The sequence below is a fragment of the Neovison vison genome, chromosome 10, assembly GCF_020171115.1.
Source record: "Neovison vison isolate M4711 chromosome 10, ASM_NN_V1, whole genome shotgun sequence".
In the NCBI taxonomy this organism is placed as follows: Eukaryota; Metazoa; Chordata; class Mammalia; order Carnivora; family Mustelidae; genus Neogale; species Neogale vison.
Window position 1 is genome coordinate 7,192,753 of NC_058100.1, and position 72,089 is coordinate 7,264,841.

General features: G+C 41.5%; 1 protein-coding gene across 1 annotated transcript; it reads right to left on the bottom strand.

The window, feature by feature from the left end:
- Window positions 1-7,537: 7,537 nt before the first annotated feature.
- On the bottom strand, window positions 7,538-57,994 carry RGS5 (regulator of G protein signaling 5). The gene is made up of 5 exons (XM_044266768.1): window positions 57,849-57,994; window positions 31,978-32,088; window positions 24,591-24,652; window positions 15,514-15,680; window positions 7,538-12,645 (listed from the first exon to the last, which is right to left on the bottom strand). Exons 1-5 carry the CDS (start codon window positions 57,890-57,892, stop codon window positions 12,484-12,486), a joined length of 546 nt encoding a protein of 181 aa, XP_044122703.1. The 5' UTR covers window positions 57,893-57,994; the 3' UTR covers window positions 7,538-12,483.
- Between the last annotated feature and the right edge of the window lie 14,095 nt (window positions 57,995-72,089).

The window sequence follows — 72,089 nt, forward strand, 5'->3', positions numbered from 1 at the left end:
CAATGGAGCCATGAGTAGAATGAACCACTCGCAGGCTTTCAGAGTAGACACGAGAGTCTAACCTCAGACGTCAGTCAAGAATTCTAGGTTTGGGGAAAGGTACCAGATGGCCCATCTGGCTGTCATCTGAGATCAAACACCTTTTTAAACAAAGGAACCAGGCAGAGGCTTTGTAAATAAGCCAGACCACAGACTAAAGGACAATCTTCATGTATTCACTCCTGAATCCTTCTTTTTACCTACTTAGATGAACTGTGACTTTATTAGTGTTAACGAAGAAAAGAATTTAAAAGGAAGGATCACATTTTTCTGACACTCATCCATGCATCTTCAATAAAGAGCACATAGACATTATTCATGGTCATTCACTCTTTTGCCAACCCTGAAAAGATGCCCCAGTGCTGAGTTAACAGCATACTGCAGTCTCCTATAAAAAAAGGAGCTCCAGAAGCAGAGCCAGAAGGCCCGAGTCCCAACTCAGCTCTGCTGATGTTAACTGTGTGACTTTGTCATGTCCTTTCAATTTCATGAGGCTCAGACTTAACATATGTGAAGTGAATGTTTTGTTTTGTTTCATTTTATTTTATTTTATTTATTTTAGACTTTCTTTATTTGAGAGAAAGAGCACACAAACAAGAGAGTGTGGCAGAAGGAGAGCCAAAGAGGGAGAGGGAGAAGTCAATTCCCCGCTGGGCAGGGAACCCATTGTGGGGCTCAATCCCAGAACCCTGAGATCATGCCCTGAGTCAAAGGCAGATGCTTAACCTACTGAGCCACTCAGATGCTCCTGAAGTGAACATTTTAATCCTATCTACTTTAACCACCTCATGGAGTTATGATGACCATCAAGTGAAATAAGGTAAGAAAAAAACTATACAAACATTCGTTATTATTAGTTCGTTGAGAAGACCATGGTGCTGAAGAAACCCACATAATGCATGTAGATATTTGGTAGACTAGTTCACCAATCTTGTTTCTGCCAGATGGTTAAATTATATTGTTGGGTCCCCCCAAAATTGGGTACCCCAATAATGGGTCTGTGATTAAAGGAGCGAGACTGATACAAAGCGAAGGTCAAGCAAAGCTTTATTTCTCGCCAAGCATCAGGAATCAGACCGACCATCAAACAGACCAGTCGGGGCTGCCCCTACAGAAAGGAGGGCCCCTCCCTGTTTTCCAGACTAACTTTTATAGAGCAAAGGCCATGTGGTTGGGCCTGGCCGCACACAGGTCGCCAATGAGACTGTAACACACACAGGAAACTTCACAGTGATGCTAGGCAATCAATTGAGTTACAATTTACCCTAGTAGACACTTGAACCAGCCTATCACACCTTGGTTAGGATTGGCGCCAAAAGGCTCCCAAAGGGCGGGGGCCCATACTCTTTGGTAGCTAGAAGACAGTATGTGCCCCCACTGATTGAATACCTCCACCTGATCTGACCCACCCTTGTACTTGGACTTTGTTACCTGGGACTGGTTTCTGGGACTTGTTTTTAAGTAAGTTCCCTTGGGTGGTGGATGTGGGGGTGTCAATTTAAGTTTTACAACAAAATGGCAGTTCAACCGGGGTAGGGCTGGTCTGGCTGAATAGGCCCTTACAATATTCTAGATTCTCAGGACATAAAGACACCAAAGATTAAAAAATGGCCCCAACTTTTCTCCATATCACAGTTGAGAATTAGCTGGGGAAAGGGGCAGTGGGATAGAATGAAGGACATATTGTTGTCTTTCCTGGTCATACTTGAAGAAGTGCCTACTTTCTCTGATTAGTCTCCTAATGACTCATGTCAGCAAGATATAACAGGAGGCAAAATGACCCAAAAGGGGTTTTGAGATTTTATTTTACAGATTTTATTTTGCAAAATCATTTCCTACATACTATTTTATTCATTCTTCATCACATTTTGGTGATAGAAAATCAAGGTAGCCCCATTTTTGCAGATGAGCAAAAAGAGTCTCAGGGAATTACTTCTACTGCTTAGGATGGAATAGAGGAAGAACCTAGCCTACAGCTCAAATTTTATGACTCTAAGCCACGTATACTGAGCCAACTAGAGAGAAATGATGATTATAACTAGAAAAGCCATTTCCCCCTAACTCTAAAGCCTAATATTATCTACACATGATTTTCTGAAGTCTGCACTTACAGTTCAAAGGGATATTGATTTAGTTTTTACCAAAATATGCCATCTGTATCTTTGAAATCTCTTATAGCCCTGTTGCCTATTGAGGAGCTAAGATCTGAATAAATGCTTTCATTGGGATTTCAAACGCCTTTATCTTCATGTTGCAGACACTTTATAGACAGCTGATAAATAAAATAGAAGGTGCCTCACACAGCTAAAAATATACCCTCTTTTTCTTCTTTTATCTATTCTTAGTAATTCTGGAAGGACTTGGCTGGGAAGACTTTGTCAAGATGAGAGACGTACAACACCCAAAGGCATTAAACCTTTTTACAGGAGTAAAGTGCAGTTTCAAAGGGATAAGATTAGACCCCAATATCTGCCCAGCTGCTAAAATGAAGCAAAAATGATATTAACATTAAATGGTATTAGGATGAAAAGTCGCAAGAGCTACCTGCTGTAAAATAATCAAGAAGAATTCATTTCTTTTCACTATTTTTGGATGGTTAGCAAGCTGGGGATGTGTAAGAATAAAGGCCTCATAGGAGTTTCTGACTTACCTGTACAGAAAAGGAGCAAAGCCACAGAGCCAAGAAGTTCCATGGATATTGTCTCCTAAGGACATAGTTACAAGCCACAAGAATTTAAACCTCCTTAAACCTGGGCCTATCCTACGAACTTGGGAGGAAAGAGGTGTCTGGAAGTTCTCAGGTCCAGACTTTTCCAAAAGTTAAAATACCAGATCTTTTTGCTTTTCCAACACTCTTCAAAGAAGAGTACTCCCTAAGAGTTCCACACAATTACCTTAGTCAACTGGTAGGGACATGTCTTTAGTGGAAGCATGACTGATAGAGGAATGTCTCCCACTTTTGGTAGGTGGGATCTGATGGGTATGAAGAAAGTCTCCCCAGGGGAGATGGTATCTATGCTCTAATTCTTTAAAAATGCATGGGTGTTAGCTCAGTGAGATACAGGGAAAATAGTAAAAGGAACTGCCTCACTGAGGCCCAGAGCATGAAATAGGATGGTGCGTTTGGAGTTCCAGGAGACATCACTGAAGGTTGGCTGGTTTAAGACTTTTCTGTATTAGGCCAAAGACCTAGGAGGCTATTCTCTAGGATAATGGCAGTCAAAATCTTAGCATTAAAACAAACTTCTAAGATTAGGAGTAATATTTGAGGGCATCCATAGAAGAGTAGTGGTCATGTTATTATCTGTTACTTTAAAATATTTGAAATGAGAAACTAATAGAAAGTCAGAAATCTTTTAAAGTAAAAAATGTATTTTGCTTTTCAGACTTGACCACTGGAATTAATACACAGAAATTTGAGGTGTTAATCAATGGATAGTGAAGGGACAATTTAGTCTTTACAAACTTTCTTCCTTCTGGAGCCTCTGGGAGGCTGAAGAGCATGAAAAGCCACTGGAAGATTTTGAGCAGGAATCACATGATCAGATAAGCTGTGTTCTCCAGGTCAGTACCGCTGTTAAAGATTTTCTGTGTTATTCCTCTTAGGAGAATTTGCATTTGAGGGAGAACACTTAAATGCAGACAATGCTTAACAAAATGGGATAAATAGCAAATAGTAGTTGAAAATTTAGCCTGATAACATTGCTAGTTCTTCGAATCCCAGTAAAGAGTAAAACAATGCATAACAGTTGCCAGAATATCATAGTCTAAGACCGGTCTGTGTCCATAAATCTCAGTACCTGGTGCGTCAGGGAATTGGGCCATGTAGACCATAGAGGAATGACCAGATTTCAGAAAATAAGATTATAAAAGACAGACCTCTCTTCCTCAACCAAAACTGTCTTCCCCTCAATGAAAATACCCTCCGGCTGTCTTCAGGAAGGTTTTGAGAAATAGGGGATGTGTATCATCCTATTGGATTTACTCACATTAGCGTAGAGTAACTGGTAACTTTCTAACAGGATATTTTAGTTTTAAAGGAGTGCTTTGTTAACCCAAAAGGACATTCGATTGAGGAAATTATTTTTTTTTCCAATTTATTTATTTTCAGAAAAACAGTATTCATTATTTTTTCACCACACCCAGTGCTCCATGCAAGCTGTGCCCTCTATAATACCCACCATCTGGTACCCCAACCTCCCACCCCCCCGCCACTTCAAACCCCTCAGATTGTTTTTCAGAGTCCATAGTCTCTCATGGTTCATCTCCCCTTCCAATTTACCCAAAAGCACATACCCTCCCCAATGTCCATAACCCTACCCCCCTTCTCCCAACCCCCCTCCCCCCAGCAACCCACAGTTTGTTTCGTGAGATTAAGAGTCACTTATGGTTTGTCTCCCTCCCTATCCCATCTTGTTTCATGGATACTATCATATGATCTCCCTGATATGAGGGAGTGGTGATGCAACATGGGGGCTTAAGTGGGTAGGAGAAGAATCGATTGAGGAAATTCTTATAGAGTTAGAGGAAAGACATATATTTTTGGGAAGCACAGCTTTTCTGGGCCAGAAAAGCCCCACTATTTCTCTGGCATCTTACAGTTCTTTGATCTCAACTTTGAGAACACTCACGGTTATAGATCTGTGGGAGAGGCATACCATGACCTTTGTTCCATAGGAAAAATACCCCAGATTGGAAATCAGTTCATCAGTGAATCATGCTATTTATCCAGATGTGTAGCTTTGGACAAACCATTTCACATCTATGGGTCGCAGTTTCCTCATCTTTAAAATGAAGATTGGGAAGAATAATTTCTTGGGATGGCAGGGTGGTTTTTTGTGTGTGACAGCTGGACTGATGCCCCAGGGCAATCTGGTTCACCCCCGCCCCACCCCCACCCCTGGCCTGGGCGGACAAGAGAGTGCTCCCTCTGCTTTCAAGGGTTGACCCCAATTGTTGGCATCTCTGCTGAAGAAAATTTTCATGGACAGAGGAAGACCGCACTCTCATCCTGCGTGCAGGGCATTTGTCATGTCTGTTCCAGAGCTGACATTTTCTGAATCTGGATTCTTCCTGCATCACTTCTCTGCTCATTGTCAGTACAATTGTTGGAGAAACTCAAGAAGACATAAAAGTTATGTCTTTAGGGGCACCTGGGTGAGTCAGTTGGTTAAGCTTTTGCCTTTGGCTCAGGTCATGATCCCAGAGTCATGGGATTGAGTACCCTGTCACTGAGCTCCCTGCTCAGTGGGGAGTCTGCTTCTCCCTCTCCCTCTCCCTTAACCCCTCCCCCACTGCTTGTGCTCTCTCTCTCTCTCTCTTGCAGATAAATAAAATAATTTAGAAAAATGAAAGTTATGGCTTTAATTACTAAATGAAAAACAGTCAAAATATTAAAAAAAAATAAAAAGCAGCCAAAATAAATTTTCAGTTAAAAGAAATAAAGGAACATCAAGGTCCATTTACCCTTATTCACTAAAGTCTCTGGGCTCCAATTCTTCCTTAAGTCTTCTGTTTCCCAAGAACTCTGCTTGGAAGCACAGAGGTCTTGGGCATTTGGCAGGACAGTGCAAGGCAGGGATCTCCATGCCACATGTCCCAGACAGTTTCTTCCAGTGGGGGTTACGAGGCACCAGATCTTCAAGACATAGCTAAGACTTCCAAATTCCCCTATAGGAAGGCATGCCCATCCTGGTCTGCTTGCCTCAAGCTCAGTCTTCTTCCATGTGAAAGTCATTTGGAAATAGAAAGAGATCTGGCTGTCTGGCTGTGAACCCTTTGCTGCCAAAGACTGAACAATGATTGCTTCCTCATAGGCTTTGCTTTCTAATATAATTTTTGTTCACGTTAACAAGTGAAAACATTGAGAGGGTAGAATTTGACCCAAAAGTAGAAAAGCATGGAAAATGGACCAGGAATTTTCCAGATGAGACTAATTCAAATGAAAAATGCACCGAGGCACTGGGAAACCATCTGAAAAGTTAAGATATGTGCAAAGTGTTTTATGAGCAAATTAATTTTTCCAGATACTGCTGATTTAGAAAATGCAAAATTAGCAACTTGTGCCTTGGAGATCATATGGCTTGGAGAACTTGGCTTACATCATTGACAGATGATAGCACGGACTCCCGCTTGGGCGGTGTTGGTGTAGCCTGTTTTACTCAAGTTAGAAGGAGTAATCTTAATGCTTTGAGGAATAATGTGTGGCTCTTTGGTCTAGTGGAACAAACAGGAGTCTGAGAGGGCAGTCTGTTCTGCCAGCAATTTGTAGTGATCTTGAGAACGTCAATTCTTCATGGGGAAGACAAAAGTACCAATGATCTTTGATCTAGTAATACTTCTGATAAGGGAAATCTGTGTTCTGAGGTGGCCAGCCAATCTAGCAGGGGAATCCCAGTCCTGGTCCTAGGGCCATTCCAGGTTTTCTCCTAGCCCTACCTGCCACAGCTTCAAGAGTGACACAGATACAGAAATAAAAGTGTATAAACTACCCCCTTTGTTTATGCTCAGAGCTCAGACCTTGAGAGATCACTCTCCTCTAAGCCTGTCAGTGTGAAATAAATCTCCAATCCTCCAAGGTCTCCAAGTGCCATGACCTTTGGCCAGGATCCAGAGCGTTCCATGCACTTCTTAAATGGAAACTCTCAGAAATTCATCCAAGATAGATAGAGATATACAGGGGTTTTTTTTGGTTTTGTTTTGTTTTTTAGTAGGCATGGAGCCCATCGTGGACCTTGAACTCTCAACCTTGATATCAAGACCTGAGCTGAGATCAAGAGTTGGATGCTCAACCAACTGAGCCACTAGGCACCCCTCATCCAAGCTATGGAGGAGAATAGAGGTGAATAGGGGGCAATGAAATGATTTAGGACCACTGCATCTACATGAAATATAGTTAGGCTTCATAACTTGGAATGGGATCTAATAAACTGTCAGAGACCAGAATAGACATTATTTTCAATTTCTCTCTCTCCCACATGTTTCTCATTATTGTTTCTTGCTGCAAATCTGCTCCCACTTAGGCTCCTTTCTGTGCACAAAGTTTCCCTAACCCCAGTCCCAGCCCTCGTTGGATAATTTCAGCCCATCACCTAAACTCTCTGAGCATCAAATCTAAGGTCATAGACGTGAGCTGCTTGAAAAAGCCCCAGGATTTCAGCTCTTTCACCAGTGCAAGGGGAGAAAGGAATGACTATACTCACTGACTATTGCAGGATCCAAATGATACAATGTTCTTAGCAGCCAACAGTGAGGTCAGTAATTTGCCATTCGAATCCAAGAGAAAGTAGTCAACAGAGTGTGAGAGTCTTGGGGCACTTTGTATCTCCCTTCCTGAGTTTTGCTGTAGGGGGATATTGTAATTGATGCTTATTAGGATAAAGATCATCCCAAATGATCGAGGGCTCACGTGATGTAAGGAGCACAGTAAGCAAAGAAGCCTATCTTAAGGCATAATTTCATATCAAGCACGTTCAGGAGTAAGAAGGACTCACAGAGGTTGTTAGAAAGATATATATTTAATACAATATACGTGATCATGGTTACAGATACATGTTTGGTGCTTTATTTACCAAGAAGTATGAGTCACACAGTACACAACATATTGACTACAAAATCAGAAGATAAATACAATTGTTTCTAAATGAAAAATTTACAGGATAAATGCTGACAGATGGATTTTCAACCTTTCATTTCTACTCCTGTCTCTGGTATGTGTCTCCTGAAGATGTGGGTTCCAGTATTTGGAAAAAAAATTTAGTTTTCCCAAATCCTGATACTATATAACATAAAAAGAACTTTTAGCAAAAAATGATCCAGATTAGTTCTCTCCATTGGAAAATTTCTCAGCATTTCCCGCTGTTTTGTCTATGCCTTAGCTTATACATTTTCCTAGACAGGAAGTTAAATGCTTTTAATATCTCTATTATGACGTGACTGTGATTAGACTCTGCTATTTTAAAGGTTTCCTCTTGCAGGGGGAAGAGAGAAAGGGGGGTATAGGGGTGGGGTGGGGAGGGAAAATACCTCAAGTGAGAAAACAAGTAACTTGCAAGAGGCTTCTTAAACTGGATTTGAATAAGCTTGATGTGTAGCTTCTCTACTAGAAAAATAAGATAAGAGAACTATTATTAAACTGTGAGGTGAGGATAATATTCCCAAGACATTTTTTTCCCTTTACTCTCTGCTCTGAGTTTCCAAAGCTGCAAATTTCTCCTCAGTTGGAAGAGCTGATCTTTTCAGTTGTACGATGGTTCACTGATACTGAGGGAGGACTGTCCTTGGCTATCAATTGCTCTGGACTGCCACATGCCCTATTTGGGGAAAAGTGTGTTGAACCCAAGCAACAGCTGTAAATTCTTACCTGAAGAGCCTCCTCCCAAGTGTCATGTACATGTTTATCCAATAGAATGGAGACCGGAAACCAGAGAGGTCTAATGACAAGTCAGTCAGGATATACTGAGATGCATGAGGACCTCACGTCCAGAACCTACACAGAGTTCCCTGGCTCTTGGGTTTAGACGGTTGGAAACTCAGTTCTCCACTCTCTGTTACCCCACTCAGGTGACCCAAGTGGGAAAAGCTGATCCTCTACATCTATTTTTCCTTCTAATCAAGACTCTTTAGGATTTGAAAATGAATTTCCTCATCTAGCTGCACTGTGACTCAAAGAATGCCTTATTTGCAAATCCCAGTGATGACAGCAAAATGTGGTTTGATATTCAGTCAAAGGGAGCTGTTCTTAAATGTTTCCTAATAAATTGATTAACTTCTTAGGTGTGGGCACTCTCTTCTTCACCACTATCCTTCTGTCCTCTCTTCCCTTTCTTCCCCTGAGCCTTTATCTCCCAAAGTTGCTAAGTCCCAGCAAACAGGGAGAATGCACTGCTAAATACAGATGGTCTTTTAAATAATTTTCATGATCAAACCTGTGATAGGACAGATAATTTGACAAAGCCCTGGCAGGGGATGCTTCTGAGGGTATCCATTGATTTGGTGATGGTCGAGTTTTTACTGAAACTTCCGATCAGTTATTATTCTTTGGGAGACAACTAATAACCCCATCCTGCTGAAACGGAGTCTAGAGAGAGAACCCATCAATCAAGAAAATCCACAGATTTATAGAGCGTAAAAATAAAAACAATTTCTTTCACCAAGTTTTTCTCATTATACACTAAACACTGAACTCTACTGATAGTATAGTTTACACGATAGAGAATGAGAGTTTGCAGGGCATGGGGAGCAAAACGTTTCCATATATTTGATGTTACTGATGTGAAAGCAACGGAACTGAAAGACGTCAGTTCTCCATCTCAGAAGGTCTGTCTGGGAGAAGGGGTGTGTGTGTGTGTGTGTGTGTGTGTGTGTGTGTGTGTGTGTGTTGTTCATGTGAGCGAGCCCTGCTTTAGTAGATAAACACAGCCTCTTAATTTTTGTTAGAATCAAGAGTCTAACTCTTTACTCTGGTCCATTTTGGATCCTAAACTGACGTCAATCCCAAACTGTATCAAACCCAAGCAGAAAATCTTTGGTTGTGGGCCACTCCCCGGCCTCATCTTGGTTTCCTTCAAGAGTGAGAAGCGTGTACTCCTCTTCCCATTGACCACAGTTTGGCTCCGCTACCTCTCTACACCCCAGATCACTTACGACTGTAGTTCCATTTCCACGAGGGAGGAAAATGAGAGCACCAAGCACAACAGGACTCTTGCATACAGTTTCTCACTTTCCCAGAAATTTACTCAAGTGGGGAGGGAGAGGGAGTGATAAAGAGATATTACACATTTCTTTTTCTTCCTGGAAAGACCATCCCAGTTTCTCTAATTTCCCAGAACTAAAAGAATGTTATTTTCTTTGTGTTACCACGGAAACTTCCAGTAACACTGTTTCCTTCCCCCCTCCCCCCATCTTTTTCCTAAGTTTAACAGCACCTTAAAAAGATTAGAAAGAACTTTTTTGGGGGCAATTTTGATATGATTGCTTTCTTGTTTTAGGTTGTCATACTTGTATTCCTTTCAATTTTATCACTTCATGTGTTAGAATAGTTTCTAATGTGTGTGTAAACTATAAATTTAAAATCATAATATACCAATATATATATTACATGCCATCATTTGACTGGAAAGCATTCATGCTTTTTTTCCCTTCACTGTCTGTCCTCGCGGTGGTGCTTTTCCTGTCCTTTGCCTCCTGAGTTCAGCCTATGAAAAGGGGAAGGCCCTTCTTACCCTACACTCACAAGTCCTACCCACTGACATAGGGTGTGTAGTCAGTTGGTGAATACAGTTGATCTGGGTCTGTGTAAGGTCAACCAGTTGGGTGAGCTCTGTAATATCTAATACACTTTCTGGGTATTTTCAAACATTTCAAATATGATTTGAAATCATAAGAATAAAAAGTTTTTGAATTTTCAATTCAATGAACATTCTGCTTAAAAATGCTTTGGCATCCAAGAACAATAATTCACCTAGATCCTTGGGTTCTTAACATTTCTAGCTGCATGAGAAAATAAAGGGCTGGAGATTTGATGCCAATTTGGGCAGTGTAGACAGATGCTGAGCAAGGTGGTGCCAGGAAGTTCTGCTCTGAGTTGTGTGTCACTTCTACACAAATGTATGCAGGGAGGACTTCTTGATGCTCATAGTGTTGATCCGGACTAGCTGTTGACCGCTTGGTGATGAGTATCTCTGAAGTAAACAATGTTTCCAACTATGAATGGACTCTCACCACACTGGCAACTGTTGGCAGTGGACCCACTCACTCCACCCCACTCTCAGAATGTGAAATGGCAAGTGTTCAGAAGGGCACGCTATCCTCCCCAAGAGCAAACACAGAGAAGAGCGAGCCAACACAACCAGAGTTCGCCTGGAGACTACAGTAACATGGTTGCTTCGCTTTCAGTATTCTTAGGAAACAACTGAATAAATGGGCCATAAACATGGAAAATCATGAGTGTGTGGAGAAGAAAAGAATGTGAAAGGAGGAAATACAAGACTGAACAATGTGATCTTCTCCTTCAAAATTTTAGAACTTTATTCAACCTTTCACGGCTACTTTCTTTCAAAAGTAACTCAACATCCTCATCTTGGTTAGCCTCGTACATGGTTAGCTTGATTCTCTTTATTACTAAATTACGTAAATCACTACTTAATCAAATCTACTAAAGATAATGAAAAAGATCTAGCAAGCCTTAACAATAATGAAAGACAGAATTAAAAGGTAAAAACTACTAAAAAATACCACGACCTATCAGTCAGCTGCGTGCAAGGTACATTGGGGCATAACTGTGCACTTTCAGGATAAATACGATCTGCGAATGGAGGGAACAGAGTAGGGAGGCAAGATGGGATGCTAAAAAAAAGTTACATCATTTCACAAAATGCAGGGTTCTTTGAAACTCTGTCTTACTTAGAAAGCCTTCATATGTAGTCAAATTATAAAGATAATTGTGTATTTTGAGGAAAATCATCATTTTCTAAATAAACAGATTGGGTAATTAATAGGGTATTCATAGGGTAATTAATCATTTTAGGCTTGACAGAATTTTTCCATCTTAGTGTATAGCTCTCCTGATATTGAGGTAAGGGACATCATGCTGGACAGCATCTGTTTTATTTGACATGATTAGAGTTGAAAATTTTGGAATTTTATACTCACATGGATTTAAAATAATTTGAAAATTGAAACATTGCTCCTAAATACTGAAGGCATATATATACATTTATTAAATACTCTGTTGTCAGGTCATTGATTTAATAAAGATTATGGTAACCGGGCGGTGGGGCAGTATAAAAGAGATATAAGGAAAGAATCAATATGGATTGTGTTCAGATTGATTTTTGAAACATTCATGGTTATATCTCTTGTTAGTGACCTCCAGCCAACACAAAGACCCTCTAAAGGGAAAATTGATATTTTACGTAATGTATTTGCTTAAAAAAATCAAATAATGGCTGCTTCATAAAATTCATTTCACCTTTTACTAACGGAAATCAGAAATACAGGAGTGGTTGCCCCGGGTCAGAATTAAAACAACAAATGAGATCAATTGAAATTGGTCTTTCTACATCCACATTCTTTTCAGACTGGTTTAGATGGAGAATTCATTACCCAAAACAAATGGACCTACATTCAGTGATACCATATTCTTGTCTTATATTTGCATGACTTTAGCAGAATGTTTCTGCAATTCTGATTAGCTTTGACAAGAACACACTGAGTAGAACTTAATTAAGAACTAGACAGGAAGAAGACCCCAAGACAGGAAGTCATTCCGAGGACAGATAAACATCAAAGTGCACAGAAAGAGTAAGCGGCGCTCCCTGGGGTTTTCCCTGTTTGGGTATCTTTGAATGAAGCTGCTGTGGGAAGATAGGCAGACTGCTGGAAAACGCAGAGTATTAAGGAGGAAATAACTCACAGGGTGATTCTCACAGCCCGACTGAATTACTACTTGATTAATTCCTGGTAAAACTCAGAGCGCACAAAGCGAGGCAGTGAATCCTTTTCCATCAGGGCATAGATTCTCTTCTGGGCCACATCAAAGCTGCTCAGGGAAGGTTCCACCAGGTTCTTCATGGTGATGTCCTTTGTGAAGTGGTCAATATTCACCTGTGGGCCAGGAAACAGGGTCACGAGTCTGCTCAGGTTGCAGGATTTGATGACAGGTGGGGAGGGAAGTGGAATTTGTCACCAGTAAAACACAGGAGGGGCAGAGTGAGCAAAAAAGTGAGCAACGTCATTTCTGTTTTAGAGGCAATGGGGTAAGGCAAGTGACGCTCCCATACATGCAGGAATCAGATGGAGAACCAAGCAGTGTTAGACACCCACCGGGGGTCAGACCCTCCACCGGCAGCTAGTATGTGCACACCGCATCGAATCCTCATGAGAACCCTACAAATGGAGATACACACACACACACACACACACACACACACACACACACACGGCTTCAGTGACTTTCTCAAGGTCTCCGAGCTAAGACGTGTAAATTGCATCCAAGACTCAGAATTCAAATCCAGGTGTCCTAACGCCTCATCCCTCAACCTTCCTTGCTTCCCACCAGGTTTCACGCCTGGCAGAGAGAGCGAAGCGGAGAAAGGAATGCTGACCAGGACCCAGGACCTTGTGCACAGCTCTGGAGGAGCAAGGATTGGTCTCTCCTGAAACAAACCAGGCAACGATGTTTTTGACAGAACAGCAGCAAGAATAGCAGCTAATGTTTATTGAGTGCTTCGTCTGTGCAGGCTCCTTGTTGGGAACGTTATTTTAACAGGCTCTGTGCCCATGAACCCATTTAACCTCACAGCTCGGAGGCGGATACTGACATTTCCATCTTACAAGTGAGGAGCAGAATGTTAAGCTATTTTCTCAAGGTCGGCAGTGGTAGAGAAAGGACTCAAAAGCTTAGCAATGTGGCTTTTAACCAGTAGACTGCAGGGTTGGAAGGCATTGTGGCTTCTATGTCCTGAGTGCCGTGTCAACATATCACACAAGTCCCGGGGACACCGTTCATATTAGGGTCCCTGTGAATGGTCCCCTGAAGTTGTGCAGTGTACAGCCTGCATGGGTGTGCCTGAGTGTGATTTGAGAGAAATCACTCTTTATCATTTCATGTACTTTGAGGACCCTTAAGCTATCTGGCTATAGAAGAGAAAGACACAGAATCCAAGCCAGCCGGTGGTTCTGAACTGGAACACTGACGAACATTCTGGGTCTGTCCTGGGCTGCTAGAGGTCCTTGATGCTAAGAAAAACCATCTGGACTCAGAGGATGTTGGTGAGGCAGAGTCAGGGACAGAAGCCTCATGGGGGAGTGCCAGGCCAGAATGGGCTGAATGAGGGGCATGAGCTGTGCTCCAAGGTCTAGGATGGAGGAGTTGAGCGTGTGGTGAGATTTTCCATGGTGAGGGGGGCTGGAGTGCTATCTGCAGGGATGGGGCAAGATGATACAGAGCAGCCTCAGAGCTGCCTCTGCACGTGAAGACTCCAAGCCCCATGGGGTCAAGTTGCATGCCCACTAATGCTCCAGAAGGACAGGCTGTGATGTGCACCACTCTGTTCCCACTCTGTTATTCTTCCTGCCACACTTAAGCAATGCTTCTTCCTTCTCTTACACCGAGTATAGACTGAGCTAGGTAGGCAATACTACTCAGAATGACTGGGTATCAAAGAAGTATAAAACTCTTTCCTCCATGAAACAAGATGGGATAGGGAGGGAGACAAACCATAAGTGACTCTTAATCTCACGAAACAAACTGTGGGTTGCTGGGGGGAGGGGGGTTGGGAGAAGGGGGGTAGGGTTATGGACATTGGGGAGGGTATGTGCTTTTGGGTAAATTGGAAGGGGAGATGAACCATGAGAGACTATGGACTCTGAAAAACAATCTGAGGGGTTTGAAGTGGCGGGGGGGGTGGGAGGTTGGGGTACCAGGTGGTGGGTATTATAGAGGGCACAGCTTGCATGGAGCACTGGGTGTGGTGAAAAAATAATGAATACTGTTTTTCTGAAAATAAATAAATTGGAAAAAAAAAACTCTTTCCTAATCTTAATGTTTAAAAGAAGGGCTGTCTTGGGGCACTTGGGTGGCTCAGTTCGTTCATCAACCAACTCTTGGTTTTAGCTCAGGTCGTGATGTAAGGGTCATAAGATGGAGTCCAAGGTCAGGTTCCACACTCAGTGGGGAGTCTGCTTAAGGTCCTCTCTCCCTCTCCCTCTGCCTCTCTCTCTCTCTCTGTATGTCTCTCAAATAAATAAATAAGTCTTAAAAAAAAAAGAAAAAGAAGGGATGTGTTTAAAACTCCAACACATTGTATCTGGCTGCTAATAACTGCTATTTATCTGTTACTTTTCCTCTCAGAGGCCTCCTCTAATGAATCATTCTGATAAACGTGCCTCTGTTCACTGAGCCAGGAACATATTCTTGCCTTACTTTTAGATATGATCAAATGACACTTTGCAATGTACAAATCATCTGCATATTGAACTATGTGTGGCCGTTTCTCTTCAAAATCTTAGTTCTGGTTCTTGCCACCGTGTTTCTCTGCCAGTTCCTGCTGTGAAAAGCCTGAGGTGAATATTCAGAGACAGGAAATCGAGGTTGCTACTTGCCTGTGCGAGTGTGTTACATGGGTCCATCTGTGACTCATCAACATGAACTGGTAAATTTTTCAGTCAAAATACAAGACTTGGAGAATTTTTAAAGTCATGACAGCTCCGTTTTAAACATGCTCTAGGTACACAAACATGCATGTATGTGAGATGTTTCCAGCGAAGGAGACTGAGGATGGGAGGACTTTAATTAGGGACCCGTCTGAAGTCACACATGGAGGGAGGCCTGGGAGCGGGGTGTCCACGTCCATTCACCTCACAGCTATTTGCTGACTGCTCACGATGTGCCAGGAGCATGGTTTCCATCCTCTCTGCTGCCCAGCTCAGGGAACAGTGGCCGCACTCACCCACCTACCCATCAAGTCCTACCTCTTTAGGAGCCTCAGTTTGGATGAATTCTTCATAAATTTTCTTTGCCTTCTCAGCCATCTTGGCAGGGGACTTGATCTTCTTGTAGTCCTCGCAGGCAAGCCAGAACTCAAGGTTCTCCTCACTGAATTCAGACTTCAGGAAACTTTTGAAGCTGGCAAGTCCATCTAGCAAGGGGAAAGTTTGGTTGGATGGATAAATGCATACATACTACATATATAATACATGTATTATAAATTTATCTAAAACATATTATACATTTATTACACATTTGCTACTTGTTTATGAACACTGTATGCTGCTGTAGAGACTTGGCTCATTTATCACGTATTTCCACACTTACATAAGAACAAGTCTTAGCTCATTTAGTCTCATAAACGTAAAAGACAGGTGCTATTAATGTCTTATTTCACAAATGAGATAAGAGAAGTCAAGTGACTTGCTCGTAGTTAACCAGCTGGTAAGTGGCAGCGCCAGAATTCAAATCCAGGCAGTCTATATTTGGTGATGAAGGCTTACCTGTGCACAGCATCAAGGAATACTATGAACGTCAATACCATCCAGATACTTATCAATTAGCACAAAGAAAAAAATGCATTTGAAACTTGGTCTGGCAGCATAACACCGATGTTGATTATCACATGCAAATGATTTACAATCTTTTTTTTTTTTTTTCTACAGATGATATTTGAGCAGATATTATGTTCCGGGCACTATGATAAGTCAGCATGGTAAGTAAAGTCATCATGGTTCCCCACCTAATGAAGCTTATGGGTGCTGGGGAAAATAGAAAGAAAATGAAGAAACACATAAAACATTGACACGACTAAGTAAAAGTCATATTAAAGAGAGTCACAGAGTGACAGAAGGCTTTTAAGATCGTTTTGATTTTAGGGAAGGCCCCATGAAAGGGCTATTTAGTTTGAGATGTGAGGATGTGTGGGAAGGGACCCAGTGAAGCTGCCATGAGACAAACAGTTCACTCTGCCCACCAATCATAGGTCAGTATTTAAAACATACTAAATTTAATATAATTACAATTACTGTGATTGTGTTTTCAGTGTGCTGTGGTTCATGTAGACTTCAGCTTACTTTAAAACGTTTACATACATGTGATACATACATACATATACAAGTATGTATATTAGGGGTTCTTGGGCCCGATCTTTGCATTACTTTTTCTTTCTTAACCTCCACAGCGAGAGATGAGTAGAAGGCAAGGTAAAGGTCTAGGAAGGCACTGGAGAGGAATGAAGGAAAAGTCACTCTGTAGGTTCAATATTTTCCTTGTTTTTAAATCTAGGTATATATATATACCTAGATTTAAAATCATATATATGATTTTATTTATTTATTTGACAGAGAGGGAACACAAGCAGGGTGAGTGGGAAAGGGAGAAGCAGGCTTCCTGCTGAACAGGGAGCCCCATGCTGGACTCGATTCCAGGATACCAGGATCATGACCTGAACAGAAGATAGACACTTAATGACTGAGCCACCCAGGAGCTCCTACGTATATATATTTTTTAAACCCAAAGTCCAACAAACGCCTAGCTGTAGAGACAACCCATGTCCGTATCTAGGAAAAGTAGATTTCTGAAGGGAGAGGAGAAGAACTCCAGTTTTGCAAAGAATGTCACAACCACTGGCCAGCTCTCCAAGGGCAGAAGCGGGACGACCGTCCTCAGTAAGGACATATCAGGGTCCACTGTCGCTCTAACTCACTCCCCATCAGGAGAGACTTGTTTGCCATTCATTCTCTTTGGGGAACACATGCATGAACTGAATTCATTTCCTTTGATCTCATTTCGGTCAGCCGACCTCTCCCTTGACCACCTCTCCGTACTGCTTCTTATAGACTCTCAGCTTCCACTCATTCATCTTCCCTGGATGCATGGATTTCATCTGGCCTGCATACAGCATGTGTAATGATTAAACCAGCATTTCTGGCTGTCTTCTTCTTCTTCTTCTTCTTTTTTTTTTTTTTCCAAATTTACCTCAGTATAGGTTTAGTCTGCATGCCCCTCACAGTCCCCTGCAACCACATTAAATTCTAAAGAAACAGGATGGTAGGTGATAATTAACTTGGATTAGAGTTGCCAGCAATTTTTGGCTCCAAACAAAACACTTGCATTTTAATGCCCTCTTTTTGTACTTCACCTAAAAAAAAAAAAACAAAAACAACAACAACAACAACAACAAAAAAAACCCCACACAAAACAACAACAACAAAAAAAACCCAACTTTTTTTTTTTTTTCAGTTGATCAACATCTAAAAATACATCTGGGGGCAATGATATATATGATAAACAATTTTCTCTTAGAAACCTACCTAGCAGAATTACTACAAAACTGTTCGATTACGTGTGCCTGGATAAAATCAGGTGTGTTTTCCCTCTCTCCCTGCACACACACACACATATACATATATATATATATATATATATATATATATATATATATAAATTTAAACTAATGATTTTACTGTATTTTTAGCAGCGTTTTTTATAATTTAGTGACACGAGAGTAAACATATATGCTGAAAGAAGGCCTAGATCTCTGTCATGGTTAAAGTTTTCATCATTTCTTAAATAAAAGGTGGTGGATAGTCTCTGTTGAAATGGAAAGATTCCCAGGCACTTTTTGCTGCCTGGAAATGACAGCAGGAATGAAGTCTTATGAGCACCCACGCAAGACCACGGAGGAAACTATAACTTCGCAGAATAAGTCTGTGGCCAATTTATTCTCATCCGGCCCATGGCCCCACAACCCATCAGGCATTCTGAATCATCCATTCCACAGCTAAAGGTATAGATAAAATCCCAGTCCTCCCAAGCATTGTTATTTATGACCTGAGAACACATGCCAGGACTCCAGAACAATGTTAACATTTACCAGGCATCTGGGGTGGGGGCAGCTTGGAAAATAACTTTCCAGTGAAGTAAGCCCATTTCCTAGGTACTGGCTCTATCACTCATTGAATTCCGCAGTATTATTTCAAGGCTTTTTATCAATGTACTCACTCTGAACGGAGACTGATAAAATGGCTTTCTGCTCTATTGGTTTAGGAGATCCTTAAAGCTATTCTTTCTCTCAACTGGCTTTTGAGAGTTCTTTGAATGGCCCCTTAATAGGACCCACAAGTCACTCTCCAGATACCTTCTCCTCCTTAGCCTCTGAGTTTCTATTGGCCCATTCCCCAATACTCTCTGTTCAATTCCCATAACCTCTGAGGAAGTGCTCTTGGGTCAGAGCCAAACTGACCCTAGGAGGAATGTCTCTATTCTGCAAAGAACACACACATCTTCTCTGGGCCACACCACTGCCAGTCCACCCCACACCCCAGCCAGTCCCCAGCATGCATTCCTGCAAAACCCCACGCTGCTCCTTGACGAGCCTGCACACAGCCTCGGGATACTTGTCAACACACCTCTCCAGGTATCTATTGCTGAGGCAGCAGAGGAAGCCCACCTGACCTCGGGTCTTGTGGGAGTAATCTGGGTTGTGACCCACATTACAGTCCCAGAGCAGGCCTTCATGAATGGTGTCCCTTTGGACATCCAAGCAAAATAGTCTAGCAGCCCTATGCAAGAACAGCATGAAGCCAGCTATATTTTCCTATGAAAATAAAATAAAAGGAGTGTTAGACAAAGCCAAGTCAGTTTGGTATAATAAAAATACTGAAAACGAGATTAGAATAAATCTCTTCTCCTAGAGGAAAGATGGTGAAATTTAATGTGTGGCTAGCTGATAGGTTCCATTGCATAGCTTATTGGTTCAGAGCATGGGGTCTGGAGTCAAGGCTGCCTGGGGTGGATCTTGGCACATCACATAACCACAGTAATTTGGGCAAGTGTCCTGCCCTTTCTGAGCCTCCGCTGCCTCTTCTGTTGAACAGGTATAATCATGGAACCCACCTGAGAAGGTTGTGAGGATTTGGTAGTTCATGTAAAGCTCTTAAATGGTGCTGAACATGTAGCATGATAGCTGGCTCAGTAAGGACTGGATTTCATCATTGTTATTCATGCCCAATTTAAAATTCATCTTTATCACCATCTAAAACCCAACTCAAATGTTACCTCATATGGGAGAATACTACCCTCCCACTTGCTCTTGAAGATTTTTTATTATGATGAGGGAAAAGCTCACTTTGTTCTTTTGTTGGGACTGTCGCTTACATGCTGGTCTTCTCCAAGAGGCTGTCAATTCTTTAAGTTCAAGGTTTGAGTTTCATTTACTTTTGCTTCTCTTTCATATTCCACTTCCTAGTCTAAACCTGTCCTAATTTTTTTTTTTTTGAGAGAGAGAGAGAGAGTGTGTGTGAATGGGTTGAGGAGGGCCACGAGAGGGGGAGAGGGAACAAGAGAGACAGAATCTCCAATAGGCTCCACACTCAGCATGGAGCCCAACATGGGGTTCATGACCCTGAGATCATGACCTGAACTGAAATCAAAAGTCAGATGCTTAACCAACCAAACCACCTGGCACCCTTGTGCTTAACATTGAATAGATTTGTGCTGAACTGAATAAAGACCATTAAGGGAAGCATTTGTTTCCAAATCACAGAACTGAAGAACACAAACATAGAAGAAAAGTAAGTTTTCTGCTAACACTCTAATGTTTTGTTTCCTAAGCAAGTTACCTAACCTCAGTTTGCTTTTCTGAAAAATAGAAATTGTTATTGTACCTAAGTCCTAAAATTATTACACTCATTAAATAAATCAATATAGGGGCACCTGGGTGGGTTAAGCCTCTGCCTTCAGCTCAGGTCATGATCTCAGGGTCCTGGGATCGAGCCCCACATTGGGCTTTCTGCTTGGCAGAGAGCCTACTTCCCCCTCTCTCTCTACCTGCCTCTCTGCATATTTGTGATCTATGTCTGTCAAATAAATAAGTAAAATATTTTTAAAAATGAATAAATAATATATGCAAGTGCTTTGGACAGTGCCTGGTACATGGTGAATAATACAAGGAAGCTCTTGCTTATATTATTATTATTATTATTATTATTGCTTTAAAGAAATTTGCCACTGCCAGTAAGCCAAGGGCATAGATGAGCCAGAAAAGGGAAGGGAGAATATTGGAAACCAAAGGGAGAGAAGCAGGAGGTGAATGTGAAGATAGGAGAAGGGGAAAGTGTGTGGAAAGAAGGCTAGATACAGGCAATTCCATTCTCCATGGAAGAGTTCATATCTCAAGGGTATCTCAGGAAATATGCTGACCTTTTAGAACTCCTGGGAAAAAAAGAATTCACATAAAATCTTTCTGCTATTAGATTGTGTTTCATTCCTCCTCTGCTCTTAAAGATAGTCACGTGGAGAAATTTAATGTCACCATCTTATTTAAGCTCCCATGTACAATTTGTTTTTGTGTTTAATGACCAACACACTGGTTATTTGTCCCATGGACCTAATGAAAACAGATGGCGTCAACTACAGAACTGAATACAAAACGTGTAAGAAACTGACATACTTTCAAAACAGAGTCAAACACACTGGAGGATTAAAAATGATTTTTTAAATGAGGAAATGTAAGAGAAATCTTGTTAGCTGGAGAAGAAAAGATTGAGTAGCACCTTAACTGTCTTATTTTTAAGAGGTTAGGTACCAATTGATTTCATTTCCACTCAAGAAAAATGTGGATTTAAGGAATACTTGGGAACTATGTCAATTGTGAGTGAATATCCTACATTAGCGGAACAGAATGCCAAATGTTCTTTATAAACAATGGAGGTGCCATGTTTAAATGGTTTCATTTATCCAATCGAACATGTGAGAAGAGACTGGCATTTCAAATGCATGGATTTCTCAAATGTGTATTTCTTTGCTACGTATTTTGCATCAATCACAGCTAATGTTAGAGATTTCTCACTATAGACTATTGGTTTTAGCAGAGTCAAACAAAAACATCTCATGAGAACCGAGTTGCTCAAGTGTGGCTTAAATAATATTCACAAGGCATGATAGCTGGTTTTTGGAAGAATCGGTCAAATGTTGCTTCTGAAGGTTGATGGTGCCAGGGTGGAATTATTTGAGTGTGACAATCATTCCATTAGTCCTTCTGTAGGGACAGGTAGACATGAGAAGCAGGGATCAAATACAATGTGTCAATAGGGAGACACAGAGCAAGAAGGGGAGTTAGAGAGAGAAGCAGGGGCAGAAGGGGAAATGGAAAAATAAGAAGGAAGAGAGAGACAGAGAGATAGTAAGAGCAGAGGACTATACTTGGAGAGGGAGAGGTTGTCTTTTTACTAATGATGTCCCCTTTCCGAGGATGTGGCTCTCCTGTGTTTCCATGAGATCTCTCTATTCATATCAGAAATTCACTTTTTCACCTGAGCTAGTTTGAATATACAGATATCCTTTCAAAGGAAGGATTTTGACCTGAATGACTATCAAATGCTTTTCCACTTATCACTTGGGGAAATCAATTGCCCAAGTCTTAAAAATGTTAATTACTTAGGAGGATAATTATGTGGAACTTAAAATTATATGGGATTATATGGACTTTCTCTCTCTCTCCATCTGAAACAAACAAATAAATCTTTTTTTTTTAAAGATTTTATTTATTTATTTGAGAGAGAGAGAGACAGTGAGAGAGAGCACGAGCGAGGAGAAGGTCAGAGAGCGAAGCAGACTCCCCATGGAGCTGGGAGCCCGATGCGGGACTCGATCCCGGGACTCCAGGATCACGCCCTGAGCCGAAGGCAGTCGTCCAACCAACTGAGCCACCCAGGCGTCCCAACAAATAAATCTTTAAAGAAAAGATTATATGGACATTATATTATATGGACATTAAAGAAAAGATTATATGGACATTGTATTAAAGATTATATGGACATTATATAGACACACACACATACAGAGATCCATACTGTATAACACACATATATATGCATATGTAACTTTTAAATATATACGATTAAGTGAAATGTGAATATTATATGTAGATAGTTACACAAGCACACACATGTGAATATATATTTTCCACACTGAGAAGTAGAAAACATTACTGTGAGAATCTCAGGGCTCAAGGTCACACCATGTTCATTGTCTATGTGCAACATGAAAGACTTCAGTCCCTCAACAAATGCTAAGGTGTTAACACTAACTGTCTCTGGCTTAACTTCAACCCCCGTCTTTCTTCTATCAATAGCTCCCTGTTTCCTACAAGCCTGAAATATATAAACGTGTGGCCTGAAGGATTAGTGTGACCTGAAAAGGATTGTATATATGCACACAAATATATATCCTTCTCCTTAGTGGTTTTGCAAACATGAGAATAGTTCTGTTACTTCTCAGGGTTTCTTGACTACAGCAAGAAATAGCTGCACCCAGGATACTTGGGATTCATAGTGTATCAATATATCATCTGTGAGATTGCAATTGGCCCCAAAACCATTAAGTAAGACAAGAAATAAGTCAACTGATAGACATATATATTTTTCTCTTGGTTGATCACATGGGATTTCTGGATCCGGGAAGCAAATTGAATTCATTCATCCACACATTAAGTCAATAAACATTTACTGAACACTTTACATGTGTTGGGGCAATAAACACAAGCAATAAAAAGAGAATCATAAGTGGATAAAATTAAGAAAGTTACAGAGTTGAGGTTTGGCTGTTCTGCCTCCAAAGATAATGATTCTATCTCAGGTAAACAGAAGCTTCCCTACCAAAACCAAGACATTTAAAAAAATCATATATAATTCTACTCTGGGCCTATTGATCATGATGCTCCTGTTAGAAATATTTTTAAAATCTATATTTTTGCAAAGCATCTAACAAAGTTTCATATGCCATTCTTGGGGTAAAGATATAGAAATATGGGCTCTTAAAATTAACTATTCAACAAATTACTCTCCTCATATTGTGTACTTCTTATTGGGAGATTATTCAAATAAAAAGATTGAGTCCTGGGGGTGCCTGGGTGGCTCAGGGGGTTAGGCATCTGTAATTGGCTCAGGTCAGGATCTAAGGGTCCTGGGATCAAGTCCCGTGTAAGACTCCTTGCTCAGCGGAGAGCCCAAGTCTCCCTCTCCCTCTCCTTCTGTCCTTCCTCCATTTCTGCTTGTGCTCTCTCTCTCTCTTAAATAAATAAATAAAACCTTAAAAAAAAAAAGATTGAGTCCTGGCTGTCACTGAGTTTGTAATTTATCATAGGAGGAAGATGCCTATGAAAAAGCACACCATAGCATGTATTAAGCAGGAGAAAAGTTGTGCAGGCAGAAGCTCTGGAAGCTCAGAGGGAGATCAGTCTGGATAAAACTAGGCATTTTGTGTTTGGATTTGCTTTTATAGGAGAGGAAGAATTTCTACAGCTAAAGATATGAATACAAAGTATTCCAACCAAAGGGACTGCATGCAGAAATTCCCGAGGGAGAACACTTCAGAGTGACTGCATACCAGCCATCTAGGTATTATGGAGCAGCTTAAACATTGGAAACTTGAAAATGAATCTGTTGGCCTTGGGAATGGGTAAGAATTTGCATTAGGGGAAAGGTAAGTAGTGCTCAGGTGTATTGGTATTAGCTTGGAAATGGGTTCTTAATAGCACTTTGGTCATGTCTTGAATAAACATCCAGCAAGCACCAGAAGAGGAAACAAAGTCTGGGGAGAGAATAACCCACGTTGGGCCAGAAAAAACAGTTAATAGCAGCTTGCATTGAGACCATACTATCCAACCTGTGCTTTCTAATCCAGTGGTCTGCACACTACTCTAGCCAATCCTTGTCAAGTCATTATGACACTAAGCTGGAAAAGGCAGTATCTCTCTTTTCCTGATGAAAACATTAAGAAGCACATGTGCCAAGCCACATGGGTAAGCAGGACGATGGGAAAGCAACATGCAATCCCAAATCCTCAGGACATTTTATTTTCACTCTCTTCCAATGCAGTAGACCTTCTTCTTCTTATGAGCTAGATAACCACACTTCCTTGGCATCCTTACCTTGTGAGACCACTTTGAAAAATGGAAGAAATGTCAGAATTGGAGAAGAAGGACACAGACAGTACAAAGGCAACATTTTGCCTCTGTCCCTGCCCTGAGCTTTTATAAAAGACAATTCCAACTCACAGTTGTTCTGCAGGAGCTTGTCCAGGCAGTCACGCCACTGCAGGGCCTCATCCAAGGTAGGTCTAAATCAAGAATTAGGGAAAAGAAAAAGGCAACAGCCATGAGAAGAAGGGAATTAACCATTCACTGATGATGTCTTGGACCTGCTTTTCTCAGAAATGATACACCCAATGACCCATCCTCAGGACAAGGGAGTTTGTTATTTTCTTTCTAATAAATCAAGTTTGGTGGGCTGGGTTTGCCTTCACACATGGATATTGTGTATTTTCTTCCTTGCTTCCTTCCTTCCTTCCTTCTTTCCTTCCTTGTTTGAGACTTTTATTTGTTTGGGAGAGAGAGCAAGAGAGCAAGAGCATGAGTGGAGGGGAAAAGCAAAGGGAGTGGGAGAAGCAGGCTTCCAACTGAGCAGGGACCCCTATCCCAAGGTTCCTGGATTGTGACCTGAGCCAAAGGCAGACACTTAACCACCCCGGCAACCTAAGCGGTGTATTTTCATCTCCTTTTGCACAATCTGTTTAGGTCTCTCTCTCTTTTTAGAAGCAAAGTCTATTTGTCATGAAGCTGTGTCTTGGCATTCTTGTATATTCCATGACAGTATCTCCAATTGTGACCTTTTTTCCCAAATGTAACTGAATGAAATCCAGTGGCCCCATTATAGGGATTGAACTCACATTCTGTGCCTCACCAGCGCTCCCCTTTAGCTGCCCAATTTAATCAGCAAAGGGCATTTGATTCCACATCTGTGTCCCATTGCCATTGTTAAAGCTGGTGGAAGATGGAATGTGGGGATGCCGCCTCATGGTGGAAATGTGATCACGGTATGTCTACATTTTTAAAAATCAGGATGCATTTTTCCTGCCCAGTTAGGATAGGATAATAATTCTTAAAATATTTTCTCTGAGAAGAGAATTGGTTATACATCATGAATGAGAATGTTGTACATAAATGCTTTAGATGCTGACTCAAAAGAAGAAGGTAATAGCCAACACATAATTCCCCTTAGGCTGTTTTTATTTTAACATTTATCTATGCAGAAACCCCGCAGTTATCTCGTTAAAGCCACCAGCTCTTCTCTCACAGCAGGATTGTGTCAAGGCAGACTGCTGTTGTCTGAGAAAAATGGCTGACTCTGCCCTCCTGGGGCTCCCCTCCTCCAACTCCTGCATCGTCATGTGAGTTCTTCCTTGTCAAATCAAAAGAGACTAACAAGGCAGGCATTAGAATATTAGGGCCCGGCAAGTCAGTGGCTCAATCATTAAGCATCTGACTTTGGCTCAGGTCATGATCCCAGGGTCCTGGGATCAAGCCCTGCATTAGGCTCTCTGCTCAGCAGGAAGCCTGCTTCTCCCTCTCCCACTTCCCTGCTTGTGTTTCCTCTCGTTGTGTCTCTCTCTGTCAAATAATAAATTTTTAAAAAATGGAATATTAAGGCCAATGAAGGTGTTCTTCCTAAGTAGGAACTTCCTTAGCACTTCATTTTTTGTTTTTGTTTTAATCTACTCTTCAGACAGCACAGGAACATTCCTGCTTGTCTTAAAAAAAAAAAATCTTGGGGTTTTAAGCATTCAGATTAGCAGCTGAGGTTGACGAGACAATTGCTAGTTCTACTTTTTATTGTGCTGTCCTGGCTTAAATATTGCATCACTTTATTTATGTAAGGAGTCCAAGATGGCAGTAGCTTTTTTTGGCTAAAGTGCTGTGAATATAGCCTTCACTTCTGTGTTCTTCCTTGCAGAATATGTACAGATTTGGAGTCTTAATTATTTGACTTTCGATAAAGCTTTATGTTTTTACTATTCGAAGATTAAACACGGTGGAAAAAAAAAAAAAGCTCACATGATTTCCGTTTTCCTGGCTAAAAACACAGGTGGCATCGATTAAGAGCGCCACACCAATTCCTCGGAAATTTATTTTTAATAAGTGAACGACCCTCCCTCCCCACCCCGTTTTCTTCTGGTTAGTACAGAGGAGCACAGGGAAGAGAAATGACATGAGGAAAGGATTGCAAGAATTCTGTCTCATTGTATTTCTAACCAGAAAAGGACTTGTTTTCTAGAGGTCATACCTCCTTTTGGTTCATCTTTATAACTCTTCCTATGTGTATATTATTTCATACCTACATTCTTAGCATTAGAGCTCACACATCTTAATTTCTTCACTACAGGGGGTTCAACGCTCTGCTAGACATGCGCCACGGTTCTATTGATTGTTGACAGAAACAACAGGACAGTAAAAAGTTGGACAAAAGAAGCAGAGAAAGGGGGAAGGCCTGGCTCATTCACTGAATCTTTTTCCGATTTTATAAATATTCTCATAAAATGAGATCACCTACCTTCCCCCTCTTTTCCTCTGGTTAATGCAGAGGAGCACAGGAAGAAGAAATGACATAAGCAGGTGCACCACACTAAAGCGTGCTACCAGACCCAATTTGTCCCAAACATTCTTATTAGAACCAGACTAATGATCAATAGCAGCAGTACATCACAGCCGAGATTAAATTCCTGAAAAGGACATGTGCTGAGCCCGCCTGGGGGTTAAATTAGTCCAAATTGATTCAAGGACACAGTGGAGCAGGACGTGTGCCCCACTGCATAAAGCCCAGTGTTCTGATCACCAGCCTAGGAGGGAGCAGAGGTTCATCCTGTCCTGATTCTCAGAATTTGCCAGCCCTCATTAAGTCTGACTTCTTTGGAAACAAGATAGATGCAGATCTAAATGGCCAATAAGTGCCCTGGTTTGCAAGGTCATTGGTGACCACAGAGAGTGGGCACGGAGTCTGTGTGGGGCGGGGGGGAGGCGGAGGAAGCCAGTTCGCATGAAAGGCAAAATAAACATTTATAGAGATGATTAACTGTTTTATAATGCCCAGTGTAAATGCCAGCTGGTCCAGGAAGTGGCCATCTCGATGCACGTGTTCTCTCTTTGCCATACTTTTACCTGTGCACTTTTGAATCTCTTACGCGGCCACAACGTACTCACTGCCTCAAGGTAGAGTTTGTCGGTCATGGAGAATGTCTCCCGTTCCACCTGGCCCACGGCTCACTTGCAGCACTAATCATGCATTAAGCATGCGTGGAATGCAAACATTCACGATGGTTCCATGGGCCCTTAGTTAGTCTGGTTGATGAAAGCCATAAATGACCCGAAAGTTTCATTTCGAAAATGTCAGTCCCCCAACCCATTACTCCAACTGCGGGCAACTCTTGACGCTTCCTAAGCTGTAACCATGGGGAAGTTTTTAATCTTGCAACACCAGTGGTTTCCTTTCCTTGTTCTATTTTAAATCTACACGGCCCCTGGCTCACATTTAAACACTTCTGGTAATGTTCTCACATGCTCTTCTTCTTTACAAGGGAAATGAAATCCCAGTTATTTATTGGCCCTTAATGCCTGCTCGGCTCTCACTTCCTTCCCCACAGGGCAATAGGGTCATGACTCTGCTCAAGTCCATTCATGGAAATTTGTTAAGCCTGTGCCCCACTGGCCAACAGTGAGGATGGGGATGCAGATGAAAAACACCTGCTTCTTTTTGTGGTCTCTGTGGCCAGACATTGTACATCCAGCTGTATTCCTGGCAGTGATGCTCAGACAGCAGTCCACCCAGTGGACACTGGCTACAAAATGTGGTTAAAAATTAGTGGCAGGGCACCTGGGTGGCTCAATCAGTTAAGCATCTGATTTGGCTCAGGTCATGATCCCAGGGTCCTGGGATCGAGCCCTGCGTCTGGCTCCCTGCTTGGCGGGAAGTCTGCTTCTCCCCCTCCGACTCCCCCTGCTTGTGTTCTCTCTCTCTCTGTGTCTCTGTCAAATAAATAAATTAAATTTAAAAAAAATAGCGGCAGGGGCGCCTGGGTGGCTCAGTTGGTTAGATACCTGCCTTTGGCTCAGATCATGATTCCAGGGTCCTGGGATTGAGCCCCCATCAGGCTCCCTGCTCAGTGGGAAGCCTGCTTCTCCCTCTCCTGCTCCCCCTGCTTGTGCTTTTCTCTTTCTCTCTCTCTCTCAAATAAGTAAAATCTTTAAAAAGAAAAAAAATAGTGGCATAGGCCAGAGGGAACAAGAACATCTAGAATATAAAATAAACCATAGGAATATCTGTATCAGCTCCTGGGCATTTCCCAATTGGTTCTATGACAAGCCATGATAACAGTTATTGCAAACTAAATTTATGTGGTGTACTGATTTGTTTATTACTCATGATGAGGACCTAGAGCATAGCCTTAGGGAATGCTTACATACAGAGAGGGTGGGCAAAAGTGGGAGTCCTTAGAGAGAGAGAAGGCAGGGTTAGACGTGAAGGAACAGAGTTTTCAGGAGGCCAACCATTGAGCAAACTCTGGCAAAGGGGAAAAGGCACACCTGTAAAGAGGGTTCCTTTGGGTGATAAGTTTTAAACCAGATAAGCAAGAGTGAATAGAAGATCCTGGAAGCAGTGGCTTTTGTGAAAGGAGATTCAAAACAAAGCAAGAGTGGCTGAGAGTAGAGTCAAGAACAGAGTCAAGAATAGAGTCAAGAGTGGAGTCAAGTGGACGCTGAGGAAGCCGGGCTCGTCTCCAAACTTGTCTTGTTGGTCGTACCTGGACCACTTCCTGGAGCACATCCTACTGCTCCAGACTGAGACAGAGATCATGTAACACCTGCTAGCTGAGCAGACCATCCTGCATTAGATGGTTAGAAGTCGGCCAGGGTCAATCGCAAGTCCTCCAAAGCAAGTTACATAACCTTGTGGTTTGCCTTTATAAGCCTGCACTTCATGCTGGCTCTTGGGAACACATCTTCGATTGCAGTCGACTTTGTGTCTCCTAGATTGCCATCTCTAAGACCCCAAATAGATGCTTTGGTTGTCTTACAGCTTCTTCTGGATGGACACATCCTGTTTCTAGAACTACCTGATGAACACAAGAGAAAGGGGAAGGAGTAGGAAGGAGGGGGCTGAGAGAATTCTTTTTCAGAATGGAACATGGTCCCAGAGGGAGAAGAGCAATTAAGAACATGGACACTGGCTACAGGTGGTAGGAATTTAGGCAACTCTTTCCTGTTTTTTTTTTTTTTTTTTTTTTTTTTAGATTTCTCTTTTTCTAACGAGAAAAATAAAAACATTTAAAAAAACAGAAAATACCTTTTTTGAGAGGGGGGTTAGAGGGGTAGAGAGGGAGGGAGGGAGAGAATCTCAGGCAAGCTCCATGCCTTGCATAGAGCCTGACACAGGGCTTGATCTCACCACCTTGAAATCATGACCTGAGCCAAAAATAAGAGTCGGACATTTCACCGAATGAGCCACCCAGGCACCCCAGAGAATGCTTTTTTTTTTAAAAAAAAGGGACTGCTTTTTTTTAAAAGATGAGAGGGTTAAAAATACCTTCAGTCTGGAGAAGGTTTATTTTCTTCTCTGAGAGAAGAACACGGGTACAAAAATACAGAGAAGTTTTAAGCGGGGGAGAAGAGAGATTGATTGAGCTCATGCAGAAAACAGTCTTTTCCTGTTAGTTAAAAGGCACAGATACTTGCCAAACCCAAGGAGGTGGAGTGGGTCTAGGGGCTTAGAAGAAGGTGGGAAAGCCTTGTAGTAGTCACTGACAAGTGCAGTAGAGACGTGCAGGCTTCCCCCCTCCCCAAAGAATTCAAACTCCTGGAAGAAAAAAGAAATAGAAGACAAGAGAAAAAAATTATCCAATAAATATCAACCCCAGCTTTCCTTCCAAACTGCTTCTGTCCGAATCCGAAGTGTCTGTGTGGAACCTTAAAGCAGAGAATCAAAGCAGGAAAGGTAGAGCCATCCTTTTTAAAGTGAATTCCTACAGATCCATAACCACCACATTGTTTATTTCAAAATAGATTTTTTTGATCTGTTGCTATTGCAAAATGTGGTTCTTACGCCCCTCCAGTGCCTGGTGCCTGCCACTCCCCACTGAATTAGCTTCCCCTTTCTAAATGCACCAAACTCAATTATGCCTCACTTCCGGTCGGGGATCCCTTTGAAGTAAGACGAGGGGAATGGAACCATCCACTTAGGTTGATGGAAAAAGATTTAAAAAGAGGAATCTGTCTTTTTATCTCCCAACCAATCCAGCTATATTAAGTTGAAGGTCATTTGGACCAAGAGACGATTGACCAGTTTATACAGATGTCAAATTTAAAAAGAAACGGAGATTAAAAGGGATTCCTGTGCTTTCACCACCCTTCCGCCATCTCCTCGAAGCTTTCCGGTAGCAGAACGGAGGGATTCGAGTACATTTGGCTTTCCTCCTTCCTGCTCTCCTTTCTTGATTTTCAGGCCCATGAAACTATTTGAAGGGGAAGATGGAGGGCATCGGGGGGAAGGACTGGCTGCGTGGCTGGTAGGAAGATGGGAAGCCATGGGCGTGCTCAGGGTAGAGTTACCACGTCATGGCAGAGTCCATGCAAATGGGGAGCTGCACCCCATGCCATACAGCTTAACTCTACATAGTCTCATCCTTGCCTAAATTGGTAGAAGTGTGTGTGGGAAGGTGAGGGAGAAGGGAGAGAGGGCTATGGAAGTCCAGTCAGGAATGCTAATTTATGGATTGGGGTTAAAAATGATCCATATACATTACATAGAATTGGCCAGGCAAGAATTATTTCCTCTGTCAAGGAACAATCTTCTGTTCCTCTGAAGGAATCCTATTTGGAGAAGAAGCTATTCGGCTTAAACTGTCTGCCTTGGTCTTAGCATCGTCCTGAGGGAAGTGTTTCCATTTCTATCCTCCCACCCAGGAAGCAGCCTTGGGTTCTTCCTCAGCAGATGAGCGTCCAGTGATTTTTTTTTTTTTTTTAAGATTCTTATTTATTTATTTATTTTTGACAGAGAGAGATAGCCAGAGGAGGAACACAAGCAGGGGGAGTGGGAGAGGGAGAAGCAAGCTTCCTGCCTAGAAGGGAGCTTGATGTGGGTCTCGATCCCAGGACCCTGGGATCATGACCTAAGCCTGAGCCAAAGGCAGATGCTTAACAACTGAGCCACCCAGGCGCCCCAAGCATCCAAGGATCTTAAGTAACCGGGTCAGGAGCGGTTACCTGAACCCCAGGCAGCGGGTGATCAGGTATTTTTTCTGTCATGCCCTGTGTGGTGAATCGCTGAGGAGTTATTTAAATGCTGTTGCCATTTTATAAGGTATGCTCTCTCTCAAACAGGGTCCCAAGGCAGGGCCTTCTCTTTATTGTTAAGTAACCTGATGGTATTGCTTGTTATGGTCCTGACATAGGAGAGTAGAAAAATGCTTATTTACAGACCAGGTATCTGAGGGACCTTACGATCGTCAATGAATAACAGAGAGTGGAGAGCTCTCCAGATGAGGGATGGTGCTATACATTTGAGAAACAGCCATCGTCTGGGGGAAAAGGAGCGGAATCCATGCTCATGACTCACTTCTGGGTCTTGGCTGGTTTTTCTGGCTTCTCATTGTATGGAATGACAAGGTCAACAGCTGAGTCTGGCTTCTGGAGGAGAATTCCCAACTTGATCTTAATCTCCTTGGCCCTGAAAAAAAAGATATAAGGAGGAATAGGAACACCGTCAGAGCATACAGATCTGAAACACAGATTTCTTTCTGTGTCAAAGGAACAAAAATGAACAAGACCCCAATTTTACTGTTGTGGCAGGAAGAATACTAATGTAGAAATGGGACACATGAATCCTAATAATTAACATTTATCAAGCTCTTTTTAAGGCCCTGATTAATATGCATTATTAATTATTATATATTAATATTAATACGCATTATTTCATCTTAATTACTGTTTTGCATGTATTCTTTCTCTTTATATATGACGAATACTACCGTATTATTCCCATTTTACAGATGAAGACATTGAAAGTCAGAGTGTTTAAATAACTTACCTAAGATAACCCAGCGAGTCTGTGGTGGAGATGGGACTGGAGCCCACACCATCTGACTCCAGAGTTCACAGGTGAGCTACTCACTCCCCTGCGTACCTGTCTTCTGAGGGCTCTGGTCCCACATCTGCCATTAATTAGATGTAGACTATTTGAAAAAAAAATCATATATATATATATATATATATATATATATATATATATATATTTAGCACTAGGCCTCAGTTCTCTCATCTATAAAGTGACAGAGCTAATCGAGATGTTTTCTTCAGCTGTCTCCAGCCATAAAATTAAATTATTCTGCCTGAAGATGTCTTCCCTAAAAGTGTTCTTTATTTAGATGGATTTGATTTTTTTTCCCCCCAACTGCTTACCCCTTGTTCCATAATGGCTACTGGCCTATGTTTTTTGCAGTAAGCCTTTGGGAGATGAGCATTCATTGCCAAAGGACCGATGATAGCAGCATTTTATCACTGCTTTCTACCCTCAACATTTTGGTAAGTAGATGGAGTCAGAATTCTGTGCCTTCCTCTACCAAAGGAGACAATCATTTTCTGCCTCGTTTCAAAACTAACCTTCTAAGTCTTCCATCATTTCATGGTGAGTATGAACTCAAAAGAGCACCAAGCAAGTTGTGAACATTAACCTGTAAGGCAAGCCATTGTAGGTGGAGAGACCCCCAAAGCTGCTTTTTCATTGTTTCTTTAGCACTTTATACAACAAGGTCTTAAGACAGGATTTATCATGTTGCACCATGGTAGCTGATTCATGTGTGTTTTCCAAGCTGGGTGTGAGAGCCCCATGAAGGCGGGCATCGATTCCTAAATACCTTCACCTTCTGGGGCACCACAATGCATGGTGACACCGTCAACACTCAAAAGCATTCACCAAAGTCAACTAAAAATACCTTGAATTTGTTCTTCACAAGTCTGCTCACATGTGTCTCCAAGCCCACGCTCATCTGAACCCAAATCTTCAAGAGTTATGATGGGATTCATCCTGTGGCCCGATAGGACTTTGCTGCTATAAATAGACTTTCCCCATCCGTTCCCATGGAGACAGGGATGAGACCATTTAAGTACATAAAACGTGTGGGATTAACAATCATGGATACCAAGAGAGTAAAAGTTAAGTAAATGGACTGTATACCTTACCAAAAAACCTATAAATACTGAATCAGTATCATAGTTTTCTGTAGTATCATAAATACAAATTCCAAAGTATGATCTTGATTTGATCACGTCTACAACGTCTTTCTCTTTCCATTTCCTTCTGCGTCCATTCCACACCCCAGCAGATCAAGCTCACCCAAGCCCGGCACTTTGCTTGAAACCGGGTGCGTTCCGCGGGGGAGCTTACATAACACAGGAGAATAAGAATAAGTGTCATTTTGCATCCAAGCTCAGCAGGTTGCTTAAATTAACTAATGTTTTGGATTTTTTTTTTGCCTAGAAAACGGGACTGATAAAATAGTACATCCTCTTTTTCGTGATGATTAAATATGCTAATCATGTGAATCACTTAGCAGAGCATTTGGCATATAATATTGCTTCTTCAAAGTTAGTTCTAACGGCATAATCCTTTTCCAGCTGAGCTCAGCCCGCGTTCCCTAGCTTCAAGTACCAGATTAAAACATCCAAAAAGATTCCCACAAGTTACTAAGAATTACTACTCCCACCACCTTCCATATTCTAGCTCTGGAAACAAGAACCACCAATTTCATGTTTATCTGGAATAGAAAGAAAACATTACTAGGGCAGGGACAGGGGGTGGGGGGATGGCATGCAATATTTGTGGCTGCCTTCTGCTGGCTGGCGTCCAGTAGGACGGCCAGCAACACCGGGTCCATCTTTGCCGTCCAGTCGTACTATCCCACCCAGCTCTTGAAGACCATCCATTACACTCTCCTTCAGGTTCCAGCTGCCCTCCGTCCCTGCCCTTAAGGGGAGGGCTGCATGCGGGGACAGTGTTGAGCCTCGACCTGGACTCAGTAGTTCACTCATTGATGTTTAGATAAGGATTATCTATTGAATGTGTCCCAGATGCTTGGTTTTCTGTTTGGTTGATTCTTAAAGTTTTGGTGTTTTGGGTGTTTTTTTCCTTTCAACTTCTGTTTAACTTTTTTTTTTCTTCCCTCCTTATGCCTTTTGCTCCATTTGAGCTATTTGCTTTTGTAAAAGGCAGAGAGATATTTGTATATGATTCCCTGGTCAAAGACTAGGATGGACATGAAGGGGTAATTAGAAGGAAGGAGTGGAGTATTTTTATTAAATTTCATTTATCCATTACTGCTTGAGCATGCTTACTGTGTCAGCAGTAGGCAGTAAACACACAAACACAATGTTTGGTCCTTGCCTTCAAGGTCCTGATAGCTGTTTGTGGCCTCAAATTTGTGAGAGAGCCCAAGCACTGATTCAAGGAGAGGGTGTCCAGAGAGCAGCAGAGCTCTGGCGCCCCAGGGCAGGTCAGAGAGCGTCTCAGAGGAGGCAGAATGGGAGCAGCAGTTGGTTGGGTGGACAAGAAAAGAACAGACCTTCCAGGCAAAATGAGAGGAATGTGCCTAATGTTTGAAGATACACAGGACTGGTTCTTCTATATTTCTTCAGTGTAATGTAATGATTAGAGAGAACAGAAAGTCTTGTTAGAAGACACGGACTCGCTCTGCCTGCCCTCCCTGATGAACAGAGGGGCGACAGAAGAACTTCTGTACAGCACTCAGCCTAGGGCAATTGTGGTAGGCAAACAAGAAGAAGGGGGTAAAATGATTGAAAGGTGGCTTCAAAGATGGTCTGTGAGTAAACGGGTATCATCCTCTCTCACAAACTCAATCTGTGTCAAGTTTTTCTTTTGTTAACTCGTTCAAGATGTATTTTCCCATAAACACACTAACAATGGTGGTTAAATTGCTAAGACATCCCACAAAAAAGCCTTTTAAAACCAGAACGAATCCGAACCCTAGTACGGTTTCGTTGGTATCACTGATTAAATTAGTTTTTCCTGGGATGATCTAGAAATCAATGGCCATTTTTAAACTGCCTATAGAAAATTATATTCCATTTCCTCAGGGTAGACAAACATACCAGTATATCAGATTACTCTTTTCCTCATACTTGTCCTGGGGATATAAAGGAGAAAGGACGTTCGGGGCTTTGCTTAAACTTCTTTGGATGGCTTCAAACTCCTAACTTCCTGTATGTTCAAATATCAGACATTAAAGAGAGTCTGTAAGGCAGGCAGGCAGTCCATTTGGTTTAATTAGGAGTTTGCAGGAATACAGAGAATAAATAATATGATTGCATCTCTTCTTCTAAAACAGTAAAAGTTTACAGGATGAGGAGTTGTCAGATGCTAGAGTTGAAACCACTTGAAGCCTTTTATTCTTTTTGCAAGGATAAACAGTGTTACTACATTTGTTTTTCTCCTCAGGAGTTCCTGGAGCAAGCGGGGAAACATCCCCCCTTGCCTCTTCCTCCCAGCCCCTCCCACCGCACACATATGGGAACAAAATAAACCAAGTGGAAAATCAAACAAAATGAAAACTCAAAACCTATCATTTTATCTCCCCACCTTAAAAATCAACTTGCGTGTATCTGACATGAATTTAATGTCAAAAACAACCCCGTCCGGAGGAGAGAACTTTCTGACACGTTGATGATTTCAACTCGGTCTTGGGTTCTGTTTGACCATAAACGCGGCATTTTTCCTGGCTGAGTTACAGTAACGCCGGTGAACAAGAAATAGTTTGCGTCTCCTCCCTTCTCTCCCCATCTCGGCATCCTTTGGTTTTACAAAGAAAACATTGTTTTGAAATAAAATCAATTGAAATACCTGGGTGAAAGTTTAATTAGAGGCTAGAAGGAAGATAGTTCCCTCTGTAGATGACTCATATTAGTGGTGTCAAACTGGAAAGGCTTGAAGTAATTGTAGTTTGCAGTTTTAAATCTGTGCCTTCTGTGGGTATAGTGGCCAGAAAATCAAATTTCAAAAGGCTCTGGGCCACCTAGGTCTTTCCTTCTAATGGGTGAATTGAGTCCAAGTTATTACCTTAAGGTGCACAGGCATGAAAAACAGTACAAGCAATCAATCGAAATGGAAATAAATATAACTTAATTTTTAAAAACAGTTCTGTTCAAGTAGAATATAGGAGAGCCAGCTGTGTATGTAAAGTCCTGAATCATGATTCCTTGTCTCCTCAGTTTCCTCATGTACATGCCAACTATATGCTAGATATTTTTCTAGGCACTGACCACACTGGATGGAATAGAACAACCGAAGGCCCCAAGTTCAATGAGCTCAAGTGTGTGTCGCTGTGAAAACGTGCAGGCAGTGCAATGGTAGAATAGGTCCCACAGTTGTCCCTACGATGTTCACAGAGCCGTCTGTATTTTTCCTTCTTGGCCCTTATCAGTTTGCACACATATCTCTGTCTACTTGGGTCTTGGCTCTCTCTCCCGTTAGAGTGACAGGTCTCCAGCACATCAGTTCCAGTCTCAACACATTTCTCAGGGCCTGGCACTGACCAGGTGCTCAAAAAAGACCTGCTCTGTACATCGACAAATCAAAAAACGAACGAGTGAGTTGAATTTCTACGTAAGATTAAAACTGCATTGCGGGTTAAGTGATGTACTGGGGTGTGGCGCAGAAGAGGACCCTGAGAACTGGGCTGTTTTTAATTTGAATCGCTGGGTGGGAGAGGTTAAAAGCCACTGAGTGACCACAGGGACTCTCAAGTAACTAAATTCAATCTCAGAGTCAACTGAATTCAATCGTTCTCCGTTCAAGAGGTCGAGGGGCAGGTAAGGCTCAAACTGAGCATGCACATTCCGTCCCTCACGCCAGACCCGGCAACACTCCCATGAGAGGGGCGGGGAGGGCAATGACAACCACTGACAGTCTGATCAGAATCTACTGTGAGACCATAATGTGTCAGGACTTCAAAGAAACAGAAAGAGCCAAGTCCACAGGACTGCACCCGTCCTGTGGCTTGGAAGACTGTCAGTCATCACAGGCAGTTTTCGGGCTAGACTGCAGACGTATCTCGGGAAGAGTCAGGAGGAAACACAAGATGGAGGACCTCTGGGAAGTACAGACCAGAATTTTACATTTCCCAAAGAGGTGTCCCAACCAGTTCCATCTCAAGGACAATCCAGTTAAAGTCAATTCTGTTTAAATCTGTGTCGCCGATGCCCCCTGCTGGTCATGGGAAGGTGTGCGCGTCGGCGGAGAATTAACCTTGAGAGCAGACCTCTGCGCCCCAGGCTGCTGCCTTCTGAAGTTAACACCACAAGACTAAAAAGGACATGCCCTTTCCTGGCTCCTGAAGTGTAATGAATACCAAGAAAAGATAAACAACAGTTTCTAAAACACTTGTTGGCAACCAGTCCCCATAGCTGGAGAATTCTAAAACTCTCAACTCCCCAGGATTCTCGGAACATAGTCTTTTAAAGCCAAGACCAGTTTTCAAGTGCAGGGAGAAAGCTGTGCTGGGTCATTACGGTAGAGCGAGAATGTATCAGTTCCACATCCACTTTTCCTGAATTAACCTACTTCAATACGAACTATAGAAAAAGTCACTCATTGCTTACATTCTAGCTCCTACCTTGATGACCCCTGATTAACTTGGTACCTGCAGGTCCCTCAAGGCAAACCACAGTGAAGACTAGGGAGTCAACCAGGGTACTTATTTATATAAACTGACTTTATTTCATAGGATCATATCAGAAACGGAAAAAACTGGCCTCAGCAGAGTTCTCCTTTTGCTTACTTATTTATTCAACAAATTATTAAACACTTGTCATGTACCATACTCTATTATAAATTTTGAAATCCCCAGTGGAACAAAAAAAAAATAAGATCCTCTCATGGAGTTTATATTGTAGTTGAATAAGTTAAACACAAAACAAGGAACCAAAACAATGAAACGAAAAAATGTCAGCTCGTTGTAATCACTACAGCGTGACCTTATGTATGTAGGAATTAGCTTCAGTCACATGCCCTAATAAGGAATTCACATTGTACTGGGGGTCAGCAAGCTTTCTAGAGAGATAATGTTCCAGGGTGATTTCTATAGGTGTCTTGGCTATCCTTACTGATTGGGATCAATGGCAGATGCTTTGCCAATTAGCAGAATATGCCAGAAATGAGTTTTGACATGGAGGTTTGTTCTTTACACAATGGGCTCTCTCCAGTCACAATAATGGCATTCTAGTCATGTGGACTTGTGGGCTGTTGTGGAAACCCCCACCTATTTTACAAAAAGGTTATACAAATGGAATTATCTCTTCATCCTTCAAGATGGCACCTGTAGCTTGATTCCTAAAAGAGTCCTACATTCAAGCCTTGATTCTGAGATTCCTTGTTGCCTGATACTACCTACAAGGGTATTAGAATCCTACCTCAGGGTATTATTGTCTGACTGAATCTTTCCTACAAGTTGTGGCTAGAGCACAAAGAATGAGGACTTTACTGAGATTAGAGGACAAGTTGTATAAACATTGTGCACCAGCTTCTTGATACTTATTTGCCTAAATAAGTTAGGCCCAACTGGGTTTCCCTATATGTATAGTGATCTTGCTTTCATAAGCCAGTAGCATAATTGTGGAGAAAGAAGCAACCGTCATCTATATCTAGCCATCAATAGCTGCATTTATCTACCAAGAAGAACTGGATAGCTGGATATGAATAAATTGATTCAGGTTAGTTTTCAACAGCCACTTACTATTTGTGTGACCTTATATAAGTTATATAATATCTCTTGGTTCCACCAGCTGTTAAAAAAGGATAACATTAGTGCCTTTGGCAAAAAAGTTTCTATGAGGGTTGCATGAGATAACGTACGTAAAAATTAGCACAGTGCCTGGAACATAAATGGCATGCCATATATGGTGGTGGTCAACATCATCACCGTCATTATTACCATCACTACCATCACCATCATCACTGCCATGACCATCATCACCATCGCCATCATCACCATCATCCCCATCATCACCATCACCATCATCACCATCATCCCCATCATCACCATCGCCATCATCACCATCATCCCCATCATCACCATCGCCACCATCACCATCATCCCCATCATCACCATCCCCATCATCACCATCATCCCCATCATCACCATCATCCCCATCATCACCATCACCATCATCACCATCATCCCCATCATCACCATCATCCCCATCATCACCATCACCATCATCACCATCATCCCCATCATCACCATCACCATCATCACCATCATCCCCATCATCACCATCGCCATCATCACCATCATCCCCATCATCACCATCGCCATCATCACCATCATCCCCATCATCACCATCACCATCATCACCATCATCCCCATCATCACCATCACCACCATCACCATCATCCCCATCATCACCATCGCCACCATCACCATCATCCCCATCATCACCATCGCCATCATCACCATCATCCCCATCATCACCATCACCACCACTATCATCATCAACACCATCATTATCATCACCACCACCATTACCAAAATCATCATCATCACCATCACCATCGTCATCACCATCATCACCATGGTCTTCATTACCTACTTATGAAACTTCATCTTACACCACCTTGCATTACAGTTTGTAGCAGTTTCCTTTAACCTTGGGGTTATTAGTATTTGATCACTTTAAGCTCATTTTCTCTTGGTTGGATGAAAGAACTTCTCGCTGTGAAAGGTGAAATGAAAAGGAGTTACTTATGTCCACAGATTTAAAAATGGAGCCAGGGGGGCACCTGGGTGGCTCAGTGGGGTAAGCCGCTGCCTTCGGCTCAGGTCAGGATCTCAGGGTCCTGGGATCAAGTCCCACATCGGGCTCTCTGCTCAGCAGGGAGCCTGCTTCCTCCTCTCTCTCTCTGCCTGCCTCTCTGCCTACTCGTGATCTCTCTCTGTCAAATAAATGAATAAAATCTTAAAAAAAAAATGGAGCCAGGAGTCCATTAAAGAATCGGGCCTTATACATATTCTCATAGGATGCAATCATGAACCTTCAACTGGGCCAAACTGCACATATTCCAAGGACTCAGCTTGAACACCTGTGACTTGCTAGAGTAAGAGCTTTTGCTTAGTGCTATCCTTAGCAACCAATTATGTTCAGCAAGATTTGCTTCCTGCCACCAACACCAATAGAAATTCTTTGTAAACATCATGTACAAGCATTCCCTTTTGTCTTTAAAAATCCCTGACTTTTGTTCCCTGGTTGAGAGGGGATGAGATGGAAACAATGCAGTTTGCTTTGCTACCCGAACTTGTATTTTCTGAGTGGCAATTCTGAGACCCCAAATAAAAGCTTTTGTTTTAGTGTAGCTCTGCCTCTTTTCTCGGTTGACAAGGCCTTCAACATGACTTTGTTGGTGAAATGGCAAAGATAACAAAGGGAGAGAATAAGGAAAAATCAGAAATAATTTCTGGTGGACCTACTCTGGGGAAGACAGGAGGAAAGCTAGGTGTAAAAAGCCAGGAGGGTCTTAGCAGTTACCAAAAACAGAAGTGAGGGCTTGGCTTGCTTATAAGTGGTATGGAAAGTATCTTTGTGGCACCCTGTTTGCTCCCTATTGGTCAAAAGCAGGTTGAGAGAGCCCAGTTCTATTTGATAACACATCCTCTTCCTCAGTTATCTGGGGGAGAAACACTTAGTCTCCCCAGATCCCTGACATATCCAAGTGTGGAAGGTGATATGGTCACTGGCCTTTCATTTCAATGACATAATCCCTGCATCCAGGTGCATGTTCTCTGCCTGGTCAAGAGATCATGATGTAGAAAACAAAGGCAGAAGAAAAATTATGAAATTTCCTTACTACCGACAGCTCCTTGACAAGTCCTTGAAACAGGCAGAGTGACATTTCTCTAGGAACACAGCTGCCTTGATGCTAAGGGCAAAGGGCAATTGTAGGCCTCATCCCAGGATCCCGTGGATCTACTTTAACATAAGAAAATTCCCTTGGAAACTAGATCTCTACCTCCTAAGATAGCTGTCGGCAATCATTACCTAAAAAAATGGCCCACTGACACACATCTGAGAGTCGCATGACTGAGTTTTTACTAAAAAGTAACAAATGGCCTTTTCCTAACAATAGCTAGCCTCCTTGGGATCTTGGAAACCTTGCTTCCAAAATACCTGGGAGGCCTTCACTACCCCTAACTCCGTCTTAGCTTGGAAGTATGTAATGGTCCACTCCTCATGACCCCAGTCCAGTTCTTTCTGCCCAGAGGTCTTGTCTCTGTGCTCCAATAATATCACCTTTTTGCACCAAGGACATCTCAAGAATTCTTTCTCAGCAATCATCTTTGAACCCTAATGTCTTTCCTACATGAGTCACTCCTCACAGCAAATAGGCAGAAAGCAGGTGATCTGCATCAATTCTTAAAGGTAACAATGTGTTTATGGAAACAATACTCTGCATACCATATTAATTTACTGAAGCATTAATTCACGTTTTCTTCTTCATAGAGCTTTCCTCTTACTTTCAAGAAACTATTTTCCCTGAATTGCAATTCTGAAACAATGCCTGAGGTAGCTAGGGCTTTGTGCTTTCTTACCTCTGAGGGAGCCCTCTGAGGGAGGGCGAAAGCCGGTGTTAATGGAAGGTAGTGTTCCATGTCTGGCTTTTGTCTTCCAAGACCCTAAACTCACTGGGGAGATATGCTGGCTTGTTCCCAAAAAAAGAGGACCACTTTTAATGAGTGGTAAAGGAAGAAGCAGGAAAAGAGAGAGGGGCAAGAGAGCATTCCCGAGACAAGGTTAGAGGACCACAGTTCAGTGTTCTACAACTCATCAAATCTCCACCTTTACCACCACACACCTTTGCAGGACTCCAGGGAGGTGGTAGGACACCAGAGGGAGAGAGAGAGAGGATTGTCTATAAGAACTGACCCTCAGCACCAGAGCTCCTGATTTAATCCAAAATGATCTCCAGACCCAAGCAAGGGGCTGAAGAGTGGCTTCAAGGCATGGTGAAGTTTCAAGCAGAGAACATAAATAATGATGTATCCATTTTAAACTATCCAAAACTAGTCACCTGGATGTGTGAAAAAGCAGCCCCCACACAAACACAAGATTGCTTAAATTAAAACAGTAAGTGTTCAGGAGAACTCAGTCACCATGTGGTGATGAAACCATGGGGATAGTGAACCATATGTGGCAAAATTTCCATTGCTGAAAAAAAGTCATCAAGAAAAGACAAGCAACTAGCTGTTTTGGAAAATTTAAGTCGTAGGGAACCACCTGGATCTGACTGGATGATCTCATATGACACTTTCCAGATCTCAGTTCCATTATTACAGGGACAAATAACACTTGAGTTGTGTTCAATCTCTTCCCCGTACTTGGCAAAGAAAACGTCCACCTCCCAACTGCAGCAAAATCCTCTCCCAGGTTGCATAACTGCGAAAGTTCATAAAGCAACTAGAGGGACAACAAAGTGAAGTATTGGGCTCTTACCCATCACCAAATTGATACCAAATCTAAAAGGCAAGAGACAGACTAGCATAGTGGTTAAGGGCACAGAGCCAAACCATCCAGATTTATCTTACTACATATTTGACTTTTGGCAAGTTTTTAAACCTTACGTTAAAAGGTTTTGGTAAGGTTTAAAAGCTTAAACTTCTCAGTTTTCTAATCAGTAAGATGGAGACAATAATGGTACCTACTTCATAAGGTTCTCATGATGGTAAGAGGAGTTACTATATATGAAGCACTTACAATAATGCCTGGCATATTTACCATGTTCCCATAGCAGGGATGATGATGATCATTTACTAAAAATCCTGTGCCAATGAAGGAAAACGTCTATGTTATTCCTGTTGGTCTCTCTATTATCTAAATCACAAAATAGAGCCATGCTCAGGGGATCTTAGAGGGCTTTAAATTTGCCCTTCTCTTACTTTAAAAGAGTAAAAACTGAGGTTCATAGAAATTAAAAGGTTTTTACAAGATCTCACAAGATCTTATCCCAAGATTTCTAAGAAGTTACAGAGCAAGGGATAGAACACATTTTTCCTGCATAGTCATGGACAGCACATTTTCACACAATGGCTCTCGGCCCCCATGAGTGTAGATCTAAGAGCTCCAGATGTCTGTACTTCCAGTGAGATAGCAATCTTCTTGGAGGTGAGTACCATATCTTATTTTCTTGGTCTCCCAGAGCACCTTGAAATTAACTCAGTACACTAAAGTTGCTATAACTCCTAAGGGCACAGGTCTGCACTCCTTGAGTTTATATTCCAACTCTTACTTACCAGCTGGGTAACTTTGGGCAAGTTACTTAAATTCTGAGCCTCCATTTTCCTATATAAAATGGTGATAATACAGCTTCTGCCTCATATGTATGTTCTGAGGCTAAATAAATTAATTCATTGAAATGTTCAGAATAGCACTTGAAGCAGAGTAAATATCCTGTAAGAGTTACCTCTTCTTATTTTTTTTCTTTTATTTAAAAAAATTTTTATAAACATATAATATATTTTTATCCCCAGGGGTACAGGTCTGTGAATCGCCAGGTTTATACACTTCACAGCACTCACCATAGCAGATACCCTCCCCAATGTCCATAAACTCACCCCCCTTATGGTTTTTCTCCCTCTTCTTATTTTTTTAAATAATTTTTATTTTGTTATGTTAGTCACCATACAGCACATCATTAATTTTTGATGCAGTGTTCCATGATTCAGTGTTTGCATATAATACCCAGTACTCCATGCAGTACATGCCCTCCTTGAAACCCATTGCTGGGCTAACCGATCCTCCCACCCTCCTCCCCTCTAAAACCCTTTTTTTTTTTCATATTTAATTTATTCATCTGTCAGAGAGAGAGAGAGAGAGTGCACAAGCAGGGGGAACGGCAGGCAGAAGGAGAATCAAGATTGAGCAAGAAGCCTGATGTGGGACTTGATCCCAGAACCTTGGGATCATGACCTGAGCCAAAGGCAGACACTTAACCAACTGAGCCACCCAGGCAACCCTAAAATCCTGTTTGATTCCTGGAGTCCATAGTCTCTCCTGGTTCATCTCCCTCTCTGATTCCACCCCCCTTCATTTTTCCCTTCCTTCTCCTAATGTCCTCCATGTTATCCCTTATGTTCCATAAATAAGTGAAACCATATGATAATTATCTTTATCTGTTTGACTTATTTCATTCAGCATAATCTCCTCCAGTTCCATCCATGTTGATGCAAATGTTGGGTATTCATCCTTTCATCGTATATATGGACCACATCTTCTTTATCCATTTGTCTGTTAAAGGGCATCTTGGGTCCTTCCATAGTTTGGCTATTGTGAACATTGCTGCTATGAACACTGGGGTGCATACGGCCCTTCTTTTCACTACATCTGTATCTTTGGGGTAAATACCCAGTAGTGCAAGAGTTACCTGCTCTTATCCTTTAATTACATTTGCTCTGCTATTTCTGGCACAGCATCTTGCCCACGGATGTTGGTTATTAAATGTTCATTGGGTGAATGGAACGGAATGGAATGAAATGGAACAGAACAGAGTATGTTCAACAGAAATCTGTTTGATTAACATGCAAGATCAGCTCCTTTCAGAAGGCCTCCACCACAGAATATTACAACTAATTCTGAGGGCACAGAGAAGGTACATTGCTGGAAAACACTCCTATGGAGAGACACAGAAAGCCAATCTGGAGATGCCTGTTGCTTCCTGGCGTGGCTCAGCGCTACACTCTAGTATCACCACTTTTGTGCTGCTATTTAAAAATGAAAAAAAAAAAAAAAAAGAAAAGAGTATTGTTTTTCCCAGGCATTGGCTACTCCCTACCCATGGGTTTCTGTGGAAATAGAATTATTTCCCATGCTTTCAAGGCCTGTCTCTGACACATTCATCACTCAAGAGTAGGTTATTGGGGGTGATGAAAGAGGCCATGGGGGGACAAAGCAGACAGGATAGAAGCAGATTACTTCCCTTTGACCTTCAATTCCCTGTTTTATTCAAAATATTGTTGGCAAGATTTCTGGACTTTTGGTAATTCAGTTTGGAAGCCAGATAATGAATAGTGGGAACATCATCCTCCAGTTAAGGAAGACAGAAATTTATGGTTTATTTTGAGCTCCCAAAGTGGAGGGGTCAGCGGCATTCCCACGATGGCTTCTCTTACACTGGTGTGACTCATAGCCTTTGAACATCTCCATGTCATTCTGCTCAAAATTATAAAGAAGAATTCATAGACCAAAAGTTTCTAGTAGTACACGGCCCCTACCTTATTTAAATTTATTTTATATTTTATAAAAGAAGGACATAAAGTAGGCAATAAAGAGTAATGAAGAAGGAAGAAAGGAAAGAGAGGTAAAATAAAATCTGCAAGGACCTTACTCAACAGTAACATGTGCCCCATCACTTAGTAAAAACTATGGCTCCCAGAATGCAATTTGTCCTCTCACTGTGACTTTATGTAACAGATCCAAACTCATTATATCAAATAATCAGAAATACTGGATTAATGTTTCTCTTTGCCAAATGATTAAAAGGGTTTGTTGAGCAAAATAATGACCTCAGTGTGAGGAAAAAGAGGACTATTTCTTGTCTGAAGCAACGGATTTGATTTCATACCATTTCTTCTCTCCCTCCGCCAAAATATTGTAACAACCCCTTATCATCCTCAAGATTTCTATTTTCAAGAACTATCCAGTTACTGATTCATATGCTCATTTCCATGTTCATTCTCTTATCAGACTTGAATAGAGGACCCCCCCCCATCTTTCAGGCACTGTACCAGAACATAGGAAAGTGTTTTACAAAATTAAGAACAAACTGTTCCCACCTCAAGTAGCTTTCATTTTACAAAGAAGGTACGTCTGCATAGTTTTATTGGGATACAGCTATGGTACAGTGGACTACCCCCTAGATTTGAAACTAGCACACTGGAACTCATGTACACCAAGTGAACCTCCTGACCGTGGGCCAGACATTTAAATTATCTGTGTTTCTGGGGCACCTGGGTGGCTCAAATGGTTAAGCATCCGACTCTTCATTTCGGCTTGGGTCATGATCTCAGGGTCCTCGGATCGAGCCCGCATCAGGCTGTGCTCAGTGAGGAGTCCGCTTAGGATTCTCTGTCTCTCCTTCTCCCTCTTCCCCACCCCCTGCTTGCACACATAAATAAATAAAATATTTAAAAAATTATCTGTGCTTTTTTGTTGGTGAAACAGGGATGTTAATAACATCTGCCTTGCAGGATTAAGATAATAATTAAATCAGGTACTGCCAAATACCCAACCCAAGTGGAATCTGAGGAACGTAGGGGAAAAAGTGGTATGAACTAGAAGGAAGATAAAAAAGTTCTGTGAGTGAGAGCTCAGAGGATGGAGGGCTAGCTTCTCCTCAAGGAAAAGCAGAGAAACTCTGCCCAAATGTTTGATGTGTTCAGGATGTGTTTGATGTGTTCATCAAATGTAGATGTTTGAAGATGGGTGCTTTGGCTGGAAAATTGTGTGACCACAGAGGGCAGGGAATTAGTCTGCTCCCCAACATAGGTGTTTGCTTCCTGCATCTCTTCCAGCTCCCCAAAGATCCTTCCCAACGTTTAATACAGAAGTCCACATTTTCCTAAGACAATTTTCTAAAAATTCCAAAGAAGCTTTCAAAGTCTGTGAGTGTGATGCAGGGTCATAATCCTGGACACTTCTCTCCAGTATGCTATAGCGTTCCCTCACTTTCCTCCCAGGGAGCGATGCCATCCACCCTGCGGACCTCACACAGCAAGAACTGAAGAGTGGGGGCACCCTAAACTGTGTGGTTGCTGGGATAGGATGGGAGCTGCTAAGTTAGAGATCTGGGCTCAGGATAGAAACAAAGACCAGAAACCAAGCAGATGGTCACCCAAGGTGCCACCAGAAAGATGCAAAAGTGAGAGTCGCTGGGCTGAGCACCCTCCTCTAGCCTAAAAGCAGGAGGGATTGGAAACAAATGCATGTGTAACTCTATGTCTTGCAAATCCAAGTCACAGCTCTTAGGAGACCATCAGATATAACACACAACAAGGGAAAAAAAAAAAAAACCGAGGACCAGGGAGGTGCTAGGAACATGCCACAGAACATAGATGGGAAGAACAATGTCTTCTAAACGGCATAAACGATCTAGTTAAAGCCTTGAGACACGGCCTGCCCCTGAGAAGTATTTACTCAGGATGTCAGAGAAACAGTCGAAAAGGCATTGAAACGGGCATGGATGAGGAAGGGGAGCTGGGAGGGGGCTTGTCTCATGTGGTTTCGGGTGCTTTACAGTTCCCTGTTCTAGCCCCATTCCGAGATTTGGCTGCAAAGTTTTCCCCAGTTGAAGATGGTTAAGAAAAACCATATTCTAAGAGAAATCACGCATATCCAGCCAACTTACTGGTTTACTCACTACATCTAGTGCATAACCTTATTTAGTGCACATAACAATCCCATGAAGAAAGCATAAATATTACCCCTACCTTGCAAATGAGAAAAACGAGTTACAGAGAAGTTTGGGGATTTGCCCAAAATAATCTGATAAATTACAATGGCAGGAGTCAAACTTAATCTCATTTCAGCCCCTGGGCTCTTAACTGCTATGTATTAACGAGCCTGTCTTACGCTGTTCAGTTATTCTAATTGGCAGCTCTATGCAGCTGGCACGTAGTAATTTTTCTTTCCCTAAAGACTGTAGTTTGGTAACCGAAACCTTTTGAAAGATGGTGTCTATGGAAGAATAAGTATTTTAAAAGTGAAGACACCCAAAATTCATAAATTAAAGTCCATCAGATAAAATAAAATAAAGGTGGAAAGTCAATCTGTAGACCTTGAATTAGTTCCAACTCTAACCAGCTAGGTGATCTTGGACAAGTCACCCAAACAGGTCTGGACCTGTTTTCTCACCTGTGAAAGAAAGAATCTGTCTGGGGCCCTGATCTTATTCTCAGTCTGTGATTCTGAGTTGGTGGTGTGAGAGAGGAGAGAAAAAGAAAAAAAAATCACATCTCCCCTCAAGGAGCAGAATTCATCCATTCCAGGCATTTGATTTTAGTGCGTGCATCTGGGCGGTCAAAACTGTGCGCGACACTCATTTCTAGACTGTCAAAATCATTCGTTGTCTTAGTTCTTCTTGCCCTTTTCTTGCTCGTAAGCCAGGATCCATTTAGTAAAATGTGTTCCATGAGAGGCCGATGAAAGTTCCGTGTTCCTTCCCTCACCACAGGCCGGCCTCTGCCACTCACATGGGCCTGATTACAAACCTCAGGGTGCTGTGTGGACCAGGAAAGGAGACAAAGGTTAAGCTATTCTTACGGAATCTGGAATATAAAAGCTAGAGGGCAATTAAAAAAAAATCTAAAAGGCTTCTGAAACTTCAGCTGAGAATTTTGAGAAAATCCCAACTCACAGATGGTTTTTCCTTTGATGTTGCCAGCTAAAGGAGAAAGGATAAATGTTAACCACGAGGGTAGGAGACATATTTGTCAGAGAAGGAAAAAATCCCCATCGATCTACATCCATCTCTGTGAACAGCTTCACTTTTAGTTTATTTACAGGGATCTCTGATTTCAACAGATCTTTTCTTTCCATGTTATAAAAATATCCAGGGTGTGTGTGTATGTGTACGGACGTGCACGCAGGTTTAAGAGACATACATGTTCTTAGATTTGGGGATTCAGGAACAGATTCTGGTAGCTTGTCATTCAGAAAGCACCAGCACCAGACCTTAGACAATGGGTGCTTCCAGAAAGTCTTGAGAATAACGAACGCTATTGACCTTGTCCCGAAGTGCCCGGGTCATCCTGTCCTGCGGCCTTGAACTCAGGTATCTCTTGTAAACTAGGACTTCAAATACACTGCCAAACACAAGAAACTACTTTGTCAGCAGAACATCTTGATTCTTTCTAAATTTCCCGAATCCCCTCAGACAAGTGCCTCATCCAGAAACAGATGTTCTGCACAAGAAAATGTCAAAAAGTAGTAGCTTGACCAAAACAGCTCCACACACTTCACTACTGATAATAAGCACTTACAGAGCAGAGCACTTTACGTTTTTCAACTACTTTACTGCATGCTGATTCTCCTCTGACTTTAAGAGGGTAGTTCCAACATTATTGTAGAATGTAGAGTTGTGGGGAGCTGAGTGAGATTTTTCCAGATGAGCTAGGTGTTGCTTGAGAAGTGTCTGGGGAAGCAGTCAGATAGGAGAAGGCAGAACGTGTAAACTATAGACATGTGACCTTAGCCTCGTTTGCTCTTCATGGAGCCACTGTGATGATCGAACACCTACTGCCCAAAGTATTCAAAGATTGCCTGGGTGAACCCTTTCAACCCTGGAACATTTCTTCTTTGAAGGAGAAACTGGGACAGGCCAAGTTATTGTTATCTGCACATGGCAACGGAATAGAAGGCATTGTGAAGAAATGCCCTGTCTGGACTTTTCCAGGAGCACTCTGGTCAGAGTGAATCAACCCGGTAACATGCACATGAGTGGGTTGAGGACACATGCGTCCTGTGAGTAAGTTGGCTACACCTTCAGATTTTCCAGGAAAGACACAGTTTCTAATGCCTGCAGCGGAGGCAAGCTCCATGACCTCATGTAGGTGGAAGTTACAATCACGGTGCGCTATTGCCTGGCATGGATCCGTGCAGTCCCCACACTGCTTTGAGAATTGCTGGGACTCCAGGATCTATTCAGGTGGTAGATGAAGACTGTTTAAATACATAAAGGACTAGAAATCCTGATTCACCCTTCTCATTCCAGCCTCAAGGATGGAAACTCTTAAACTGCTACGGCAAAGGGGGAGTTTCATTCTGGGCAGCATTGGGAAGGGCATGAGTGGGCCATCTTCCCATTGGAAAGAAAAAAGTGACCTAGTGTGAAAGCAGTCAATGGAACCCCATCCCCAAGGCCAGGCATGTCTGTGTCCTTACCTCCCATTTCCCTGCCTGCCCTCCAGGAGCTTACGCTCTTGAGATTAACTGTAAACAAAGTACAAAAATCACAGGCTGTTAGAATCCATGATCTTTGAACCTAAATTACCCTTGAATTTATAAGAAACTGAAACCATCTTTTCCTTTCATGGAATCCACCAAAATTGGAGTCACATTCCACTGCCCATACATGTGTATTTTTGACAAACTGAAAGTTTATTTTGAATGTATCACAACTATCTTTTTTTTTTTTTTAAGAAATATGGGGTTCTTAATTTAGTCCTTTGAGATCCAAAGTGGCTGGAAGAAAATTGCCCATTTTTAAGTGATTGCTGCTTTCAAGCTACATCCAGAAGTTAGTTCCCTGGCCTTCCTGTGGGATTGGGATAAGATGCAAAATTCAAATAGAAGTACAATCTTTCCTCAAAATGCATGGCATACAAATTAAGGGCAATAAAGTAGTGAGGCTGGAAGCAGGGGAGAGGATCATAGAATTGACTTGTCACCATTACAAGTATGGTTGATGAGGCCAGGAGAGGCACCTGACGGAGGACTCACCCTCTGCTACTTAGCAGAGGCCAAGGTTATAGCTCAGGACACCTGCACTCCCCACCCAGGACCCTTCCCATGTGTTATAGCCTTTTATACTTGCATCTGAAAATTCTGTGTTCTGGGGCGCCTGGGTGGCTCAGTGGGTTAAGCCACTGTCTTCGGCTCAGGTCATGATCTCAGAGTCCTGGGATCGAGCCCCACATCGGGCTCTCTGCTCAGCAGGGAGCCTGCTTCCCTCTCTCTCTCTCTCTGCCTGCCTCTCTGCCTACTTGTGATTTCTCTCTGTCAAATAAATAAATAAAATCCTTTAAAAAAAATTCTGTGTTCTACAGGGCACTTGGGTGGCTCAGTCGGTTAAGCACCTGACTCTTGGTTTTGGCTCAGGTCATGATCTCAGGGTCCTGAGATCAAGTCTTGTGTTGGGTTCCTAAGATTCTCTCTCTCTCCCTCTGCTTCTCCCCGACCCCATGCACATGTGTGCTTTCTCCTTCTCTTAAGAAAACAAAAAAAGTAAAAATTCTGTGTTCTGCAAATAATGGCAAGGAAAAGAGAAATATAAGACAGGAGTCCTATTGACTAAGGAGAGATTTAAGGGTCTCTCAACTAATCCCAAATTGTGAGCCTGGGTTTTATGTGTTCTCTGCACTGGAGTGGAGATTTGGGGCTGTCCTTCCGTCCTGGGGTTGTGGGGGAGGTGGGATGTAGTGGGCAGGGTGACTGGCCGTGCGCTAGCGCAGCAGGGCCTCCCCTCCACCACCAGAAGTAAAGTAGCAGAGTAAGGATCTGCACCCCAGCAGGCTTCCAGCCCCTGGCATGGTGCAAAACCTTCAGTAGACTAGAGAAAACCGGCAGGCTCTTTGAGAGGCTGTTCCTGGCAGTGAAGGGATATGAAGAGTGTGGGAGAAAGGGAACCGGAGACAAGCCCCTCAGGTCAGAACCGTGTGTGAACAGTGCGCCCTGCCTCGCCACACCTGCTGTCAAATCACTTCACAGTAAGATGAAGATGCTCCTGACTCCCTACCAGGTAAAAGCAGTCTCCACCGTGTCCTTAAGGACATTAATAAGAAGTGCTTTTGCATAACGGAGCCCAGTTAATTGTAGAAAAAGCACTAGATCAATGGGTAGTGCTTTTCTATTTAATAATAATAAAATTCAGTAATAACAATAAGCGTGACCTTGGTTTGATCCTGTTCAAACAACCCAACTGCAAAAAGGCCATTGAGGATATTGGGATGCTCACCAGATGTTTACTAATACTAAAGACTTATTCATTTTTAAGTATGATTTTGGTTTTTAATGTCTCTTAATGTTTAGTAAAAATTAACATCTATTAATGTTTTGGAAAAAGTTGGTATATTTTTAGGGCGCCTGGGTGGCTCAGTGGGTTAGGCCGTTGCCTTCGGCTCAGGTCATGATCTCAGGGTCCTGGGATCGAGTCCCGCGTGGGAGCCTGTTTCCCCCTCTCTCTCTCTGCCTGCCTCTCTGTCTACTTGTGATTTCTCTCTGTCAAATAAATAAATAAAATCCTTAAAAAAAAAAGTTGGTATATTTTTAGAGGAGATATCTACTGAAAGAATGATGGCTGAAACCGTAAAAATACTGTACTATCTGACACATCCATCTTCATTATTTAAAAAGACAAGATCATGATGAGGAATGATGAAAATAAATAAGTTTTATCAAAGACCTTGGCACCTACTTGAGATTTAAATGATTTCCTGACTACCCATGAAGAGGGAAAGAAGAATGGAAGGAAATTAATTCTTTAATAGGGGGTACAGCATCTCTCCGAAACAAGAAAAATTTCCTCATTTACAAATGAGGAAATGAAGCTCAGAGAGGTTTAGTGATTTTCTCCAGTTCACACAGCTAGGGAGTAATAGAGGAAGAGTTACGAGCGCCCTGTTCTTTCTGCTCCACCTCCCTGCTGATGTTAAGGCTGGGGATAGACTGTGACCTTGCCTGGGTTTTCTTAAGTATTCCTAAAACGTGTAATCTTAAGAGTTACTTCCTCAGGTAGTAGAAAACAGGCTTTCATTGTCTTTCTCCTCTGGGTGACTCAGCCTTGAAAATATAGTGCAGGCTCAATGTTATCTGGGACCTGAATGGGGGCTTTAAAGGAAGAAAGAGATAGGAACCTGCTATCTTCTGGCCTCCAGCCATAGTCTGGTTCCTGTTACTAAGGATTGATCCGGACTGAACTAATTAAAGTTTAGTTCCTTTGCTTTCTGGCCAAGAGGACAGACAAAAGCTGGAACCCTGAGCCACAGAAACATTAGCCCAGTCCCTAGATAATCAGCTGTTCCCGATTAGTGGCTTGTCTTTGCTAAGGAAGGAAAAAATTAGATAACTTTCAAGGATCTTCCCAAACTTAAGATTCTGGGATCCACAAGTATTGTGAATTGAGAATGTGTTTCAACATGGCCCAGACAGAAGGAAGACTAGGAAGAGACCCTCTTCAGAACAGGGGATGAAATCCACGGGAGAAGCTGGGACAGTAACTTTAGGAGACGGAGCCGAAGTGATGGTTCCAGGAGCTCACCAAGAGCTCCAGGCCCCCTTCCACCAGAAACAAAAGGACTCACCTGTTTAACAAGATTTTCCTAAGGCCTCCTCTCCACCTTCCTCCCCCTCCCAACCAGACTCCCGCTCCCTGGGGAGTCTGTTTTGGAAAAGACTCTCTCTCCCCATTATAGCCTCTAATAGCCCTGCTGATGTCCTTCCCTGACCCTCTCCAAGCAGAAGAAACACGAAGCCAAACTGGGAGCAGCCCTGTCTTCTTCACTCGTTATAAGCTTATTTATGCATTCTTCTGACAAAATATTTATTAAGTGCCTACTATGTGCCAAGTACGGACTGTCTATTTAGTAAATAAATTCTTTAGGTGAAGGGGTGGGGGGTGGGGAGAATATCTTTCCGCTGAGCAAATCCCTTCCATCTTCACAGACAGGAGTGGAGGGAATTGACGAGTCCCAAGGAAACAACATACAGAATGTGCTGCACGGAGGTTAACTGATGAGAAATTCTAAGTTCCCTCCTTGCTTGCCTCAGACAGATAATGCAGAGCAGATGAAGAGGGGCCAACAGCCACCAAGCTCGCTGGGCCCTTTCCCTTCCTTGACTCTGCACAGGCTCCTGGGGGAGTTGGCCCCTTGGAATGCCTTCTTCCTCCCGGCTCTTCTCCCATAGACCTGGCAAACTTTCCTTCCTGAGGCTTCATTCATGAGCCTGGGTTACGTACCGTTTATTGTAATTTCTTGCAAAGTTTCCTGACCACCAAAAGTTCTCTGGGCCCCCACCCCAACTCCTCCCACTCCTCTGCTTTTCTACACTCCATGCTTTTACTCCTTCGCAGTGGATCTCAACACCATGGACTCATTTCTTGCTAGCAGTCTCCCCAACAGGGCTTCCGGCAAGTTCCTTGAGAGCAGGGTCAGGGTCTTTGATCTCTATGTCTAAGGCAAGTATGGAGCTTTGAAAGGCAATCTAGAGAAATGATGAATATTGTCTCATCAATAAGAATCCAAGTCTTTCTGAGTGACTCACCATGCCTCAATTTTACTAAATAGTTCCTTTACTTTGTTAACATAATAAAGTTTCATTGGAATATAGGGGATTATATCAGAAGACTCTCTATGAGCTACAGCAAGCTTTAGATTCACACTTATTCCCCGAAAGCACGACCCTAAATTGAGCTAGTCACTGCCAGTCTCTCTGTAGGCTTCTTTGGTCACCTTTCACCTATTTTCACTGAGCTGTGACTTGTTCAAGTTCATTGCTACTTTTTTCCTCCACAGTTGGCCCAAGGATGTGTTCATACCTTTGAAAAATCAGTATTTACTTAACCCCACAGACCCAGGAACCTGGCCCACTCAGCAAGGTGCCTCCATGTGGCTTAACAACCTTAAACAATTAGTTGGTCAGTGGCCCTGCTTATTAAGTGGTTTTCTACTCTAAATTACCCTCACATCGACCTATGTATAAATTGGAAGAGGAGGAAAAAATGGAATGTCTAGTGAAAATAATAATAAATTAAAAAAACCAGAATGTCACCTTCCTCATTAACTTTCCACAGTTCCTGAAATTCCCAGCATTGCCACGAACTTGAGATGACCAGATGCTCTCATGTGGACTGAAAACATTTCACCACGAGCAGCTTTATAACCTTCAACAGAAATCAGAGCTACCGCAGACACCCACAGAGGTACAGGGCTTGTGACACTTCATTACCATCCCAGGGGGAACTCTCTGTCAGTAGCTAAGTTTTCATTCCTCTCTTATTCTCCTTTTTAGGTTAGTAGAGACTATGAACTTGGTGACAGGACTTGTCAGCACTGAAAGAGAACAATTATATTAATCACCCTGACTGCTTTATATTACACTAATGACTTTTTTGGGAATCGTCCCAATAACACTTTTTATTTTGGAATTTTTTGTCTTTTTTGGAAGAGCCATGTTTACTTTAAACTTAAACTTGTTCAGAGAAGTTTATTTCAGAGAACCTAGAAATAAAATGCATCTTCAGAAGAAGCCTAACATTCAAAGTTGAAGACTGTGGGTGAAAAATATGAACTTGAATGGACTCAGCTTTTTAATTTTTCCAAGGACAGTCACATTGCCACCAACACAGCACTGGTTTCAATATGCCTTGAGGCAGAAGTCTGGGGTGGTGGCCACTTGTTGCTTGTATGTTTGGATTACTGGTCTCTCTGAATATATAAAACTGTGTGAGGTCCCCTTTGGGTTTTCATAAGCAATAGTCTTAAGATCTAAAGAAAGAAAGAACAGTTCCTATGATTATGTCAAAGTTGACTCTGGCTTAATGCTTCTCTACACATCGAACAAGGACTGTTTTCTAGGACTGGCTCTCCTGGCACATGGAGTAAATTTTGTTTTCTTGTAAATCATCATTAGAATCCTAGAGTAGGTCGCTTCTGCCACTGCCATGATTTCAGCACAGGGTTGGGTTCTGGATGAGTTTTCATTAACTGACTCTTTTCTGCTCCTAAACTTTTAGGGAGAAATTCATTTGGATAAATTTCCCTTTAATTGCATCTCTTGCAAGCTGCTGATTTAAACTGTGTCTTAAACATATTTAAGCTACGGCAGTGTGGAAGAGAAAGTGAGAGACAGTCAGTCCAACTCTCATTGATTAAATGAGAACAGAGAATCCTGGGGAAGTGAAAGAACCTGCTCCTGGGTCCAAATTTAGATAATGACAAAACTGAATCTGCTTCTTACTCCTTTGCCTGTCCTCTCTCCACAACAATCCATCACAACATGTGAATCTGGCTTTTGTAAACTGGATTTTATGTCCAATGCAACTCTTTGGTAGAGCTTTCCATTATAGACAGATTCATTTTGTAAGCATATACTTATCCTAATCTATGCTATACGGCTCTTCAAACATCTTTATCTAAGTAAGCACTGAGGTCCACCTCTGTTCCTCCTGTAGTGTAGAGATAAGGGGAGAGAGGGCCACTGGCAAGGTGGGAAATGAGAGACAGAGAGGAGACCAGGGTTCAAGCATCATGCTTGAACGAATAGGATAAACAGATAGTCTAGAGTTTTCTCTAGAAAAATCAGGATAGTCTCAGATTTTTCCCTGAATGTGCGCTGACAGTTCCACAGTTCCACAATCCCATTGCTCCAAAACACTCCTCTCAGGCAGCATTTTAATTGGAATGAAGATTCTATTTGCAGTGGAAATAGAACATGAAAAAAATTAATAAGAAACCCAAATTGCAAGATTCTACCACAAGCCAGTAAATTAAAATCTTCAAGCAATCGAGGCAAAAAATGCTTGCTCCTTGCTCACCCTAAAGAATTTCACACGAACACTAGTTTTATCGTGGCGCGTAAGATTTCACTGCGCACTGAAAGGTAACAAAAAGCAATTCAGGGTTATGGCTGATCGTGAATCAGTAAGAGGAGTCAGATCTGAGCTTCTGAGAGGCAGGAGAGATCACAAACAGCCCACTGAACACAACCTTCTTAGGCAAACACTGCCAATGGCTTTAGGGATGGAGTTGGGTTGCACAAGGGTCACTTTATTTCCTTTAAATGGTGAAAACTCAAACCACGTGTAATCAACTCCATTCTTAGGAAATAAGATCCCCACTTCCCTGCATCAGGTAGGGTTGTTGGGTTGTTAGCCTGGGTACTTAGGATTCCTTCCAGAATATCGTCTAGCTTAACGGATAACCAGAGAATCTCAAAGGTGTTTTCCCTTGTATTTAAAAGGAGAGTACTAGCCAGTAAATAACCTCTGTGTCCCAGGGGCTTTCTTCTCTCCAGGAATCCAGCTACTACCATCTAATGGGATCAAGACACAAAGAACAATGAGAAAACCCCTCTCCTCATTGCAAACCGGCCTCCCTTTCTCAATCCACGTGCATCAAGTAATAAAGGCCTACATTTACACAGTTCTACGCTGTGCCAGACTGTGTGCTGGGAGTTTAAGATCCATTAATTCATTCAGTCCTAATAACCAGGCCCTGAGGTAGATGCTCCCGGCATCTCTGTTTCACAGAGAAGAAAACTGAAAGACAGAGAGAGTAAATACATCACCCAACCCCACAACATAGTAAGTAGTAGAGTCAGGATTCAAAGGCAGGCAGTACGATGTTGGAATCCGTTTTCTTAATCATGCACTCGTTAACCTTGACCAGGCACCCATGGCTTCAGTATCTCCCTGGAGGAAATGAGATCTGGATACGAAATGGTGCATGAGACAGCCCGTGTTGGATCTGCCTCCCCCAGCTCAGGTCCTACAAGTGTCAGTGCTGTCGGCAGAGAGGAGACAAGCCCCATCAACAATCACACACCTGTTCCAGAACAAACGGCACAGCTCTCCATCACCCCTGGATATCCACCCACCCTGCCCCTCAGCAAAGATTCTGGTCATCTCTATCTCTTAAGCCAAAATAACTTGGTTCTCACCTTTCCAGGCATGAGTGGGGCAAAGCCGCAAGTCCTTTGCACATTTTGGCAAGTGGCTTAGCTCCTCAGTTTTGAGCACAAATTCTAAACAGCAGAGCAAGACTCTGAAAACTTCCCAAGTGTCTGGAACAGCTTCTCCCTCTGAGGAATATATAGAGGCTTTTTGCCAGCCCTCTCTGCTCCCTGGACCAATCCAGACCTTAGAGGAAATCGCAGGCTGGGACGCAGCAGCAGCAGCAGCTGTGGGAGCTGCAGGCCGGACTCCTGTCTCTGCAGCCTTAGGCTTCCGTCTGCTCCGGGAAGATGCTCATTCTGCCCGGGCAGGGCAGGTCCCTCCTGCATGGGTCATTCATGTTTTAACGTGTAAACGTAAGCAGCTACAGAGCAGCATGCCTTGGGCTGTCCCAGATCTGTCAAAACCATAACCTGCTAGGACGGCAAAGCCCCGCAGATCAGTTAGCACAACTGGGTGTCACAGTGCTGGAGGTGAGATTCAGAAAAGGCCGGGGGATGTGTGCTGAGTCCCGCTGCCCGGCTCTCAGCAGGATGCTGGGAATTCAAGGAAAGGTACTGCCTGCTCCCAAGACCCCCAAACATCCTATTAATACTGTGCAAGTGAGTGATGGAGGCAGGCTCAAGACGTGTGAGCGCTTTCAAGGGCCACCAGAGAAGATTTGGGGGAGGAAGTAAACCCCGAGATGAGAGATGTAGGAGACAAAATACCCTGCGGCATTCTATCCACGAGATGCCCCCAAGTTCCCCTAATTCCGTAATTGGTCTTGGGATTATTCTCTACTTTGATAATGACGTCAGATAATTCCTGGGACCCTGCCCCCGTCACCCATCCTTGGCCAGGTTTATCTTGCCTGCCTCTTCCACTTTCCCCTGTCTTTTATCACTCCAGGATTATTTCTACCCAAAATGACCTCATTTGCAGTTCATCCTATCAGGACCCAAGGGGTTAATAAATTAATATGTAAATGCGGATGCCTAAGGGGTAGGCATGAGTCCAAGCTAAAAATAAATAGCAACCACATCATCTGTAAGGAAAGCTCTAAATTTAGAACTAAAGATGATTCTCATAATGTTCCCCATTGTCTGAAATTATTTGTTTTAAATTGTTGATTGGGGCCCGTCCCTGGCTTGTAAAGTCAATACAGTGTATTATGATCTGATGTTTTAAATTAAATAGATTATAATAGACATAGATGCAGGTGCATCACATGAAGAAAGTTAAATACTATTTTCTGAAACTTTTGCTTTCATTATCAATATGGGTGTGTGAACAAGGTCATTAGATTAACTGTATTTCTTACTATGATTTATAATTAAAGCAGTTTGAAGACCACAGCTCTCTACCATATATTTTATTTACGAGGAGCCCTGTCATAGTCACCTTTGCAACACTAGTACCGAGAACAAAGGCAGCATGTCGACGCAAACAGTGCTTGAGCTAAGTGCAGTTGTCCAAGTTCTGCCGTTCGCCAGCTGCGTAAACACCAGCAAACCAGCTCATGGGAGTGACGGACACTCAGTTGACCACTGGGTCTCAAGTTAGGAAAGTAAAACTAGCCGAGGAGACTCCTTGGGCCAGAACCTAAATTACAGTTTGATATTTAAGGATCCCTGAGGAGAGAATAAAGTGAAAAAAAAATTAATGTAAGGCAATGGAGGGTGATGTCTTGGCCAGGGCTGAAGGTCGAAGCATCAAAGCTGGTTTCTGACCAGTCTAGAAGTTTGTATGATGCATGAATGGACTATTAAAGAATAGAAACTATCTCAGCCATACTAAAAAGTGGCTACAAGCCAACATGTGAAAGATGTGAAATGCAATAGAAATAAATATGAATCCAGCATCTGTTTTGTTTTTAAAACCTTCATAAGGATGGAATAGCCTAAGAGCATGTAAAAGAGTCTACTCATGGTCTGAGGCAGGGTTCTGCAGAGAAACATAGCTCTTATCTGCACATACGTAAAGAGAAATTTATTATAAAGAATCGGCTCATGCAGTTTTGGAAGCTCAGCAGTCCTGAGATCTGTGGTCGGCAAGTTGTGGGTCCAGGAGAGCCAATGGCGCGCGGTGCTACCGGGAAGCAGAACTGTGGTGCTGGTTCCAGTCTGAGTCCAAGTCTGAGGGCAAGAGAGCACCCAGAGCCCAGGGAGGACAGTCAGGCAGGAAGAGAGCGTGAGTCCTCCCTTCCTCAGCCTTGTTGTCCTTGTCCAGCCTTTACTGGATTGGATGAGCCACACACACCCTGGGGAGGAAGGGGTTGACGCCTCTGTGGGTTCAAAGGTTAATCTCATCCAAACCCACCTTCACAGATGCACCCAGAATCCTGGTTCACCAAATACCTGGGCACGGAATTAACCATCATGCTCAAGTAAAATAAACTTGACGTTCTTTCTAAAATAAATGAAAATATTTTTTTTTCTCTTTGCCCTCCCAAACATCTCTCAAAATGATGGTAAATTTATGAAAAGTGTAGAAAGCTATAATAGCACAGAGAAAGGAAACACAGGTCATCACGTTTGGAGTAGTTTCCATCTCTTTATAGAAGGTGGGAAGGCGTGGTTGGGAGTGGTCACTCAAGAAGCAGCGGATAGACCTCAGAGAAGAACCCAGACAGGTGCCCACGTGTTTGCAGGAAGCTCGGGGGGTAGACTCCAAGATGTTCGATAGCACAGAAGCAAGAATTAGCTATGGAGCTGGCAGTAGTGGGGATTACTGAGGTTTTTGTCCAATGGAATGGTTTCCTGCCTATCTCACAGGACTGCTGTGATTTCTTTCTAATACATTTTCTTAACTAAATCATGCATCAGTCTATGTCACCATGGTTAACAACACATTTATTGAAATGCCTTTTATAGCCAATGATGGCACATTGTGGGGAGAACCTCCCATCCGGGGACATCTGGGACCATCTGTGGTTGGTGGTGAACAGGCATCCACCCACTGTTGAATCTCTCCTAACGCTTCTGAGTCCACCTTAAGGCCCGCCAAGAGCACAGGCAATAAATAAGGTGGAGTCTTCACCTTATGAGGCACTAGATTTCTTTCTTTCTGATAATTTTTAAAAATTATGTGCTAGTTCCATTTATACTTCTGTCACGCAAAAGTATATACTGTCAACAAGTTGTTATATCTGCTTCTACATTTTTTTTTTAAATAAAGAGGCAATACCTAGAACTAAAATCCCTTTAATCCTTCCCCCATCTTCAGCACACACAATCCCTATTCAGATTTTGGTATGTGGATTTCATCCAGACTTTTAAAAAATCCTTCACCTACACTGGGTTTGTAAATACTATGTGGTAATCATGTATATATGTTTTACTTATGTATATAGCAATATAATCTCCATCCTACTTCTTTGTTCGGAATCATGAATTTTTTTTGCTTTTATTTATTTCTATTTTTTTAATTGTGTTATGTTAGTCACCATACAATATATCCTTAGGTTTTTTTTGTTTTCTTTCTTTCTTTTTAAATTTTTTCAATTTATTTATTTTCAGAAAAACAGTATTCATTATTTTTTCACCATACCCAGTGCTCCATGCAATCTGTGCCCTCTATAATACCCACCACCTGGTACCCCAACCTCCCAAACCCCCGCCACTTCAAACCCCTCAGATTGTTTTTCAGAGTCCATAGTCTCTCATGATTCACCTCCCCTTCCAATTTACCCCAACTCCCTTCTCCTCTCTAACACCCCTTGTCCTTCATGATATTTGTTATGCTCCACAAATAAGTGAAACCATATGATAGTTGACTCTCTCTGCTTGACTTATTTCACTCAGCATCATCTCTTCCAGTCCCGTCCATGTTGCTACAAAAGTTGAGTATGTGCCTGCTTCTTGGTTTTGGCTCAGGTCATGATCTGAAGATTATGAGCTCAAACCTCAGGTTAGGCTCTGCACTCAGTGGGCCTTCTGCTTGAGACTCTCCATCCCTCTCCTTCTGCCCCTCCCCCAGCTCACATGCTCTCTTTCTCTCATCTCTATAAAATAAATAAATAAATCTTAATAATAAAATAAAATGAAATAAAGCTTTGTTCCTCTTGATCAGTCTTTTCAGAAGTTTATTCTATCTGTTAGCCTTTTCCAACAACTAATTTTTGTTAGTGGTAAACTTATCTTTTGTTCTGTTTCTTACATTATTGCTTTGTGTTTGTATCTTTATTATTTCCTATCTTCTATTATTTTAATGTTTATTCCTTTTTTCTAAATTTAAATTCAATTTAGTTAATATATAGTATATTATTAATTTCAATGGTAGAATTCAGTGTTTTGTCAGTTGCATATAATACCCAGTGCACATTACATCACATGCCCTCCTTAATCTCCATCACCCAGTTACCCCATGCCCTCACTCGCTCCCCTCCAGCCACCCTTAGTTTGTTTCCTGGAGTTCAGGGTCTCTTATGGTTTGTCTCCCTCTGTGTTTTCAACTTATTTTTTCTTCCCTTCCCCTATATTCATCTGTTTTGTTTCTTAAATTCCACATATGAGTGAAATCATATGGTATTTGTCTTTCTGTGACTGACTTATTTTGCTTAGCATAATACCCTCTAGTTCCATCCACGTTTTTGCAAAAGGCAAGACTTCATTCTTTTTGATGGATGAGTAATATTCCATCATTCGTTCATACATACATACATACACACACACATACATACACACACACATACATATACATACACACACACACACACATCTTCTTTATCCATTCATTTGTTAATGGACATATGTGCTCTTTCCATAGTTTGGCTCTTGTGGACATTGCTGCTACAGACTGTAGTGTTTATTCTATATGTGAATTTTTTAATATTGGTTTATAATTTAAACACTTGGCTAATGCATATTCAGTTTTTCTTCTACTTTAAGGCATAAACAATCTTATTTTTAATGCTATTTCATCTGCACTGTGTGTGTTGACATATTTTTTAGTCCAAGTATTTCAAAATTTTTATTATAATGTCCTTTTAACCTATGATTACTAACAAAAGTATGGGTTCTTAGCTTTTATATTTTACTTTCTAAAAGTATAATTTCTAAGGTAAATTTTTTTATTATGGATTTTAACTGCATTGCAGTTGAGAAAACGTGGTCTTTGGTTTTAAATTCTGTTGAAATTTGTTGTATATTAGTTAATTTTTGATAAATGTTCCTCATACACTTGGAAAAATGTATGTTCTTTTTGTTGGGTGTATGCAAATTTCTACACATCTTTATCTATCATAATTAAGCATTTTATTCACACCTTCTCCATGCTTACCCATTAGGTCTGTTTATCAGTTGCTGGAAGATCTTTTAGTACTTCCCAATTTAACATGGATTTTTTCAATTTCTTCAAGTAATTGAGACATTATTTTCTTTGTATATTTTGAAACAATATTGTTAAATGCCTACAAGGCCATGATTACTCTATTTTTTTATTAAAAAATCTGTTTATAATATCTATCATTGTCTCTTTCATTATTTTGCTCTATAATCTATATTATTTGGTATTAACATTTCTACATCACGTTTGTTTAGGTTAGTACTTAACTATGTTCACCATTTCTGGGTCTTTATTACTTTTAAAAATTAAATAGCATATTTCTATGTGTTTCAAATCTGATAATCTATGTCCCTTAATTATTTGTAAGTATAGTGTTTTTTCCCCATTTCCTGTGATTAGTAATATATTTGGATGGGTTTTTGCAATCTTACTTTAATCCTGTGTAAACACTTTCCTTTTTTCTAACCTTCTGTTTGAGACAGTTTATTTATTCCTTTCTATTATGCTTTGCACATTTGGTAGTTGTATGTTCTTTTAATTTCCACCCATAGATTTTTAATATAAATGTAAATTAATTTTAACAGTCTAAACTTTACTTAGTATCTCTCTCCTTCCTCCAAATAAAAACTTCAGCTTGAGTATAATGCCTCCTTCTCTCCTGTTATTATATTATTTTCTAGATAAAGAAAAAAAAAAGAAATACCAAGTTACTGCTTTTCTTTTTTGCTTTTTGTGTTTTTTTCCTTCTAATTCCTTATAGTTACTGGAAGTTTATCCTCATGTTTTTGTTCTTGTGTTGCTTTTGGGCTTTTTGTCTCCCAGTCCTTTCAGTTTATTTTCCTTCTTGTTGTGGTAGTTCTTTCAGCAAAGATCTGTGGGAGCACACTTTACAAATTTTTGTATTCCTTTTTTGTTTTTTAAGTGGCTTGTTGTAGAATTTAGTCCTTTTGTAGAATTATTTCCTGCGGGAGTTTTTAACCGAGGATCTAAAACTGAGGTTTTAGAGGCTCTAGGATGGACAGTTTCTGCATCATCTGCCTGGCTATACTGGATGCACTGGTTTTAAACTAGGTCTTGTGTTGATGGAACATGGAGAATGGGAAGGGGATGCATAGTTTAAATATGGATCATGCATATGGAAGATACACACAGGATTTCTGGCCTGAGCTGGGAGGAAGCAGGAGTAAGTAGGGTATCCTTTGTTTCAGGCTTTATCCCCGCTAGTTGATTGAGAGACTATTCTGAAGTCAGTTTCTGGAGATGTTGTGTGGGCAGAGCTCCGTTTTAAGAAATTTGCTCATGAATGGGAGTCAATGAAGCTGAAGCAAGGAGTAAAGCCTATTCTTTCAAGAGATTTGGGAGTGATTGGAAGGAGAGAAATGATATGTAACTTGAGCAGCACTAAGGATAAGAGTCATCTTCAAAAGGATGAATGCAATATGAGCATGTCTATGGGGGTGAATAGGGTGGACAGCTGACATTTGGAAAGAAGGTAGATCTATCTGAGATGGAGTGGAAGGAAAATGAAAGTATGATTAATCTAGGAAAGCATATGGTGAAGGGAACAGAAGATGAGTAAATCTTTGGTAGCCCCAATCTTCTCAGTGAAGGAGGAGGTGAGGGTATAGTACTTTGGAAAGGTTCTCATTCACTCTTTCCATTTGGTTCATGGAAGAATTGCAACTGGAAACCCCATGTTTTGTTAAATTATTAAATATTTTGATGGATGGAATTATCTCTTAGGGATAGCCTCACTGTATCTGAACACCACTCAACCACAGAACAAGATGATTCCCATGGAAATTCCAGGAGTCTCTTACTACATATGTTAAATCAGAAGGAAAATGAAGTTGGGTCCAGACTCCATGCTTTTCTTTTTTTGCCTCTAGAAGATGTTGAAAACAAGGAATCCTACTCTGTCTCTAAAGGGCACAGACAGCCAACATAATTCTGTGAGAGCTGCTTTTCTGGTATAATTACTCTAATGTAGTATTTATCTTCAAGGTCAGTAGTGGCTGTTAAAACGGCTGTCCTTTCCCTGGAGAACAGCATCCTCCCCAGACAAATAATTTCTGTTGGAAGAACATTCTGTAAGTCCATGTTCTCACTGAAAATATTATCCAACTTAGCACTGGAGGACATTTTAAAAACAAAGGGCTTTCTTGAACTTCCTGAGTCAAAATGTCTTGGTCTACGTTCCCTTTCCATGAAATAAGCAGGATCTTTTGGATGAAGGATAAGTCTTCCAATCTTTCATCCCCATCTTCCTCCAAGTGGTTTTTCAATTTTTATTTTTGTTTTGTTTTAGTTTTGGCTCCCACATCTGAAAAAGGGATTTCGATAGATGACCTCTAAGTTGTCTTCTGTTCCTAACATGCTGGGACTCGGAATCTGGGAATTTATAGCCATTTGTGCCTTAGATCTGCAGCAGGGGGTCAGTGCCTTGAGGCTAAATGGGGAACATGTATGTCTTTGGCTTCCCCAAAGCATGAAGGATCAAGGTACAAAGGGCTAGATTGCTTGTATCAGTAAGTACCTGTAACTGAAAATATAAAATGAGTTATTTAAATAAATGGCAATATCTCCAAATATTATAGCATTGCCTGGGGCTAGCACCTTCATGAGGATTAGAAAAAAGAGTCCAAAAAAAAAAAAAAAGAAAAAAAAAAAAGAAAAAAGAGTCCATTCCAGGTGGCAGAAATACCTAACTGCATGGCTTCATTAGTGTGGCCCTCACTATGTTTCACTCCCAGCCTCCTTTCTTGGTTGTGTGCTCTTATACAGTGTACAACACAAACAGCTGTACTAGGCGGCCCTTCTGCTGCTGTACATCACTTGACCTCCTGTGAAGCCTGAGCAGCAAGTCCTCATAGCTCAACCAAAGGTCTGCATATGACCTGAGGGGACAGCTGTCCTGGGAACCAGTACTCTACCAAAATAAGCACCCAGAACACAGCCACAAAATCCACATCTCCTCATTTTAGATCCTATTAGGGATCAACATTGTGATGTTTCACATTCTTATTGACCTCAGGCACCTCCAGAAGTAAAGCCTCCCCTGTTCACCAACTATTAACCTCCTATTACTTGGATCCTTCCTTGCTCACGTTCATATTGCTGGCCCTTCTGTCACACTTCTTAAATTAACTTACTTTCATTATCTTTAGCTTCCGCTCTTATCATTCTCACCACTTCCTGGACTTAACTGAAATTGAACTGCTCCTCAGATTAGAGGGTTTTTTGTTGTTGTTGTTGTTCCTTCACATCCTGTGGATTTCAGGATTAGGAGGTAATTTAGTTTTTCCCTTGCTATACATCATCACTTCACAGACCTCCTGGTCCTCACAAGATGTGCTTATCCTCTAAGATTGGTGCCCCTTAAATAGAACATACAGGAGACCCATGAGCAGACCCATGCATTTATTTGGAACAGCAATATGCACAGCTTTTTAAAAAATTAAAATTAAAGTCCCCTTGCAGTTAAGATTAGCCAAGTTACAGGGTTTTATCTAATGGGGGTGGAAGCAGAAATCACTGGATGGAATTTGCAGGAACTCACAGGAAAAGGATGCCCACTGAGCTAGCTGGCTTTCTTCTTCCTGACTCTAATGACGACTTGCGGCCGTATGTAGCACTAAGTTGGTATGACATATTAGCAATCATAAGGCAGCAAGCCTGAGGGCAGAAGCCATGAACTAAATATGGTTTAGAGGAAAGAAAGAAGCCTCTCGGTATTAGCCTAGAAAGCCTACACCCCAACTTCTTGTTATGCGAAAAAAATATAATTCATTTATTTAACCCATGCTTGAAGCTAAATAAGACAATTAACTCCTCTTTCCTGATTTCTCCTTCTTATTCTCCAAAGACTGTGACTGTGGGGACACAATCTTCTTCTAGCTCTTTGTACCTTGATTCTTGTCATCCTTCACTGTGATATCGGTATCCAGGTGGGGGCCAATCAACATTGACACATAAAGATTTTTTAAAAAATCATTTCTAATTAGCTTTGTCTCACTCCACCAAGGACTCACATAGGATTTTGTCATAATTAGAAACTGTACTTCCAAAATCTCAAATCCAGTCCTTCCCCCTTCTGACACTCCCTCCTGTTCTACAAGATTAATGGGGCAACTCCATTAAAACAGTCTTTTGACCTCTTCTGATTACTGTCTAATGGACACTCTGCTTCATCACTAACCTTGAAATTCCTCCTCTACTTTCCTCTCCTCCCAGGTAAGACCTCATGAAACTGAAGTATGACCCCTCTTGCGCAAACACTGTCCACACCTTTGACACCTGCTCCCTCCAATTTATTCATATGGAAAAAACCAAGTCCAGTTTCAAGAAGCATTCAAACATTGCATGGTGATTAAAGGCAGGGGCTCTGAAGCTAGGCTGCTTGGGTTTAATCCAACCACCTGTCACTTACTGGTTGTGTGACTTTAGGCAAGTTATTTGAACTCTCTGATGTCAGTTACTTCATCTATGACATGTAGTTAATAAATGTAGCTAGTTGTTGGATTAAGTGGGGATTAAACAAGTTTACCTCTGTAAAGCATCTAAGAGCTTCCTGGCCTATAGTAAGCATACAATACTAGTGTCTCAGTAGGGAAGCAGATGGCACATTCAAATCAGGATAATTAGAAGAGGGTTTACTTATAAAAGGACCAGCTACAAAAGAGTAGGCAGAGTACAGGTAAACCATGAGGAATAGGACAGTTACACATGCAGCAGGAGATAGAGGAGGCTGTTACTACTCCTGGACCAGAACAAAAATAGATGTGTCATTAGGAAACAAATCATTGAAAATGCAATTGATCCTTGAACTATGTGGCGATTGGGACATTGACACCCCATGCAGTAAAAAATTCATGTATAACTTTTTGATTCCCTCCAAACCTAAGTACTAATAACCTGCTGTAGACTGGAGGCCTTACTGATAACATAAATCATCAGTTAACACATATTTGGTGTGTTATATGTATTATACACTGTACTCTTACAAAAAAGTAAACTAGAGAAAAGAAAATGTTATTAAGAAAATCATAAGGGGATGTGTATCACCTGGATAGCTCAGTCGGTTAAATGGCTGACTCTGGACTTTAGTTCAGGTCTTAATCTCAGGGTCGTGAGATGGAACCCTGTGTTGGGCTCTGTGCTAGGCATGGAGCTTGGTTAAGATTCTCTCTCTTCCTTTCCCTCCACCCTTCCACACTCCCACATACATGCCCTATCTCAAAAGAAAAAAAAGAGGGGCACCTGGGTGACTCAGTGGGTTAAAGCCTATGCCTTCGGCTCAGGTCATGATCCCAGGGTCCTGGGATCGAGCCCTGCACCAGGCTCTCTGCTCTGCAGGGAGCCTGCTTCCCCCACTCTGTCGGCCTCTCTGCCTGCTTGTGATCTCTATTTGTCAAATAAATAAATAAAATCTGAAAAAAAGAAAGAAAGAAAGTGAGAGAAAGAGAGAGAGGTGCCATCTCACCTCCTATATTCATTTGAACTGTAAACTCTTCCTAGACTAATTTTCAAAATGAAACAATTGACGGATTATACTGTTTGCATCATCTGACCAAAAGAAGTGTAAATAACCTTTAAGAGAGGTGAATTTTTTTTTTCAACCTGGCGACAGCAACCTAAGGAAGCCTTCTTTTTTTTTTTTTTTAAAGATTTTATTTATTTATTTGACAGAGAACACAAGTAGGCAGAGAGGCAGGCAGAGAGAGAGAGAGAAGCAGGCTCTGCACTGAGCAGAGAGCCCAATGCGGGGCTCGATCCCAGGACCCTGGGATTATGACCTGGGCTGAAGGCAGAGGCTTTAACCCACTGAGCCACCCAGGCGCCCCCGTAAATAACCTTTAAAAATGCATAAAGTAAGGTTCCTTCTCTCTGTACTTAGGCCCAACTTTTTCCTTTTCCTTCCTGTAGGTTATCTCTCAGTAGAGGAGAACATTTTAATTTGACTGGCTAGGCTCTGAGGTGTGGATCAGTATGAGGGCCAGTGGTCAGGGGACCTTATGTGTGGTCTGCCTTCCTGTGGTAAGCTGACTCAAGCAAGACATGTTTTTTTAGTGTGTGCTTATCTTCATCTCTCTTCTCTCCTTGACCTCAGGCCTGTGTGCAAGGTGTATGGAATCAGCGCCCCTCATAAGACTGCGGCTCTTCTCTTCTCTTCTCTTTCTTGTCTTCTTTCTGGTCTTCCTCTCTCCTCTCTTCTTGTTCCCACTCATATCTTCCCTTCCTGGTGGGATTCAGGACACACTAACTGAATATCTTATGGTGAAAGATTGGAGAAAATATCAGAGGCAGGAAGGTCTCTCTGACATCCCCCCTGCCTGTTCCCCTAAAGCAGGTTATAAGACCATCACATGAGAGGTGCCATCCTTAAACCTGGAGGAAAGGAGCATCTTTCTCTTGAAGACTGAGGAACCCAAAAAGAATTAGAAGGAATGGGTTTTTCCAGGTTAGATTCCCACTCTTCAGCAAACCTGGCATCAAAACACTCAGGTCGTACTGTTTCTTTTGGCCTTCATTTCCTTGGGAAGGCCCCTGTGTCACATAGAATGTTTATGAAATAAACATGCATGCTTTTCTCCTTTTAATTTGTTTTTGTCAGTTAAATTCTCAGACCCAGCCAGGGCCCTAAGAAGGTGGAGGAAATTTTTTTTTTCTCCCCTATAGTCTTCCCTCATATCCTCCTCTTCCTCTTTCCTTCCCTATCTGACCTCATGATAGAGGGATTCCTCAGGATTTTCTGCTGGCTGCTTCTCTTCTCTTCTTTCCTGTCATAGCAGTCCAGATATAATAGTAGTTAAGGAATGCAGAATCTCCTGCCAGCTCCAAAACTATGGAGTTAGGATAATAATAGTTCCCAATTCACAGGGCTCTTGTGTGGCTTAAATGCAATAATGCATGTTAAATATAATATAATACAAAGGATTATAAGAGAATACTGTGAAAAAATTATATTCTAACAAACTGAAAAAACTAGAAGAAATGGATAAATTCCTAGAAACATACAATCTTAATGGAACCAGAAAGAAATAGAAAAATCTGACTAGACCAATTCAAAGTAATGAAATTGAATTTGTAATTAAAAACAAAACAAAAACAAAAACAAAAAAAACATACCACAAAATGAAAGTCTGGGACCAGATGGAGTTACAAGTGATTTCTAACAGACATTTAAAGAAGAGTTAATACCTATTTTCCTCAAACTATTCAAAACATAGAAGAGGAAGGAAATGTCCAAATTCATTCTATGAGACCAACATTACCTTGATACCAAAGTCAAAGACACCACAAAAAAAGAAAACTACAGGTCAATATCCTTGATGAACATAGAGGCAAAAATCCTTAACAAAATATTAGCAAACTGCATACAACAATACCTTAAAAAGATGTTCATCACAATCAGGTAGGATTTATTCCTGGGAGGCAAAGATGGTTCAATATGTGTAAATCAATCAATGTGATAAAACACATCTACACAACGAAGGGTTAAAAAATCATGATCATCTCAACAGAAGCAGAAAAAAGAATTTCACAAGATTCAACATCTATTCATGATAAAAATTCTCAACAAAATGGGGGTTGGAGGGCACATACTTCTACATACTTTTTCATATATGAAAAACACAGAGATAACATTATCCTCAGTGGTGAAAAACTGAGAACTATCCCTGTAAGGTCAGGAATGAGAAAAACATGTTCACTCTCACCACTCTTATCTAACATAGTACTGGAAGTACTAACCATAGCAATCAGATAAGAAAAAGAAATAATCAGCACTCATATTGGTAAAGAAGTTAAATTATCTCTATTTGCAGATGACATTCTATACATAGAAAATTGTAAGGATTCCAATTTTATAAGAAATTTCCAAATTTATAAGAAATGATAAATGAATTCAGTAAAATAGCAAGACACAAAATAAAAACCCGGAAATCAGTAACATTTCTATACACTAACAATGAGGTCACAGAAAGAGAAATTAAAATAACAACACCATTACAATTGCACCAAAAATAATAAAATACCCAGGAATAAATTTAACCAGGGAGGTAAAATACCAGTACTCTGAAAACTATTAAACACTGATGAAAGAAACTGAAGACAGCACAAAAAAAATGGGAGGATATTTCATGCTTTTGGATTGGAAGAATTAATATTGTCAAAATGTTCATATTATCTAAAGCAATCTGTAGATTCAATGCAATCCCTATCAAAATAGCAACAGCATTTTTCACAAAACTAGAAAACATAATACTAAATTCATGTGGAACCACAGAAGACCCCAAATAGTCAAAGCGGTTCTAAGAAAGAAAAACAAAATTAGCGGTATTACAATTCCAGATTTCAAGGCATGCCACAAAGCTATAATAATCAAAAGAGTATGACGCTGGCACAAAGATAGACACAGATCAATAGAACAGGATGGAGACTCCAGAAATAAACACACATTTATATGGACAATTACTATGAAAAAGGAGGCAAGAATATACAATGAGGGAAAAGATAGTCTTCTCTAAAAGTGGTGTTAGGAAAACTGGACAGCTACATCATGTAAAAGAATGAAACTGGACTATTTCAAACACCATACACAAGAATCAACTCAAATTGGATAAAGGACTCAAACATGAGACCTGAAACCATAAAAATCCTAGAAGAGAACACAGGCAATAATTTCTCTGATATCAGCCATATCAATATTTTTTTAGATGTCTCCTAAGGCAAGGGGAAAAAATGCAAGCAAACAAACAAACAACAACAACCTCCTATTCGGACTACATGAAATGAAAATAAAAATCCTTTACATAACAAAGGAAATCATCAACAAAACAAAAAGACAACCTATTGAATGGGAGAAAATATTTGCAAATGATATATCTGATAAAGGGTTAATATCTAAAATATATAAAGAACTCATTCAACTGAAAAAGACAAAAAATTTGATTTAAAAA

Coding starts and splice junctions, on each gene's coding strand:
- RGS5 (XM_044266768.1), bottom strand. CDS start 57,892: ATGTGCAAAGGACTTGCGGCTTTGCCCCACTCATGCCTGGAAAG. Junction 32,089..57,848: donor CCCCACTCATGCCTGGAAAG/GTGAGAACCAAG, acceptor CTTTTTTTTCAG/GGCCAAGGAGATTAAGATCA. Junction 12,646..15,513: donor AAACTGAGGCTCCTAAAGAG/GTAGGACTTGAT, acceptor CCTGGCCCACAG/GTGAATATTGACCACTTCAC.